Genomic DNA, 70,134 nt, shown 5'->3' on the forward strand with positions numbered 1-70,134 from the left:
GTCTACTGTAAGATGTTGGTTCTCCAGACTATACAAAATAAGACCAATAGTAAAGGGAGAAGGGTCACACTCCAGCTGGACCTACCTTGGACTGGTCATCCGCCAATAACAGGGCACATATACTGTATAGATATACAACCACAAACACTCATACATATGGACAATTTAGTCTCCTAATAACTTTTTTTTTTTTTGGGATCATAACAGGACAAAACCCAGGCACAACAAAAACATCCACAAAGAGTCTCGAACCTGAATATTGTGACTGTGAGCCAGACGTGCTAGGCATGCGTCCTCCTTCCCACCACAACATGATTCAACATGGCTCACACCACAACATGATTCAACATGGCTCAATGGTTGATGCATGTAGTCTACTATACTACGAGGTACTATTAGTAACTAACTGTAGTACCTCTACTCAAAACACTTGTATCTCAAACCAATGTCTCCCATTGAAATTAATTTAAATAAATTTAATTGGTGCTTGTATAGCCACCGGCACAATTGTAACATGTAACATGTTTTTAAAACTTACAAAAAAAACCTTAAGATAAGAAATACTGTAAAACAGTAAAACAATACAATAGAATATACTGTACTACTAACAATAGGTTTATGAAGTAATGTAATATTGTACAATATTTATATTGAAGAGTTGACTTTTACAGTATCTTTTTCCAGCTGTTTCTCTGTCACACACACAGAAACAGGGTTTTCCATATTTTTATATGGATACATGTCGGCCATTTAGATGTTATTGTGACATTATTGACTGGCGTTAGACTCATTTTGCTTCAGTATGGTGCAGATTTAACAGTGATACCCTCAAATGTCATAGCCAAGTTGGCTACACACTTCTTCAATTCAATGAAAATGATCTGTTTTTTCTTCTCAGCATCGTCCTTCCCACTCACTTAACTTTGTTTTCCAACCATGAGAAGGAGTAATGTCGATCTCTAGCTTTAAGCTAATGTTTGCGAGTAAGACCAGATGTTTTGAGCGGATCTTACAGCTTTCACTGTGACATTTGTTAGACCAACTGGCAGGATGCTTGTAACTCAAATTTTTGCTTGCAACCTAAAGCATAACAATTAGCCGAGAGACTGCTTTTATCTCAAAACTCTCTTAAATTGGGCCACTCTTAAGTTGCGGTGCCACTGTATATGGTCCACTATCACCACGGTTCCAAATGTACTAGGCGAAACCGTAAACCACTGTGGGTTGGTCATTGGTCGAGCAAATTCGTCATCACTGGATCATTGTGACTTTTGAGGATACATTAAAGACACAAACACACATGAGCTTATCCTGCTGTGCTTGTTTATTTACTACAATAGTCTCTTTTGAATACATTTTCTTCTTTCCTGCTACATGCTGAGAAGTATTCATTGTTAGTTGTTTAAGTAATTATTCTCTTTGTCTCATCTTTATTCAATGCAATGGTTTTGTGTGTTTCGGTTTAAAGCAGTAAATCATATCCAAATAAAGGTAAGCAGAGTCGATAACTGAATCGTGTGCAGATGCAGCAGTGGTCATTCTGCACAGTCCAGCCCGACACATGCTGGATCCAAAGAAGAGTCCACTAATCTACACGGATTGAGAGTTATTCAAGCAGTGCTAGCCAATGAGCCCGATATGACCCTGAATACTGTAGGACATGTGGTATAGACAATGGACAAATGAACACTTTAAAATCACAAAACAGAAATCTGATCAATGATTATTACGTATTCATATCCATATCTGTCATGTCTGTGTGATCATGTTTTGTTTTAGTCATGTTCGGTTTTGTTTTTGGACTTTTTGTGCACTTTTGTTTGTTTTGTCACCATAGCAACCATTAGTTTTCACCTGTCACGTCACGCACCTGTTTCACGTTTTGAGTCACGCACCTGTTTTTGTTAATCATGTCTGTAGTATTTAAGGTCATTGTTTTCAGTTTGTCTTCCTGGCGACATCCCGGATTCATACCCCTGTCACACTCTTACCTCTGCGCACTTCATAGTCCATGCCAAGTAAGTTTTTTTGTTTATTAATGCCACAGTTAGTGTTTTTGTTTAATAAAGTTAAAGTTAAAGTTAAAGTACCAATGATTGTCACACACACACTAGGTGTGGCGAAATTATTCTCTGCATTTAACCCATCACCCTTGATCACCCCCTGGGAGGTGAGGGGAGCAGTGGGCAGCAGCGGTGGCCGCGCCCGGGAATCATTTTTTGGTGATTGTTCACAGTTTCTGCCTATGTGCAAGTTTTGTTTTCAATAGCCTAGTTTTGTACCTCCGCCATTGTGCGCGCTTTTCGTTTGTTCCTTTTTGATATATAGTGTTAAAATAAATCATGTATTCACCTTCACGCCATGTCTGGTCCAAATCACTTGCACCTCGGGAGAACAAACCTCGCCACTGTCCCAGTCGTGACAGTATCACAAGAACAATTGCGGACCACCACCACGCTACTAATGGCCACATGAGCAGTCATGCCAGGTAATTTGCTGGTTCATGTGATACAGGGGTCATCTTTAAAATAGAAGTTTAGGATTTCAATTTCCAGTGCCAACTCTGACCTGTCAAATTATTGTTTAGATAGATAGATAGTATTTTTTTGATTCCTTCAGGAGAGTTCCCTTAGGAAAATTAAACATTTGTATTGTATTGTATTGTATTGTATATTCTGATGTTGTGTCTCTCATCACTGTATAAATGAGATGCTAACTTTCCTTCCATGGGTATGTCAACATCGTTAATCGTTTTGTGGATTGAAAGATGTGTGAAAAGCACTTTAAAAGTTGGAAGGCCCAATGTAAATAAATGCCATCTATATAGCACTAATGCCTTCAAGGTTCCCCTTCTATTAATGTGGCGCAGCTCGGCTTGACAATAGTGTGGCGGCATTAATAACTACAAGCGATCTAATTACAGATCATTGAGCTTGATACACGTTGCTGTTGGCACGCTTGTCAACTGCAGCACTTAAGGACAGCCTTCATCCTACATTAACAGGCTGTGGGCCATCGGTTGTGAAATGGTGGAGGGGGTGGTGCTGAAAGGACAGCTCCTTTGCTGCCTGCTGGCCTTGCACAGTCAAAAAAGGCTCTGCTCTTGAAGAAGAAAAAAAATATGAGTAAGAAACTCATGCAAGACCTAAAGTAATCATGTGAATTATTTTCTCTCCTCCTCTAGCTCTCTTCTGAGTATATCTCCTTGTCATATGTTCCAAATGTAATGCAGATCATGTTCAGTTTGTAAAATCTGATAAATCCCGTTGTCTCATTGATCAGTAAACTGTAGAATGAAGCACATTGGAATTAAGGGATGAATAAGAAGTTGTATTATATTTACATGTTAGTGAATGGCAAGATGGCAATTATGGTACCGCTGTAATAGCTGCTGGTTGCAGGAGCTCTGTGCTCTTGTGTGTCCTCGTTTGTGTTCTTGATCTCTCTCGTTTTCATGTGTTGTTTTGCGTCTTTGTTCGGGGCCCTTTTGGGACCATGCAACAAGGGGTGGCAGTTTTGTGACTTCTGCGCTGCTTTTTGGTGCTTTTTTGGGAACTTTTGGATACACCTCGGGGGAGCCTTTTGGCCATGTTTGCACTATAGACTGCTGGCTCTTTGCCACACCAGAGTCCGCATGGATAGATCGGGGGAGATGTGGAGGAGGAGACGGAGCTGCCGAGCTACAGTAGCTATGAGTGTCGTGATTGCCGAGCATCACGGAGCCCTGGCTGAATGAGTATGTATCGGACACTTAGGGCTCCCTGAACTGATTCTCTCTCATCCGCGTTAACTGGACATTGGCTCTCGGCCAATGTCCAGTTAGAGGACGGAGTCAGCTCACTTGGTTGCTTTGTTGGGTCTGTTCCTGGAAAGGCCACAGTTGTGTATTTGGGTGTTGAAATTATGTTTTTGTTTTGTTGTTAAGTCTATAGGTGCAATCATATGTGCGCAATATGTATTATCCATTGTTATTTTTCTTGTGTGTGTTTTACTTTTGTAGCTGTATGTAGAAATTGTTCCACTGAAGTGACATCTGGTTGCATCAGCTGTTTGGTCTTTTAATGTATTTTAGTCCTTTTTGTTTTTTGATGTTTCCAATTGTTTTCATGTGTGTTTTTACCTTATTTTGAGGACATTTTGTAGCTGCATTACAACCACATAATTTCCCCAGTGTGGGATGAATATCCTATCCAATCCTATCCTATGCTATCCTATCCTAACCTATCCTATTCTATCCGCTGGGCTGTGCTGCCATTATCAACATTATGCACTGAAGAATTGCCAAATACTTTGACTATGCGGACATTGTTTATTTTAATACCTATGATATACACCTTAAACCTCTTAATGTTTTGTTTAACACCCTGGGTAGATTTATTTTAAGTTGTCCATACAGAACTCATTACTGTCATTTATACACCCAACTCAACTGGCTCCATCCTGACAAGCGACGGCTGTATCGCTGGTTTCTATTTATTTTCAAGTGTATTTATTTTAATCTACCAGCATATTTGAAATGTTTTCTTGTGCCCTTTACATCATCCTACTCTCTAAGACACTTTCAATATCCTACATTTACTGTCCCTACTGTGCGTAAAGAGCTGGCCCGGAGGTCCTTTTCTTTTAGAGCCCCCTTTGACTGGAATCATCTGCCTGCCTCTCTGAGGTCTTTATCAACCATTGGTCCCTTCAAAATGTCTCTTTTTGTTTATCTTAAAACTGAACGCCACTGTATGTAGTATGTCCTTGGTTGGAATTTAATTTAATAATATTATATTTATTTTACTGCATTATATGTTATTCTATTGTAAATATTGTACATTCTGAGAGAGTTGTGTGGGCTGAGAGGTATCTGAGCAAAATTAATGATCAATCAACCAATCAATCAAAGTTTATTCATCCATCCATCCATCTATTTTCTACCGCTTGTCCCTTTCGGACTCTTGGGGGGTTCTGGAGCATATCTCAGCTGCATTCGGGCGGAAGGCGGTGTACACCCTGGACAACTCACCACCTCATCACAGGGCCAACACAGATAGACAGACAACATTCACACTCTCATTCACACACTAGGGCCACTTTTCGTGTCGCCAATCAATCTTTGGAGGTGGGAGGAAGTCGGAGTACCCGGAGGGAACCCACGCAGTCATATAGCCCTAAATCACAAGTGTCTCAAAGGGCTGCACAAGCCACAATGACATCCTCGGCTCAGATCCCACATCAGGGCAAGAAAAAACTAAACCCAATGGGATTACAATGAGAAACCTTGGAGGGGACCCCCGGGCGACCAGTGCAATGGATGTCGAGTGGATCTAGTTCATAGTGTGAGAGTCCAGTGCATAGCGGGGCCAGCCGAAGATCATCTTGGGTGGAGACAAGTCAGCAGCCCAGAGACGTCCTCAACTGATGCACAGATGAGTGGTCCATCCCGGGTCCCGACTTTGAACAGTTGTGGTCACCTAATCTGTGCCCCCCCTCTCCACGAATGATTGTCTGTAATTGTTTGTTGTGTAACTTGTCCTGTGTTGTACTGTATTGTGTTAATTTTAGATGCCCCTTGAAAACGAGATAGATAGATGGATAGATGGATGGATGGATGGATGGATGGATGGATGGATGGATGATAGATAGATAGATAGATAGAGAGATAGATAGATAGATAGATAGATAGTACTTTAATGATTCCTTCTGGAGAGTTCCCTCAGAAAAATTAAAATTCCAGCAGCAGTGTACAGAATTGAGATCTAATTTAAAAAGTAAAAAGTAAATAATGGGGGTATAAATGGAAACAAAGTAGAAACATATTACAATAAGAATAAAAATAAAAAGCAACAATGAGAATAAAAATATAACAGTAAAATAAGAATATAACAAGAGAAACTAGGCAGTAGTGACCATGTTATGAAAAAGTATTGCACTGTTATTGTTTTGCATCCCATGTCATCCTAGTACTTCCCCTGCCCCACAGAGAGGAGTTGTACAGTCTAATGGCGTGTGGGACAGAGGAGTTTTTGAGTCTATTAGTCCTGCACTTGGGATGAAGCAGTCTAGCACTGAACAGGCTCCTCTGGCTACTGATGACGGTATGCAGAGGGTGACTGGCATCATCCAGGATGCTCACTAGTTTTTCCACAGTCCTTTTCTCTGCCACCGTCACCAGTGAGTCCAGTTTTATTCCGATCGTAGAACCGGCCCGCCTGATCAGTTTCTCCAGTCTGGAGCTGTCCTTCTTAGATGTACAGATGCTGCATCTCAATGGGTTTTCCATTAATACATTCAAATACATAATGCAAAATAACCATAATAATAAACATCGTATCCAAAGTTAAAAAATAAAGGTTTGAATTTTATTAAAAGCACAAGCTGAAGCCAAAGAGTAAAAATAGAGTACACGCATATGAATGATGCTGCAATGCTAAACCCTCAAATCTAAACTCCAAACATCCCAGAACAAGCTAGTCAGATTACTTCTAGACCTCCACCCCAGATCCCACCTCACTCCTACCCACTTCTCCAAAGTGGGCTGGCTCAGGGTGGAGGACAGAGTAAAACAACTTGCACTGAGCCTAGTCTATAAAATCCGCTACACCTCCCTGATACCGAAGTACATGTCAAACTACTTCCTTAACGTAAATGACCGCCATAACCACACCAGGGGGAGCTCCACTAACCACGTTAAACCCAGATTCCGAACTAACAAAGGTCTTAACTCATTCTCTTTCTATGCCACATCAATGTGGAATGCCCTCCCAACAGGTATAAAAGAAAGTGCATCTCTATCCTCCTTCAAAACCGCAATAAAAGTTCACCTCCAGGCAGCTACAACCCTAAACTAACACCCTCCCCGGATTGTTAATAATCAAATGTAAACAATCAAATGCAGATACTTTTTCTTATGCCTTCTGATATCTCTCTCTCTCTCTCTCTCTCTCTCTCTCTCTCTCTCTCTCTCTCTCTCTCTCTCTCTCTCTCTCTCTCTCTCTCTCTCTCTCTCTCTCTGTGCCCACTACTTGCTGTCCATATCCTACCAAGTCAGACCTACACTGTTCCAATATCCATTTCTCTGTTCTCAATAGGGGCGGCGTGGCGAAGTTGGTAGAGTGGCTGTGCCAGCAATTGGAGGGTTGCTGGTTACTGGGGTTCAATCCCCACCTTCTACCATCCAAGTCAAGTCCGTTGTGTCCTTGGGCAAGACACTTCACCTTTGCTCCTGATGGGTGCTGGTTAGTGCCTTGCATGGCAGCTCCCGCCATCAGTGTGTGAATGTGGAAATAATGTCAAAGCACTTTGAGTACCTTGAAGGTAGAAAAGCGCTATACAAGTATAACCCATTTATCATTTAATTGTTGGTGACTGATGATAACAACCAAACCTAACCCCCCTCCACACCCCGGATTGTAAATAATGTAAATAATTAAATGTGATGATCTTGTGTGATGACTGTATTATGATGATAGTATATATCTGATAGTATATATCTGTATCATGAATCAATTTAAGTGGACCCAGACTTAAACACGTTGAAAAACTTATTCGGGTGTTACCATTTAGTGGCTAATTGTACGGAATATGTACTTCACTGTGCAACCTACTAATAAAAGTCTCAATCAATCAATCTGCAGTTACACTTCCAAAGCACAGGGAGGCGATAGAGTCTTTTGGAACATCGTTGAGTAATTCTATGGATGAGTCGAAGAAGAAATGACCGGGTGTAAACATGGCGTCTGCCTTGGACGATGATGAGATATCAAGTGATGATTACTATTCTCTTCTAAATGTCCGGCGAGAGGTACATTATACATGTGTCTTGTGTGGTGCTAGAGTGTGCAAGCATGTCCAAGCTATTCTGTCCGCTGCCACCAAATATTAGTAGTCCATGCTTACACGTGCAATGTAGTTGAACGTTAGCTCGACGGCTAGCTTGTGACCCTCGACATTGATGTCTAGGGTCCATAAACATAAGTTTATGGGGGATCATTTTACTCAGAGGAATAAATCGATCAACAACCCCAGGTAAAACAGTATTCGCTACACTGGTTTAGTGGGTGTCACAAGTCTCAAATTGTAGTTTAAGAGTTGTTTCGTGAAGTGTGCACATGGCTAATGCTACCATGATTGATTACACCTGGATTTACTGCTTAGATTAGACTTTTCATGTCGGGATCGAGTTCCTTACATTTGTCTTCCTTTCACTGTTTTATTAACACGAGTATACCGTGGATTTGATGCTGTCATTAAACATTAGTAAAAGTAATAATTGCATCAGGTAAAGTCATTGTGAACTGTTACCATGAATTGATTAACGTGGACCCCGACAAGTTGAAAAACTTATTCGGGTGTTACCATTTAGTGGTCAATTGTACGGAATATGTACTGCACTGTGCAATCTACTAATGAAAGTTTCAATCAATCAATCAATCTGTTTAGGCAGGTCCTATTTGGGGGAAAAAATAATTGTTGGGATTTTTGATTCCTTTATTTGAAACAATTGTGAATGTGAGTGTGAATGTTGTCTGTCTATCTGTGTTGGCCCTGTGATGAAGTGGCGACTTGTCCAGGGTGTACACAGCCTTCTGCCCGAATGCAGCTGAGATAGGCTCCAGCACCCCCCGCCACCCCAAAAGGGACAAGCGGTAGAAAATAAATGGATGGATGGATTTCTGAATAATTTTCATAATATGTCATTTTAAATTCGCTAATTACTCATTATCTTAAATGTTGCGCTTCAGGCAACGCAGGATGAACTGAAAGCTGCGTACAGGCGTCTGTGTATGCTCTATCACCCAGACAAACATCGGGATCCAGAACTAAAGCGACAAGCAGAGCAGCTCTTTAATCTTGTACATGAAGCTTATGAAGGTAAGTCTTTTCAGTACCTTAATGTGAGTCCATCAACTGACATGTTGAGGGATGGGTACATACCTCAAGCAACACCAACGTTAATGCATAATTGACCTTCTTGACTTTACTGTTGTATGTTTTCCTAGTGCTCAGTGAGCCACAGGCACGAGCAATCTATGACGTGTATGGCAAGCGTGGATTGGATGTGGAAGGATGGGAGGTAAATCTATTTATTCATCAAAAAAACCTGCACAGTGGTTAGAGTGTCTGCCCTGAGTTCAGTAGATCATGAGTTCAAACCCTGGCCGAGTCATACCAAAGACTATAAGAATGGGACCCATTACCTCCCTGCTTGGCACTCAGCATCAAGGGTTGTAATTGGGGGTTAAATCACCAAAATGATTCCCGTGGCCTGCTCCCCTCACCTCCCAGGGGGTGAACAAGCGGACGGGTCAAATGCAGAGGTTAATTTCACCACACCAAGTGTGTGTGTGACAATCATTGGTACTTTAACTTTTTAAACTTTTAAATTTAGGGCTGGGCGGTATACTGGTATCACAGTTATTACCAGTATATTTTCGAAAGACACATATATTTGAGACCATACCGGTATATTTTGATGTGTCTTTGTTACGGGTGTTGGTGGATGCACAGCAGGCACCGTAGCTCGGGCGACTGGCGGATGCAGGCAGTGGCTCCTCTTTATTGACCGTAGGTAACACAAGCCGGTGAAAAGATTCAACAGAACAGCTGTCAGAGTTGACAGACACTGCCTTTTAAAGAGACACACACGTACGCACACTTTATTAATCTTAAACTTCTCTCAACTGCATAGGACATATATTTAAAGTTGTTTTTTTCAAGTAACATATTAATTACTTTCCCTACTACTTAATTACATTTATTAAACAGTAATTTTATTAGAATTAAATTACTTTTTTCTTTAAGTAAGGAGTAACTATAATAATTACTTTTTAAAGTAATTTTCAGAACATTGGCAGTAACAGTAATGTGGTGTTGAGCTTAAACTAAACACTTTGCACATTTTGTTTAAAATACTGTTATGTATCGTATACCGGAATACAACCTAAAAATACCGGGATATCAGTTGTGGTTCATGTCGCCCTGCCCTGATCAAATCTTTAATTTTCAAGCGTGCCACGTAATTTGTGTACGGTAATACATTTCTTAATTTGACAATTCACACTAAATACCCTTAACCCCGGATTTCCACTGAATGCGTAACGGTTACTGAACGGCACCACCACGTAACGTGTCCGCCATCAGGCAATCCCCTTTGCATTATTGTTGCGGCTTCTCTGTGCAGCGATGTAACTCAGACTTCTCCAAGATTTTGTGAATTTGGGGAGTTGTAGTAAAACAAATTACAAACAGTTTTTTCTGTCCTTCCAGAGGAGCACAATCAAATAAACTCTGTCCTGTCATTCAAGATACATAACGGCTGCTGAATGGCAACACCGCGGAATGTCTCAAGCTTTGCTGTCCAATAATACCCACAAGCACTGACTTGACTTGACACGTGGAAAAGACGACAGTTTTGTCTTGCAAAACGGGAACTTTTTTTGTTTTTAGACTACAGTTTTTAGAATCTATTTGTTTTTAACAGTCTTCTTTCAAAACACTGCACTTTGTTTTCAATGTAAGTTGGATTTATTATTCCACCCTTGTCAAAGGGGAATTTCTTTCTCTGTTGGAACAGATAACATGTTATCTATCTTTATCTACATCCATCCATCTATCCATTCATCCATCGCGAGCGCTGTACACACTCACACTCCCCGTATCAGCTGGTATTTGACAGAGGCCCCGAAATAGCTGTCAAGGATATGCCTGTAATATGATTATTTGATTTTGGACCTCCAGAATCAGCATATCCTCATCCATTTGTGTCTACAAGTTGAAATTGTGTCTGAAAACCTTTGACAAGTTGACTTCATGTCCGTCCTCGCCCATTAGGACTTTTCAAAGTGTAAAATACATTCTGACTTGAACACAGTATTTACTTGTGGAAGTAATTTGGATGACTTATTTTGTGTTAGTGCATGACTTTCTGTGCCACACAAGCAGATTTAAGCTACATTGATCTGCCGTGTTGTGCCGTTTGGCAAATATGGAATCTTTGCGGATATTTAGCACAGGGATGCGGTACGGCATTGGCATGGCGCCACCGTCCGTGCACAAGGGTATTGGCGGCGGTGGAAATCAACACATTAACCTAAATGGAAACTGAAAAAGTCAGTCACTGTGGCGGCAACGTTCCACAGCCGTTAGGCATCCAGTGGAAATCCCGGGTAATAAAGGGTTGGCTTTTATGGAAAACCTCAGAGTAAAATACTTATTTAAATTTTGTATTGCTGAGCCAACTCAAACTATTAAATCACTGCATTATCTGTATAGTAACAATAACAAATACATTATGTATTTGGGAATAAAAAGGCACATGCTGTTCTACCAGGTGGTGGAGAGGAAAAGAACTCCCGCAGAGATCAGAGAGGAGTATGAGCGGCTTCAAGTAGAGCGAGAGGAACGAAGACTGCAGCAAAGGACCAACCCAAAGGTATATAGCCAACGGTTGCCAACTCACCTTATCTTGACCCTTTTATAGAGCTTTCTTGTGCATATTGTAGTGATGGGTAAATGAGGCCTCAGTGAGTGTACTGCACACTCACTACCTATATTGACACTGCACTGATATCGAGTTTGTGTTTCATAATGGTCGTCCGCCATAAGATTGATTTAAAAAATAATTCGATTTCACCTGGAAATAAAATTAATATTTAGCAAATATAATTTATTTTATTTTATTTTTTGACAAATAGCTGCTATAAAGAAATTAAATCAAACGTGCATTTCTAGTCAATGAGCCAAATAGTAAATTAAAGAGATTAATATTTACTTTATTTGGCGCTCTTAGATCAAAAATGACAGCACACATCAGAATTTTTCTTAGTTCCCTTTAGATCAATGATGGAGATGAAAACCTGTGTCTTCTTTTAGCACCAGCTGTCACTTGTGAGCTAAAATAAGCGCTTCTTGATAAACACAGTAGGGCACTTCGGTCAAAAGACAAAGCAGCTTAATTGGTCACATGCTTTTTTTTACTTCAAGTAACACATCGAGGGACACCGTATCTCTTCCTGTGTTTCATAAGGTATTGATGCTTCTGTAACATTTGACCCGTCACTAACATGTTGTACTCTATATCTACCTAAGAGCTTTTGTTGATTGTGATTGACATTTGACCCTAGATTGCTAGTATTGAATGTATCCTTTTCAAAACGCTTCTTTTTTACAGTCCACACTCCACCAGTATCAACTTTAATACTTTCTCTCACCCATGTATTTATTCAAAGGGAATTATTAGTGTGGGCATTGATGCCACAAACCTCTTTGATCGTTATGAAGAGGACTATGGTGAAATGGATGAAGGAGGCATCCCACATGTGGAAATCAACAAGATGCACATATCACAATCCATAGAGGTGAAATTTGGTGCCAGATTGCACTCTTGAGATCTGTGTACTTGTCTTTACAATATTACTTCTGCCACAGAAGTACATGTGACAGCTTAAGCAGGTTTAGCTGTCCTATGTATTCTTCTGCAGGCCCCTCTTACCACAAATGACACAGCCATCTTATCCGGTTCCTTGTCCACACACAATGGAAACGGAGGCGGGACTATTAACCTGGCCCTGAGGAAAGTCACCTCAGCTCAGGGTTGGGGGGAGGTACGGTGCTCTTTATTAAGTATAAAGGCAATTTTACACATTCCTTGACTGACTGTCTGATGACAGCCATGGCAAAGTGATTATATATTTCCTGTGTATATAGATAGAGCTTGGTGCCGGGGACACACATGGACCTCTGTTTGGAATGAAGGTGTTCCGCAATTTGACACCTCGGTGGTATGTCCGAATTGTTAGAAAAATATCTGCACTGAAAACTCAAAAAATGGACAACTTTGTAAGTTGTCTTGTTTTGCTCCACCTCAGCTTTGTGACAGGGCAATGCGGGCTCCAGTTTTCATCCCGAGGTGTGCGTCCTGGCATCACCACAGTGCTGGCTCGTCACCTCGACAAGAACACAATGGGCTACCTACAATGGCGTTGGGGGATCCAGTCGTCCATGAACACCAGCGTAGTCAGAGACACCAAGAGCAGCCATTTTACATTCGCAGTGCAGGTTCGGTGTGTGTGTGTGTGTGTGTTCGCGTGTACGCATGTAAGTGCGTGCGCGTGTGTGCGTGCGCATTTCATCTACAGTTGCCTGCCCACAATGAGCCACAATGTTCTCCTACACTATGCAGCTTGGCATTCAAAACACTTTCATGATGATGAGCTACCAGTATAAGTTCCAGGATGAAGACCAGACGAAAATTAAGGGCTCAATAAAGTATGTGAAGTGCTCGAAGTATCGTTTTCAGATTTTTGAGAGTGTAATAAAGAACAATGTCAGTGGTTATTCTGATTCTGAGTTGTATCTGTGTTGCAGGTCTGGTTTCTTTGGAACCGTGGTAGAATATGGTGCTGAGAGGAAAATCAGTCGACATAGCGTTTTGGGGGCCACCGTCAGTGTAGGGGTGCCCCAAGGTGTATCGCTTAAGGTCAAGTAAGTGCTGCTTTTATTCATTTAAAGCTGGGCCGTATAGGAAAGTTTGTCACTTTTTGTAGGTCACAGTATTTCAACCAATATTTAGTTTAGTAGTTTTAAGAGTTATTGTTAAAAGGTAACTGCATTTTTTAAGGGTAATTTTTCCTATCATTCACAATCCCAATGTGAGACAAGAACACGCTTTAAATTTTTTTTGTAATATATGACGCGTTCTAGACTGTTAACATTGAAGCTAATGGCAGTCATCTATTACATCCATAAAGCCCTCAAAAACATCCCAAAATTGCCAACAATACTCCATTTACATGTCTGCACATTAACCAAGTATTAGCGACATTGTTATTTGTAAGAGCTAACACAGATGAACTACTTCTAGCAGCTCCTTGATCACAGAAAGGTAACTAGCTACTACAGTATTGACTTACTGAGCCGGTGATTTGCTGCATCGCTGTGAGGTTTGTAAAAGTTAATTCTAGATTATAAATCATGCCTCTCACCTGTACAGTAGAGGGTTGTGGCCATAAACTGAAAAGTTGGTCAACTATGAAATTCAGTTCAGAGCAGAAGACATCATTGTCATGATGGGGCGGAAAACGAGAAATAAAACCATGAAATAAATGATAATATTTGTCCAATAAACTGTTATCAATGTGTGTTTTCTGTATGATTAAAATCCCTTATTCATTCGATCATTTGCTTGAGTAAAAATCACTAAATTGGAACACAAACTGATTATGAGGCTTCTGCATGTAGTGTCACTTCACCTCCTTATGTGTGTGGAAAAGGAAGAGCGTGTGGTTACTGCTGTTCTGCTCGCGCAGTGTTGCTAAAGTAATGTTTGCATATACAATTTTTTTCACCATAAATTTGTAGTTTGTATGCTCTAGAATCTACAGTCTGTTTATTGTATTAATTTAAGTGTGGCGTCATTAATCTTGATAATCAAATTCTAAAATGGAGAAAAGAGAAGCTGGAGGCTTAGGTTCTGCAGTCCCAAAGCAGTACTCTGACTCACCTGACTGGAAGTAGGGGCGATTGAAATAGCAGACGCATGTCCCTATAATGTTTAACCAGCGGAAGCCAATGTTTTTTTCCAAACAACTTAATAACCAACATCCATCCATTTTCTACCGCTTGTCCCTCTCGAGCTTGCGGGGGATGTTGGAGCCTATCCCAGCTGCAGTCGGGCGGAAGGCGGCGTACACCTCATCGACATTTGTAATACAGTGTATGTGTCTTTTTGTCAGATATAAAAAAATGTTTACTGTTTGGAATACAATTAGAATAAATTAATTAATGTGTCTTCCAATATAGATGATTATATATCCAAGATAAAATATCTGTGCTGAAAGATATAAACATCCCATCAGTCAGCATCCCAGTGAGAGCAGACATTGTACAGTCAGTGATTGTTTTATTTTCTGTGTAGTTTTTATTACTTACTCAGCACTTAGCAATACTGTTACATGATGCTTAGCGTTTCATTAGAGCTGGATCTGCGTATCACTCAGCTTCTAAAACTTGTAGCTCAGCCCCTCTATATTTGGGCTCAAAAATATAATGTTCTGGATCATAATGTGTCCCAAAGTAGTCGTTGTTGGCTTTCATAAAGTCTATCATGATTAGTAATTGTTGTTCTAAGGAAATAGTGAATGTTGTGATGCGTTCTGTGAAATCAATGCGCCTTTGTAATGCTTAAAATGACCAAAATACATAAATATTACATGTTATAATGAACGTGCCTGTTATCACATTGCATATTCTGTTTTCTTGCAGCATTTTTATAAAAGGTTGATGGAGGTTTTTTAGAGCGCTTTATAGGCAAAATAGATCAAATCCCCATTACTTGCATTGTTAGCCACCTATTGCTAGCTTTTGTTTACAAGTTAGAATGCATGAAAAAAGAAAGACGTGTTCTTCTCTCACATGGGGAATATAAATGATGCAAAATTCCAAAAAAGTGCAGTTCCCCCTAACTAAACTGTATAAAATGATTGGTTTAATACAATATATTACCTAACTTCATTGTCAATAATCAGTTGATACCAGAGGTGGGTAGAGTAGCCAGAAATTGTACTCAAGTAAGAGTACTGTTACTTTAGAGATTTATTACTCAAGTAAAAGTAAGGAGTAGTCACCCAAATATTTACTTGAGTAAAAGTAAAAAGTATGTTGTGAAAAAACTACTCAAGTACTGAGTAACTGATGAGTAACATACACACTCATATCATATATATATATATATATATATATATATATATATATATATACACACATATATATATATATACATACATACATACATACATATACATTGATATATACAGTATATAATTTATAAGTATTTATTTTGCTGTTTTTGTTTACATGTTAAAGGTGTTTTAATGAATATACATGCATGTTTAACATATAGATTCCTTTCTTTAATGAAGACTAGAATATAAGTTGGTGTATTACCTGATTCTGATGACTTGCATTGATTGTAATCAGACAGTCGTGATGATAACGTCCACGTTTTCAAATGGAGGAGAAGAAAAGTTCCTCCTTTCTGTCTAATACCACATGAAAGTGGTGGGTTTTTGGCATCCTATTTGTCCAGTTTCCATATTCGTTTTTATGCACTTTACAAGAAATATATTGGCGTCAAACTCCGTAGCTTGCTAGCTTGTTTACGCTGGCTTTCGGAGACTCTTGTTTTGAAAGCGCAGGTGCGATGGCGCGGCACTTTTATTGTGAAGACAGGAACGTCCTCATGTGCGGTCAGTCTTGAGGCTTTTGACGGTACGGTTGAAATAAAACAAGTATCTTTTTTCCCTCACACTTTTGATTGATTGATTGGAACTTTTATGAGTAGATTGCACAGTACAGTACACATTCCGTACAATTGACCACTAAATGGTAACACCCCAATAAGTTTTTCAACTTGTTTAAGTCAGGTCATGTGACCACCTGGCTCTGTTTGATTGGTCCAACGTCACCAGTGACTGCATCTGATTGGTGGAACAAAGTGAAACGTCACCAGTAAGGCAGGCACTTTGAAGGTCTGTCTGACAGACCAAAACAAACAAAGCGTGCATAACAGATCGATAAAAATTAGTAGCGAGTAGCGAGCTGAATGTAGATAAAAGTAGCGGAGTAAAAGTAGCGTTCCTTCTCTATAAATATACTTAAGTAAAAGTAAAAGTATGTTGCATTAAAACTACTCTTAGAAGTACAATTTATCCCAAAAGTTACTCAAGTAGATGTAACGGAGTAAATGTAGCGCGTTACTACCCACCTCTGGTTGATACATGTTTAACACATACACTCTGGGTTTCCCCGGGAAATGCAAATATTTTGCCCTTATTTCGAGAAGTAGTGATTTGTGCAATCTTATTGTTTCTTTAAATATGAACCTGGTCTATTTGGAAAATCTAAACACTAACAATCAATCACCCGCTTTCCAGCACGTATTGACACAAATATGCAGATGGCAACACAAGGTGTATTTTCATGACAATAACCTTGGTTGTACACCCACATTTGGCAGCCAATATTCTACGGTGTGTTCCCACACAACTGAATGTCACACAGTAAAGCAGCTAGGCAAAAGTTGCTTGGTAATAAATAATACAACTGACCGCCTCTCTGCAGACTAAACCGAGCGAGCCAGACTTATTTCTTTCCCATTCACCTGACCGACCAACTTCTGCCAAGTGCTGTATTTTACGCCACAGTTGGACCGCTGATTGTCTACCTCGCCATGCAGCAACTCGTTATTCGGCCGTATGTGCGAGCTCAGAAAGAACAGTAAGAAATCCCCACTTGGAATTATTTTATGGAAGAGAAGTTGTTAAAGGAAGCCATGCGTGTATTATTACAGCTGTTTCTTTTCCTTTAATTCCTCCTATCTATCTTTTAACAGAGACTTGGAGAAGCAGCGTGAGAGCTCAGCCTCTAACATAGCCAAAAAGAAACAGGAGGCAGAGGCTGCGGTGAGTACTTCATGGCTTCATTAGAGATGTGTTCGACAGAGAGCAAATGTCGGAAGTCTTACAACAGTCAGAAAGTGATGTCATTGATACAAATATGTAATGAGATTAAAAGTTTTAGTGGCTTCATGATGCATATGATGAAATGATTTAATCTCACATTTTGGTTCTCTCGCTTTTCTTTTTTTCATCTCTCAAGGTCTTGCTCATGCAGGAGTCTGTGCGAAGGATTATTGAAGCTGAGGAATCTCGAATGGGTACGATTAGTGATGTTTAAAAGATCAGCTAATTCACAGTGTCAGGTTGTTGTTGTTTTCAAAAGGTTTTAAAACACTTGACTATCAAAAATACAAACATTCAAAGTTAAATATGTTGATGGCCTGTTCAAGGTTTGGTCCCTCTTTTTAACTTGTGACATTTAATATTATTTAATTTTAAATTGAATGTGTTAAATTATTTGACAAAGCAGTTTTTCATGCAGTTTTAGAAGTTTTTGTGGCAATATGGACGGCATCGGAAACAAGGTGGACATTTTTAAGCGGAATAATTGTTCCTTTTAAACAGCATCAGGCCTCTTTTTCGACTGGCAATAACTACCACTTTTATGCCAGGCTTTGATAAGCACACTTGTAAAATACTTTAAGCACACTAGTTAATTCCCCCAAGTAGAAGTCTGACAATTTGATTTTCAGCAAATGTAAAATTTAGATTTTACAGTCAAGAGTAGCCCAGCAGACTTTGCACTTTTTAAGATGTTTCATTTTACCAATGATCTTATGTTACAGATTGATATACTTGTGTTTTGTTAGGCACTTTTGGAATTAAAAAACAATTTACTGCACCGTAGAACGGAAATGTTGTTGGAAAGCTTTTTGATTCTAGGAATTGAGTTCCATGCTGTCTGCAGCTCTTTCTAAAATAAAAGGAATGCATTTATTTCACACTGTTTACTCCTGCCTTCTAAACCAGGTCTCATCATCCTCAATGCCTGGTATGGAAAATTTGTGACTGACAACAGCCAAAAGCATGAGAGGGCAAAGGTCATCGATGTGACTGTGCCGCTGCAGTGTCTTGTTAAAGACTCCAAACTAATCCTGACTGAGGCCACAAAGGTATAAGACGACATTATCCAAAAATTGACATAATTGGGTATCTAAAATCTGTATATTGTTACTGTGTTTTTAGTTTTCTTTTTTTTTTTGTGTGTGTTTCTACATTTTAGTCAGGACTCCCGGGCTTCTACGACCCCTGCGTGGGAGAGGAGAAAAGTCTAAAGGTGCTGTATCAGTTCCGCGGCGTCATGCATCAAGTCCTATCAGGAGATGCAGAACCACTCAGGATACCAAAGCAATGTAAGTTCCTCCAACAAGTTTAAACTGCTTTAGTTTACCTTGACAGAGATTGGAACAGTAAACCTTGTAACTAGAGCACACATGAAGACAATGTCTTACAAGATTGTTCCTATGGTCTGAGCTGTGTGAAAAGTGAATTTGTCCCAATAATTTGTTTCAAAAGAGATCACGGCAGACAATCATAAGTATTGACCTTGTTCAATATCTACAACCAAAACTCTTAATGTCTGTGGGGAAAGCCTAAGCCTCCCAAGTGTTTGCATCGTGCCAAATTTGTTTTGATAGTTTGATGTTTAGTTAAACGTTAACAGTACTAGGCCACTAGATTTTGAAAATCTTTGCGTGTACCCAGCTTAAGTAGTGTGACATCATACCAGTGTGATTATAGTGTAATCAGCCAATTCATTAATCAAAGAAAAATGTTACACAATAAGCAAAAAGCAACACTAGACTGCATGTGAGTGTTGCAAAAAGCAGATAAGATTTGTTTTAGAAGTTGTGCCAAAAGGCGGTAGTATACTTATTTTGGTATCCCAGTCAACATTGGGACAATCAAAATGCAAACAAATATGCACTGTACCAAATGCACCAATCTCTACTGCACAGGTGAAAACAAACACTTTCCTACTCCCTATAACAAACATATCCCATGTTACACATGAGCAGGTGACTGACAACTTTGTTTGATGCAATGAATTATTGAACATTCTATGCAAATCTACATAGCCCCCAGGTTTAACCTGTCTGTCCTCTGTCCTTTTTGCAGCTCACAGGATTGACACTGACACATAGAGGTTCCTCTACTGACCAAAAAGATACATCTCTCAGCTGTTAGAAGAATGGAGTAACCTTTGTTTTAGACAAAACAGGGATAAAAGTGTTTGTCACTCAAAAGAATTGCATTTATCTTTGGACGTTACATTATTCAGTCAAATATGCAGAGTCGAAGAAAGTATGAAAGGACAGTATCCACTGACAGGGTTGGGGCCTCATTGAAATGAAATGTGACACCAAAATCAATGACGACCATATTTTTGTTAAGCCTCTGGGGGGTACCTTTATTTTTGCTCAGGCTTGTCTTTTATGATACAGTTGCGTCTACCAAATTGTACGCAAATTGCAGTGCCTATGTGATTCAAATCATGAATGCACCTGTTTGCCATTAAATAAAAATCTGTCTCCCTCATTTTAAGTGTATTTTTCTTGTCTGATATTTGTTTTTAGAGTGTGCATGATGATGTGACTACTGTAAACCTGTGGTCAGTACTTTAAATGTTGACTGAGTACAATAACAGTTCCTCTGTTTCCAACTTAAAAACTAAATTCATATTTGAGTTTTGCCAATACTTCCGCCCCCGAAACAAAAATGCTGCTAAAGCAGCTTATTTCAATACTGTATTTTTGACTCATTTGTATGTCCCTCTAATCTGTTAAAGGTTTTTGAGCTACTGTATAAACAGAAAGCTCTCTAAGGGAGTACTTTCCATTTACCATTATGCTTTGTTGTGTATAGTTGTGGTTAATTACGTGTTCATTGATAACAGATTGTCATTGTTACCCCATTTAGTAGTAGTCTGTGTTTTATTCACTGTTTATGTGCTGTTATAAATTGAGTTTAGTTGGTGGTCTAGCAGTGAAGTTACCCCATACAAAACTTGTGTGAACTGTACATAAGCCTGATTATTGAATGGTAATATACACGCATTTGCCTTTATATACATTTCCTGCAGCATTTATAGTGCCTCTAATTACTTCCAACAGCCTCAACAATCCCACAATATTAATATGTTCAATTTAATAATTGTCAATCTAATTTTAACATCAAATGAACCACATATTTTGTTGACAACCTATTTTTTTTTTTTTTTTATAAACCTTTATTTATAATATGCAACATTTACGTACAATCAAGAAATAATCAAAAACAGTACAAAACAGCGCCAGGGGGTTGTAAATTCAATAAAGTAACTAAAATAGAATGCAAAATATACAAACCCCGTTTCCATATGAGTTGGGAAATTGTGTTAGATGTAAATATAAACGGAATACAATGATTTGCAAATCATTTTCAACCCATATTCAGTTGAATATGCTACAAAGACAACATATTTGATGTTCAAACTGATAAACTTTTTTTTTTGTTGCAAATAATCATTAACTTTATAATTTGATGCCAGCAACATGTGACAAAGTAGTTGGGAAAGGTGGCAATAAATACTGATAAAGTTGAGGAATGCTCATCAAACACTTATTTGGAACATCCCACAGGTGAACAGGCAAAATGGGAACAGGTGGGTGCTATGATTGGGTATAAAAGTAGATTCCATGAAATGCTCAGTCATTCACAAACAAGGATGGGGCGAGGGTCACCACTTTGTCAACAAATGCGTGAGCAAATTGTTGAACAGTTTAAGAAAAACCTTTCTCAACCAGCTATTGCAAGGAGTTTAGGGATTTCACCATCTATGGTCCGTAATATCATCAAAGGGTTCAGAGAATCTGGAGAAATCACTGCACGTAAGCAGCTAAGCCCGTGACCTTCGATCCCTCAGGCTGTACTGCATCAACAAGTGACATCAGTGTGTAAAGGATATCACCACATGAGCTCAGGAACACTTCAGAAACCCACTGTCAGTAACTACAGTTGGTCGCTACATCTGTAAGTGCAAGTTAAAACTCTCCTATGCAAGGCGAAAACCGTTTATCAACAACACCCAGAAACGCAGTCGGCTTCGCTGGGCCTGAGCTCATCTAAAATGGACTGATACAAAGTGGAAAAGTGTTCTGTGGTCTGACGAGTCCACATTTCAAATTGTTTTTGGAAACTGTGGACGTCGTGTCCTCCAAACCAAAGAGGAAAAGCACCATTCGGATTGTTATAGGCGCAAAGTTGAAAAGCCAGCATCTGTGATGGTATGGGGGTGTATTAGTGCCCAAGACAAGGGTAATTTACACATCTGTGAAGGCGCCATTAATGCTGAAAGATACATACAGGTTTTGGAGCAACATATGTTGCCATCCAAGCAACGTTACCATGGACACCCCTGCTTATTTCAGCAAGACAATGCCAATCCACGTGTTACATCAACGTGGCTTCATAGTAAAAGAGTGCGGGTACTAGACTGGACTGCCTGTAGTCCAGACCTGTCTCCCATTGAAAATGTGTGGCGCATTATGAAGCCTAAAATACCACAACGAATACCCCCGGACTGTTGAACAACTTAAGCTGTACATCAAGCAAGAATGGGAAACATTTCCACCTGATAAGCTTAAAAAATGTGTCTCCTCAGTTCCCAAACGTTTACTGAGTGTTGTTAAAAGGAAAGGCCATGTAACACAGTGGTGAACATGCCCTTTCCCAACTACTTTGGCACGTGTTGCAGCCATGAAATTCTAAGTTAATTATTATTTGTAAAAAAGAAAAAGTTTATGAGTTTCAACATCAAATATAATTGTCTTTGTAGTGCATTCAATTGAATATGGGTTGAAAATGATTTGCAAATCATTGTATTCCGTTTATATTTACATCTAACACAATTTCCCAACTCATATGGAAACGGGGTTTGTATGTTACAAAATGTTAAGCCATAGGCTCACACAAATTCATTTGATTGATTGAATTATTTATTTCAAACCTGCACAGTACAACAACACACACTTTTTTTTAAAAAACATTTTGGCAGGGACATTTATGCAAGGCTTGAAAAGGGGTTGGATGAAGCAGATGCTTATAATATCCCAACCCCTCTCACTCATTCCACATTTAACATAAACAATATAATACAAGAACAATACTATACAAACAAAAACAAGAAAAGCTCCTGTACACTAACAATACAATAGTACCACTGTTACTATAAAACAAGACGAGACGAGACAAAACACACACACACACACACACACACATACACACACACACACACACACACACACACACACACACACACACACACACACACACACACACACACACACACACAGGCCCAAACACTCTCTGACCATACACCTCTCTCCCATCGCTCTGTGCTGAGGGCATCACTCTCTTTCCTCCTCGTACTTCTTCAGTACTTCTTTTTTAAACAGTCTTTTAAATGTAATCATGTTAGAACAGGTTTTTAACTCGTCCCCTAAGTTGTTCCACAGACTGACTCCACGCACTGAAATGCACATTGATTTTAAAGTTGTTCTAAATTTAGGAAAATATAATTTGTTGTTTCCTCGTAGACTGTAACTATGGTGAGCATCTCTATCCTGGAATAGGTTTTGTATATTGGATGGTAGAGAGTTTTGGGATGCCCTAAACATAATTTGAGCAGTTTAAAAATGTATCACATCGTGCAGTTTAAGTTGCTTTAACTCCATGAATAGTGGATTTGAATGATGTAAGTAGTGAACATTGGACACAATCCTAATGGCCTTTTTCTGCAGAGTGACTAAAGGCTGTAGATGAGATTTATAACAATTTCCCCAGACTTCAACACAATAGTTTAGATATGACATAATAAATGAATGATACAATAAAAGCAGAGCATTGGTGTTCAATAAATGACATGATCTCCTCATCATTCCAACACATTTAGCAACTTTTGTCCTCAGGTAACTTATATGAGGCTTCCATGATATATTTTCATCTATTACCACTCCTAAGAATGAATTTTGTTGAACATATTCTATTAGTGTATCATCAATAACAATCCTGATGGGTATTTCACTTTTGCGATTGCTAAAGAGCATGATTTTGGTCTTCTTTAAATTCAGAGACAATTTGTTGGTATTAAACCAAGTTTTTAACTTGATCATCTCCTCAGTTACAGAGGCCAGAAGTTGCTTTACGTCGTCACCTGCACATGTAATGGTTGTGTCGTCAGCAAAGAGGATGAACTTCAGCAGTGTTGATTTGGAACAGCATCATAGTTTTCACGGCTTTTTGGTTGTTAGAGGTAGAAAGCGTTTTAAAGTAAAGTTCTAATTCTTTTTTAAAGGCACAAAAAACAGGTCGGGTATTGAGAAACTTACATTTATGAATATACAACTTAGCCAATAGTATAATGAGGTTGCAAAGGTAAAATTAATTTTCATATTTTTTTCATACCGTGTATATCGAAATAGCACATCTTTAAAACAAAGTACAAATGTGTCATGAATATTGTCCAGGATGAAGCGACAGATATTTTGTTGACAACCTTTCTGCATTATAAACACAAGGCGCGCGTGGTTTCCAATACGTATGACCGGAGGAAACGCCCACTTGATGACGTAACGGCAAAAAAAGATTACGGTTTGCAAAAAGTAATCACAGTGTGCACCGGGCGGGCGGAGTTAGCTGCACTGCAGATTAGCCCATCTCAGTTTCGCGCTGCCCGGGTACTGAAAGCCAAAGTACAATGACTGACAGCAACAAGAATGAAATGAACGTCTTCTGGGAAGAAAAATAAGTCAGTTTCCTTTTTACTACGCGACGATTATTTACCCAACGGTTTTTTTTTTTTTTAAAGTAGTTTTGGTCATTTACCGAATGTAGAACGTCATGTATTAGCATAGTGTAGCGACATTATCCACAACTCATGACTAGCGTACTTCGAGCTGAACTTCCGCATGGAGTGAGATGTAAATCTCCTGGTCGCTCTTATAGCTACTAACTAGACTTCTAGCTACTAACTAGACTTCTAGCTACTAACTAGACTTCTAGCTACTGACTAGACTTATAGCTACTAACTAGACTGGCTTTGGTTGTGAAGGCGCCACTGTAGTCTTTATTGTTTCTGCTCTATGAGGAATAAAAGGGACAGACTTAGACTTATTTTGCTTGTCAAGACGCCATTGTAGTCTTACTTGTTTTTTCTGTATAAGGAATGAAAAGGACACATGGGTGCGACTCAGAGCTCCGACATGGCCGCCTCGAAACCAAGTCTGTCTTCAGGTCCTGTCATGTCCAGCTCGCTTAAGGTAAATGTTGGGGGTTTATACATAAACGTCACACAAAAAGAACAATTCCTAATATAATTACATATTTGAGGTGAGGCAGATGCTCTGTGTTGCCATGAAACGTGATTGTTTCTTTTTCTAGATGTTGTAAGATATAGATTTGACCTGTCAAAGGCGTTTGACACGGTCAACCATACGATTTTAGCAGATAGATTGCACAGGATTGGCAAATCTGGGCATGCTGTTAACTGGATTTCCAGTTACCTTTGTGATAGAACACAATGTGTCCAGTTTGCTGGGTCTTCTTCATCTTTTCTCCCTGTGTTAAAGGGCGTACCACTAGGGATGATGTTTGATAAGAAATTATTGAGTTTGAGCCTATTATCGAATCCTCTTATCGAACCGATTCTCTATCGAGTCCAGATAGGTTGTTGTATATGGAAAAAAACACTATTTGGTTTAACAAATCACTTCACATTCTCTACTGCTCCCTACTATAGTATTGCCATATCTGAGTTATTGTGCAGAAATGTGGGGAAATAACTACAAATGTGCGCTACATTCGTTAACCGTGTTACAAAAAAGATCAATTAGACTGATACATAATGTTGGATATAGAGAACATACAAACACTTTATTTATTGAGTCAAAAATGTTAAAGTTAGATGATTTGGTAAAATTGCAAACAGCTAAAATGATGTGGAATTAAATGATGGAATGGATTAAGTAAAGAAGTTAAACATGCAGACAAATCTAAGGTGATGTTATTCTCAAATGGCAAACGGCTGCCATTGAACATCCCTAAAATATTGACTACTCATGGGGTCGAGCTCGAGTTGGTCACTACATATAAGTATTTAGGAATTATTATTGATGAGATATTGTCTTTTTAAAGCACACATAGAAAAGCTTGTCTCTAAGCTTAAAATCAAATTGGGTTTCTTTTTTAGAAATAAGTCTTGTTTTTCCCTACAAGTTAGGAAACATCAGATCTCATCCACCTTTATTCCTTTACTTGATTATAGTTAAAGTTAAAGTACCAATGATTGTCACACACCCACTAGGTGTGGTGAAATTTGTCCTTTGCATTTGACCCATCCCCTTGATCACCCCCTGGGAGGTGAGGGGAGCAGTGGGCAGCAGCGGTGCTGTGCCCGGGAATCATTTTTGGTGATTTAACCCCCAATTCCAACCCTTGAAGCTGAGTGTCAAGCAGGGCGGTAATGAGTCCCATTTTTTATAGTCTTTGGAATGACTCGGCCGGGGTTTGAACTCACAACCTACCGATCTCAGGGCGGACACTCTAACCACTAGGCCACTGAGTAAGGTAGGTATGGAGACTGGCTTTTTATGAATGCACCTGGCACTTACTTGAAAAAACGTTTTATTACTGGTTGTGGAAATCTTGTCCACCACTGCACTTTGTATGTAAAGGCAAACTGTCCATTTTAACTGCCCGAAGACTTTCTCGATGGATAGTTTTTATATATAAATGTCTTCTTGGACTTGTCCCCACCTACCTGTTTTCCTTTGTGTGTAGAGACTCCAGTCATTACAGCCTATGCTCACAGGATGTCCTCCATATGTTGATGCTTAGAGTCAACACAGAACTTGGGAAAAAAAAAGCATTGAGTTATGCTGCTCCCTGGTCATGGAATGACATCCAGAAAGATCTGAGGTTACCAGAATTGATCACTTTGGGGAAGTTTAAGTACATTTTAAAAGATCGAGAAACCAGTTCTCTTGGGAAATGTACTTGCTTTAAATTTTAATTATTACTTAATCGTTTTAAATTATTTTTGACCTGTTGTGGTATGATTGCTGTTGTTCTGTTGTATTGTCTTGTTGTAATTATCGTTGTGACTTTGTTTGTGCCGCCCTCTTTGTCAGGTCGCTCTTGAAAAAGAGATTTTAATCACAATGAGTCTTTACCTGGTTAGATAAAGGAATTGATTGATTGACTGAGATTTGATTAGTGAATGCACTACTGGGTTCTGGAAAGATATAACATTAAAAGCATCAACAGCCACAATTTTCAGTTAGTGTTATAAGTAGTGTTGTCAATTGATTAGATTTGAAAACATCTGATTAATCACACTTTTGAATTTGGATTCATGATAATCACAGGTTGTTATTTGCTTGCATGATTTAAATTATGTTGAGATCCTAGTATCTGGACACAAAGGCAATTCTATTGTCAGAATGTCATAGAGGAGCATTTTTTTGACTTTTTTTTATTGAATGCACCTAATTTATTTGCTTAAACCTTGTTTTGTCTGCAGCAGCACTTTTTACAATAAGGCCTGCCGCCTGCACACTGAAAACAATAAGGAATGGGGGCGCATTTTGATCTATTTCATTTTCAAGCCAATACACTAGATCAGTGCTTCCCAAACTTTTTTAACCAAGTACCACCTGAGTAAAAACTTGGCTCTCCAAGTACCACCACATTGACCAACATTAAAATACAGTAGCATAGTAGACCTATGTATTCATTAAAAAACAATGCAGAGGTTTTATATAACAAGTACCGTATTTTTCGGAGTATAAGTCGCACCGGCCGAAAATGCATAATAAAGAAGGAAAAAAACATATATAAGTCGCACTGGAGTATAAGTCACATTTTTTGGAGAAATGTATTTGATAAAAGCCAACACCAAGAATAGACATTTGAAAGGCAATCTAAAATAAATAAAGAATAGTGAACAACAGGCTGAATAAGTGTACGTTATATGACGCATAAATAACCAACTGAGAACGTGCCTGGTATGTTAATGTAGCATATTATGGTAAGAGTCATTCAAATAACTATAACATATAGAACATGCTATACGTTTACCAAACAATCTGTCACTCCTAATCGCTAAATCCCATGAAATCTTACACGTATGTCTAATCTCTTACGTGAATGAGCTAAATATAATTATTTGATATTTTACGGTAATGTGTTAATAATTTCACACATAAGTCGCTCCTGAGTATAAGTCGCAACCCTGGCCAAACTATGAAAGAAACTGCGACTTATAGTCCGAAAAATACATTTTATATTTTTGGCCACTGTAATATTACACACAGTTTGAATGTAGTGAAAAATAAACACTGTACTTTAAACAAGCGTTTGGCGTACTATAGAGCCTGTGTACCACAAGTGGTATGTGTACCACAGTTGGAGAATCACTGCAATATATATATATATATTTTTTAAAGAATACAAAACAGCCCCCGCATGTCAGCTTTGTGTTATTATTACGGGTGCATGATATTGGACAGGTAATAATTGTGCTGACATGAGGAATCATGACAACATACCAATAAATCCGAAAACGTAAAAAAAAGCTCCAATGAGGCGAGATGACCCGTACTGTGCTGTAGGTGAGTTAGAGGGAGCAAATCAAGCACTCCTTTTCTCGTGTTGTAAATGTCCCCTCAGATCTCTGTCATCCAATTGTGTGAAGCTTCTTCATTGTTTCAGAGGAAGACATTGTGTGGGCTATTTGCACTAAACATGCAAACATGGGGAAAAAAAACTTAAACACATCAAACCTTATCAGCCACCTGACAAGCCAACAATTGCTACAGTGTTTTAAAAGCCTACAGAGATGCAAAAATAAAGTCAGTAAAAAGAAAGGTGGGCACAAACTAGTTTTATCTACATTTATAAAGATCCATCCATTTTATACCGTGTGTCCCTTTCGGGGTTGTGGGGGGTGCTGGAGCCTATCTCAGCTGCATTCAGGCTGTAGGCGGGGTACACCCTGGACAAGTCGCCACCTCATTGCAGGGCCAACACAGATAAATAGACAACATTCACACTCATATTCACACACTAGGGCCATTTTAGTGTTGCCAACAATAAATATGAATAAGTCAACTGGTATTAGCTTGAAAACAAAACATGCATCCCTCGTTTTTAGCTTCAACATTTAAACTTTTACTGGTTACTTTACACCTATTTGCTCATTTATTAGACTTTTTATGTGTTTCTTGGTAATAGTATTTTTAATGTGTCGTAAGCCATTATAAAATTGCTGCGGCTTAGTTTGCCAGCTAGTGCACCAGCCAGTCTCCACACTCATCTTTGCAATGACCTGATCATTTATCTAATAACTACTCCTTTTAAGGTAAAGGAGCATGTGCGGTCAAACTAGATGGCGTGACTAATCTGCAGATATACATAATTAATGATGATTAAGATATATGAAAAAAAATACAAGGTTAATGTGATAATTTTTTGTGATTAATCACAATGAAATCATTATTTCGGACAGCCCTAGTTTTAAAGGAACAGAGTGAAGTTGTTGAAGGTTTTAAGATTTGTGTATGTTGATTGCATTTAGGGTTATCTTGTGACTGTTTGTGTTTTTGTCAGTTCCCTATCCCTCTAGAAGTCCTAGAGGAGATCTTCATTAATCTCCCCCCTGGCCAAGTGGTCCAAAGTTGTCGGTTAGTGTGTCGTCAATGGAAGGACATTGCTGACAGCCAGTCTCTATGGAGAGTCAGATGCAAGAGAGAAGGCCTTCACCTCCGTGACGTTTCTAAAGTACCCAAAGACTGGAGGCTATATTACTTCTTGTGCAAGAAAAGGCGAAATCTACTCAGGAACCCAAGAGCAGAAAGTAAGGGAAGAGTGTTTCTCTGCTGTGTTTGACACTTTGATCACAGTTTGAACCTCTCTCTTTTCAGATAAAATGAGTGGTTGGCAGATATTGGAGAACAGCGGCGACAGATGGAAAGTAGAGGATGTCCTTGTTCCGCATCCCAATGAAACGGTCGAGAAAAACTTTGTGACATCTTATAAGTAAGTACTTTGCACTTGTGGTTGTGAAAGTATACCCTGTGTCAATAACATGCTACTTTACAAAACATTTTGTGATTTCTTCAGCATGTGCAGGAAGTCCCAGCTGATTGATTTGGGGACGGAAGGTTATAATGCATCATTTATGGATCACTTCCAGCCAGACATCAAAATATCAGATTGGTGAGAAGGATACACATGAAAGATGCAAGCATTAACTGCTGCCGCCGCCTCAAGTATTTTTGAGTAAAAGAACAAGGATGGCTGTACTTGAGAGCTCAACATTTGCCGAAAATATCGGTTAGTGCATGTGCCTCACAATACGAAGGTCCTGAGTTCAATCCCGGTCTCAGGATCTTTCTGGTTTGCACGTTCTCTCCGTGACTGCGTGGGTTCCCTCCGGGTACTCCGGCTTCCTCCCACCTCGAAAGACATGCACCTGGAGATAGGTTGATTGGCAACACTAAATTGGCCCTAGTGTGTGAATGTTGTTTATCTGTGTTGGCCCTGCGATGAGGTGGCGACTTGTCCAGGGTGTACCCCGCCTTCCGCCCGAATGCAGCTGATAGCTCCGGAACCCCCAGCGACCCCGAACGGGACAAGCGGTAGAAAATGGATGGATGGATCGGTTTCTTTATTTAATGTCTTACAAAGACATATGTTTAATTTGAGCAGATTTTTGTGGTTGTCGAGTTTGCAGCTGTACACTCGCACAAACACGGCAGATGAGTAGAAACAGTACAAGTGTGCTCCAACATCAGCTCTCTTCAGCAGAGACCACCCCTTTAAAGTTCTTAAGCCTCAGAGAAAAAAATCCTGGTAGCCAGGGGGAACTTTTTTAAACTCTGGGATATTTTTTTTCAACCTTGATCATTTTAGTAGAAATGCAGTGGGTGCAGGGTAGATCCCAGGGTATTAAAGCTTCCTGAAAAGTTAATTTGGTGGAATAGTGGGTTACTGATTGTTCATTTCTAGTTCCTAAATTGGTAAATTTACACAATCCACATTTAATAACCTCAATATTATGGCTGTTTGGGTTTCAAATTAAAGTGCCTTTCATTTGGTACCACATAGCTTAAATAAGCATCCTACACATTCTTGTGTTGTGTTAGGTATGCGCCACGCTGGGACTGTGGCTGTGTATTCAAGATTCACGTGGAGCTACTGAATGAAAAAAAGAAGCCGATTCAGACTTTTTCCCCTGAGGAGATTTATTTTGAGCAATGGAGCGATCCTAAATGGAATCAGGTATGCGGAAAGATAGTCCCACTCAATGACAGTTTGATCATTTACAAATGATTTTATATTTTTTCCAGATAACACACGTCTTTCAAGACTATGGTCCAGGAGTCCGATACATCCGCTTTATCCATGGAGGCAAGGATACGCAGTTTTGGGCTGGCTGGTATGGAATTCGCCTTACAGACAGTTGCGTTGAGATATGCCCTGCAGTGGACACGTAGCTCAACGGGAGTCCACTATCCCCTGGTTCCTGCCTTTGCCTAATGAAGTATTGCACTATTTTCATCACAAATCAAAAAAATCTATTGTCATTGTCCTCTTGGAAGGATCTTGTTTGGAAACATTACATCCATTTGACAACAGACATTACCAGGAAATCAGCTGTTATTTTGTCTGTCATCAAGTGACACCATCAGTCATTTAAAGGGGCCATTTGGTGTTGTTTTTTTCTACATTTAAAACATTTCCTTCTGGTCTACATCACATTTAATAGTGGTTCTTTGGTCAACATTTTGCGCCACTTTGTTGGCGGTCTTTATATATATATATTTTTTTTTTTTACAGGGTGATTCAAAAAGACTTAAGAGTATTTATTTCATGCTTTACAAGTGCTCAATATGACCACCACCAGCAGCACGGACAACATCAATACGATATGAGAATTCCTCCCAAACGCGCCCCAGGATGTTGCGATCCACCGTGTTGAGTGCTGCTGTTATTCGCCATTTTGAGGGTAAATAAACACGTTGTCTTCCTACAATTGAACCGCGCCGAAAGGATTACGTGACCACAACGGTGAAATTGTAACCCATTAAAACTTGGATAACTCCTGTATCAAATGACACTTGATTCAGTCTATTACAATGATTCAGAACTGAATAAATGTATGATGATTTTGGCGTATTCTTTTTGAATCACCCTGTATGTGTATATATATCCATCCATCCATTTTCTACCGCTTATTCCCTTCGGGGTGGCGGGGGGCGCTGGAGCCTATCTCAGCTACAATCGGGCGGAAGGCGGGGTACACCCTGGACAAGTCGCCAACTCATCGCAGGGCCAACACAGATAGACAGACAACATTCACACTCACATTCACACACTAGGGCCAATTTAGTGTTGCCAATCAACTTATCCCCATATATATATACACAGGTAAAAGCCAGTAAATTAGAATATTTTGAAAAACTTGATTTATTTCAGTAATTGCATTCAAAAGGTGTAACTTGTACATTATATTTATTCATTGCACACAGACTGATGCATTCAAATGTTTATTTCATTTAATTTTGATGATTTGAAGTGGCAACAAATGAAAATCCAAAATTCTGTGTGTCACAAAATTAGAATATTACTTAAGGCTAATACAAAAAAGGGATTTTTAGAAATGTTGGCCAACTGAAAAGTATGAAAATGAAAAATATGAGCATGTACAATACTCAATACTTGGTTGGAGCTCCTTTTGCCTCAATTACTGCGTTAATGCGGCGTGGCATGGAGTCGATGAGTTTCTGGCACTGCTCAGGTGTTATGAGAGCCCAGGTTGCTCTGATAGTGGCCTTCAACTCTTCTGCGTTTTTGGGTCTGGCATTCTGCATCTTCCTTTTCACAATACCCCACAGATTTTCTATGGGGCTAAGGTCAGGGGAGTTGGCGGGCCAATTTAGAACAGAAATACTATGGTCAGTAAACCAGGCACGGGTAGATTTTGCGCTGTGTGCAGGCGCCAAGTCCTGTTGGAACTTGAAATCTCCATCTCCATAGAGCAGGTCAGCAGCAGGAAGCATGAAGTGCTCTAAAACTTGCTGGTAGACGGCTGCGTTGACCCTGGATCTCAGGAAACAGAGTGGACCGACACCAGCAGATGACATGGCACCCCAAACCATCACTGATGGTGGAAACTTTACACTAGACTTCAGGCAACGTGGATCCTGTGCCTCTCCTGTCTTCCTCCAGACTCTGGGACCTCGATTTCCAAAGGAAATGCAAAATTTGCATGGTTGGGTGATGGTTTGGGGTGCCATGTCATCTGCTGGTGTCGGTCCACTCTGTTTCCTGAGATCCAGGGTCAACGCAGCCGTCTACCAGCAAGTTTTAGAGCACTTCATGCTTCCTGCTGCTGACCTGCTCTATGGAGATGGAGATTTCAAGTTCCAACAGGACTTGGCGCCTGCACACAGCGCAAAATCTACCCGTGCCTGGTTTACGGACCATGGTATTTCTGTTCTAAATTGGCCCGCCAACTCCCCTGACTTTAGCCCCATAGAAAATCTGTGGGGTATTGTGAAAAGGAAGATGCAGAATGCCAGACCCAAAAACGCAGAAGAGTTGAAGGCCACTATCAGAGCAACATGGGCTCTCATAACACCTGAGCAGTGCCAGAAACTCATCGACTCCATGCCACGCCGCATTAACGCAGTAATTGAGGCAAAAGGAGCTCCAACCAAGTATTGAGTATTGTACATGCTCATATTTTTCATTTTCATACTTTTCAGTTGGCCAACATTTCTAAAAATCCCTTTTTTGTATTAGCCTTAAGTAATATTCTAATTTTGTGACACACGGAATTTTGGATTTTCATTTGTTGCCACTTCAAATCATCAAAATTAAATGAAATAAACATTTGAATGCATCAGTCTGTGTGCAATGAATAAATATAATGTACAAGTTACACCTTTTGAATGCAATTACTGAAATAAATCAAGTTTTTCAAAATATTCTAATTTACTGGCTTTTACCTGTATATATCTAAAAAAAAAAAAAATTTTGAGAAAATAATGTACTACATGCAATTGCATGTCTTCTATACTTTACTATTATGTGATCATGCAACACAATATTCCAAGCTTTTTTGGGGGGGTTATCAAAAATACCGGTACATATTTAAATATCTGCTTTTCACCTTGACTTGTGATTGCGAAGCAAGCAATATATAATCAAATGCATATGCAAATGTGTAATAAAGAATCAATAATTATTAGGTAATTATACATGTATGTACATATGTATTGACTGTCACAAGCAGCCCTCTTGAGGGCAGCCATAACTGTGATGTGGACGGAGTTATGGTTATGTATGTGTCTAGTAGATTTGGCATGTTACACTATAAATATCAAGGTCCTTGCATGACACACTTGCACTCAATTTTGCAACCTCCAATTGTGGTACTTTTCCCACTTTCATTGTGTCAAATTGTGTTACTACAACTAACTGCTTCAAATGTGGTGTGCTTCATTTTGCTCTCTTAGAAAGGAGATTTCAATGTGTTACAGAGCTTTAGTTTAGGCTTAGCACTATACTACAGTAATGTAATTGAAAACAATAAAACGGCATTAACTGAGTGGAACGATGCAAATACTTAACTTCAATACATTTTTAGAGACCTTTGAAGTCATTAAAGGGTATGTAATCACTCTTTTTTACATTGAGATGTTGGCTTGATTGTACTTGGCCATTGTGGCTTTAAATGAGTTCTGTGTTTACCCACTGAAGGGAAACCTATAGACTGTGCAATGGTTATTTTGCTACCAGCAATTACGTACTTTGTACGTAATTAAAAATGTTATTACGCAAAGTCATAAATTACCAACTCTCCCAAATCAATTTTTTCCAGGTTGTAAGTTTATCATTCTGCACTACTCTATACAGTATATATGTAATGAATGTATTACAGGAATGTGCTGCAGTAAACATTGAACCTTTAAGGAAGAAAACACATTGCATTTGAGGTCTATTCATAATACTGGTTTATTGTGATGTTTCATCACACGGAAAATACAGTACAGCTTGATGTCAAATTGAACAAAAAGAAATCAGAATCAATTCTTTATTTTCTCTCAGCATCATCTGAACTTTCAACTTTCTGCTTCAGAAATGCACACTTAGTCAATAAGTTATGAGTAATTTCTCACTATATTTACAGATTAATCAAGCCCACATCTAGGAATGAATATAGGAGAAGACAACACTTTCTGGCATTTAAGAAATGTTCACAGGATATGGAATCATGGAGTGTCACACTGCGTCGCTATCTGATGTAACGATGCTGTGTGGGCCAGTGAGTACTTTCATCTTAAAGTGTACACTGACCTCAGTCTGCACTAAAATACTGCACCTACAAGTGAAATATTGTCATCTGTGTTAAATAATTCAAGACAAATATACCTTTAATAAGATCTGATAACTTTGTGAGGAGTGTTCACACTACAAGTTAATATTAACTGCCAACAAGTCCGCAAGACGGCTAAGTCTGGCAAATACACTTCAGTTCACTCCTTAGGCTGATTTAAGCTGTGTGGCTTTAATGTATTATATATTAATAGATTCAGATAAATCCTCAACTCATTGTCTAACCGTTAGAATTCCATTCGATGAAGAAGCCATTCTGCAGACTAAAGGTCTTGGAGCTGAACTGTGGTATGCATCATGTAAGGCCAAATCATAAGTATGAACTCATCACAAAACAGCATCAATTGTTAAACATCTTCAAAATTCTAAATATGTATTTAGGCTAATTCAGGCAGACGGCAAATATTTCATGATATTTTGACTTGTGAGTGAAATGTGGTCGTGAAGCAAACCTTAAGAGTACTGCTAACCTAGCAAGTGGTGCTGAGAAGGCTGAGACCAAACTTAGAGCAGAACGCATTTACGCCTTTTCTTAGGTTCAGGGGGCTCCAGGGCAGCCAGTATTGCCTCATCAAACACATTCTTTAATCCTTTCTGTGGAAACAAAGCATTCACATTCAAAATAAAGCTATGACACAAAGACAATGCAACATCTGCTGGCCTTCTAACAGCAAAAAGGAAGCGGAGTGGAGAGACGACGAGGAAATCCAGATTTTCCTTTATTCAAATAACATAATACAAGACTTCCCCGATTACCGTAATCCCCCCTTATCAAGTTTGCAAAGAAAAGGCCAGGGATTGCAAAACAAATTTGACGTAGAAAAAGAACGTGTTCTCACTGTCTGATTGACAGACTGTAGGGTAAATGCTTCATAGGGCACTACTGAGATATGAACAGAAAAATATTGGTAAACAAAAACAACATCATGCCCTGTGGCAGACATGCGAGCAGGAAAGTAGAACTTAAGTTTGGCACTCTTGTAGTATCAGGCAGCCTGTGTGATCATTGTGATTAGGCCGAGTTGAAACCAAAGTGCACATGAACAGAAGTACGAAATGTCCATGAATATTTCCTTTTGTAACTTTAAGAGTACTGTAGTTAGCTTGATAACAGACATTTCTTTACAATGAGTAAGCAGCAGACAATTGAGAGGCAAAGCAAGAGTCAAGAAGACATCAGAACAGACAGCATTTTCTCTTTCTTTGAGTTTCAGGGGGCTCTAAAGCGGCTAGGATAGCCTCATCAAATACGTTCTTCAGTCCCCGCTAAAGAAAGAAGGAAAACAAGGAGGAAAGACAGGCAAACACGGTTAAATTTGAGTTATGAAGGCAGTTGTTAGAAAAAGCTTTTGCACCCTTGTTAGGAAATGGCATGCTTTGCCTAAGAGCGTTCTAAGCGTTGTTACAGCAGAAGTCTTACCTGCGTGAGGGCTGAGCACTCCACATATTTCACCGCCTTAAGGTCCCGGGCCAGCTTCTCCGCTGTCTCCGGGGTGATTGGCTTCTGTTTGTTCTTGGCTAACTTCTCCACAGTGGAGGGGTCGTCACGCAGGTCGATCTGAGTGCCTACCAAAAGGAACGGGGTCTTGGGACAGTGGTGAGTGATTTCAGGAACCCACTACAGGAGGAAAAATAGCTGTATGAACTTTCAATATAACACATACACAATTGTTTGGCAGGTGTGCAAGCCACTTACCTTTTCTTTGACATTTTCAAATGATGATGGCGAAACAACTGAGAAGCAGACTAAGAAGACATCCGTCTGTGGATAGCTTAGTGGTCGTAACCGGTCATAATCTTCCTGACCTGTGAGGAGACCAACGGTGAAGTAAAGCCATTTACATTCTAGAATGCTAGATTGAATTATGGGAGGGAAGAAAACGTACCTGCTGTATCAAATAAGCCAAGGGTGTATGGTTCTCCACCAATCATAACAGTTACTGCATAGTTGTCAAACACCTGAGAGAAAATAACGCATGACAGTGTGTTTTTCTCTTTTTACGTCATCGCACATTGAAATACTTACAGTTGGTACATATTCAGATGGGAATTTGTTGGTGGTGTATGAAATCAGTAGACATGTTTTTCCCACTGCTCCATCTCCCACCACAACACATTTGATGGTCTGCATCTTGCTTCCGTGTGATAGGGCTGGTAGCAGTGCTAAAAAATGAAAAACAGTAGATTTGTTTTACAAAATAATTATTATAACACCAACAAAAGGCTACAGCCAACATTATAAATATGTGAAATATTTCATACCATACTAGGAGCCTGTACTACAATTCAGGATTTTTTGCTTATCCATGATATGTTTTAGGATTAAGTCCAGTAGAGATGTCCGATAATGGCTTTTTTGCCGAGAAACGATATTCCGATATTGTTCCAACTCTTAATTACCGATTCCGATATCAACCGATACCGATATATACAGTCGTGGAATTAACACATTATTATGCCTAATTTTGTTGTTATGCCCCGCTGGATGCATTAAACAATGTAACAAGATTTACCAAAATAAGAGAACAACTTCAACTCAAGTTATGGAAAAGAGTCCCAACATGGCACTGCCATATTTATTATTGAAGTCACAAAGTGCATTATTTTTTTTTAACATGCCTCAAAACAGCAGCTTGGAATTTGCTCATACATTACATAGAAACTAGTACCGGTACCGTATTTTTCAGACTTTAAGTCGCAGTTTTTTTCATAGTTTGGCTGGGCTCCAGTGCGACTTATATATGTTTTTTCCCTTCTTTATTATGCATTTTCGGCAGGTGCGCCTTATACTCCGGTGCGACTTATACTCCAAAAAATACGGTAATTAATGAAAATGAGTAAAATTAACTGATAAAGGTTAGTACTATTAGTGGACCAGCACGCACAATCATGTGTGCTTATGGACTGTATCCCTTGCAGACTGTATTGATATATATTGATATATATTGTAGGAACCAGAATATTAATAACAGAAAGAAACAACCCTTTTGTGTGAATGAGGAGAGGAGGTTTTTTGGGTTGGTGCACTAATTGTAAGTGTATCTTGTGTTTTTTATGTTGATTTAATAAAAAAAATGATACCGATAATTTCCGATATTACATTTTAAAGCACTTATCGACCGATAATATCGGCAGGCTGATATTATCGGACATCTCTAAAGTCCAGACATGCGGTACTACAAAGCTGGATAACATCTGAGCGAGATTCATCGCAAAGATAACTCATGCGCCGGCTCTGACCTGATCAGGGGCAGCTTCGGCTTTGGAGAAAAATACTACAGTACTGAAATAATTAAAGGAAAGGATTTACCACAATCTGGCAAAACTTTTTGATTAGGGTTGCGTGATAGATCATTTATACAAATTATATAAATATGGCCAATGATAACGATTTTAATACTATGGTTGTATCATGATAATGAATGTTGATGACACATTCCAGTGATGTCCCGCAAATCTGACATTGCCAAACGAATGAAGGCGTCCTCTACGCAATGTAGCATTCTCGCTATCAGCTAACCTCTCCTTGCTCCACAGTGCAAACCTATTTCTATATCAGTCATTTTCTCCTCCAAGGCGGCAAATAAACTTTGTTTTTACAAGTATCATCCCTGGAGGACAAGGAAGAGCAAAACATGCTACACTACACACCGTAGGAAGAAATGCTAGAGCTCTTGAATGTAAACAAAGATGGGCGAATCGATACAAATATCGACAGTAACGATACCAAGTATAGTTCAGTGTTGCTGGGTTGCATATGACATGTCCGCTTACCTTTGTCCTGATGTATATAATGCACATGGAGGGAAAACAAGCTTGAGCATAGCGATAAATCAAGTGGCATGTTAATAAGTGAAAAGTTTGAGCTGAAAATGCTACTTTGCTTTGCCGTTCCACACATTCAAATTAAGCGATAGGAAAGAGCTTTTTTTAAGTCCCAAAAGAAGGTTCATTTTGGGAATAAAGCCAGGGAAGTTACAAAAGCGCATTGAGGGGAAAATAGTTTCAAACATGTCACTTTCATCTTGTGGAGTACAGTCGGACCATCCTAGTGTCTGCAGCAATCATTTCGTAAAAGTTTAGTTTGAACATTTGTTTTGTTTGAGAAACTTTCTGTGATGCAAGCAAGTTTATTATTTACTTATAGGTAGTGTATGAGAGCAGAACTAAACAAACTAAGGTCAAGAGATTGCATTAGTTTGTGTTCTTATAAGTTATGTTATGGTTGCTATGCCGAAATATAACTATAATGACCTCTTTTTGTGGGAATAAATTAACGTAATGTTAAGTCCTAATAAAAAATATTGAGATTGTTGATTCAAACTACCAAATTATCGTTGTCAATTTTCAATGCAGAAACTAAAAGTTTAGTTATTACGCAGGAAAGCCAAGTGCTTTATTTGACGTGAATGACCACGCTGTAGCGTCTTTTTGGTGCTATTCATTAACATCAAGAAAATATCCTTCATAATATTAATAAACTAGATTAATAAATCTCTCGTAGGCTCAACACATACTGAGTCTTGATATCTCTAAATAGCGTTGGAAACCAAACATTGTTAAATAGGAAACTCTAGCTAAACAATGAGACAGAATATGACTTTCACACTATTAAAACAACTGCGGACATGAATTTTAAATGACAGCGAAATATTTGTACCAGTAAATCAACTGCAAAAACTAAATGTATCCTTTTTCTAATTAGCATCACTATCACAGCAATACGGTCATCAACAATTGCATCATCAGAGAAATGGACATTGAAACAGTGTCGGTCTGACTTGGTAGGACATGTACAGCGAGCAGTGAACATGATGAGTTCAGAAAGCATATGAACAAGTAAATACATTTGATTATTTACAATCCGGGGAGGTGGGATGTGGAGGGGGGAGGGTGTTAGTCTTTTAGTACGGTTTTGAAGCACCGCTTCAGTGTTAGGCTAGGTTAAAGGCCTACTGAAACCCACTACTACCGACCACACAGTCTGATAGTTTATATATCAATGATGAAATCTTAACATTGCAACACATGCCAATACGGCCGGGTTAGCTTACTAAAGTGCAATTTTAAATTTTGCGCAAAATATCCTGCTGCGTGACGTCACAGATTGTAGAGGACATTTTGGGACAGCATGGTAGCCAGCTATTAAGTCGTCTGTTTTCATCGCAAAATTCCACAGTATTCTGGACATCTGTGTTGGTGAATCTTTTGCAATTTGTTCAATGAACAATGGAGACAGCAAAGAAGAAAGCTGTAGGTGGGAAGCGATGTATTGCGGCAGGTGTTGTGCCGGATAACGCACCCCCACCGTAGAATGGACCCCCTGACTGTTGTGCCGGATAACACAGCCGGTGTTTCATTGTTTACATTCCCGGAAGATGACAGTCAAGCTTTACCATTGGCCTGTGGAGAACTGGGACAACAGAGACTCTTACCAGGAGGACTTTGAGTTGGATACGCAGACGCGGTACCGTGAGTACGCATGCAGCTGCGGCTTCCAAACATTTGATCGCTTGCCCGTACGTGCGTGCCGCTATGTGCATGTCACGTACGTAACTTTGGGGACTTTGGGGAAATATATGTGCTGTATGAACTTTGGGGAGGTGAACGGTACTTTGGACTGTGGGATTGAGTGTGTTGTGCAGGTGTTTGAGTTGTATTGGCGGGTTATATGGACGGGAGGGGGAGGTGTTTTTTATGCGGGATTAATTTGTGGCATATTAAATATAAGCCTGGTTGTGTTGTGGCTAATAGAGTATATATACGTCTTGTGTTTATTTACTGTTTTAGTCGTTCCCAGCTGAATATCAGGTCCCACCCGCCTCTCACAGCATCTTCCCTATCTGAATCGCTCCCACTGCCCTCTAGTCCTTCACTCTCACTTTCCTCATCCACAAATCTTTCATCCTCGCTCAAATTAATGGGGAAATCGTCGCTTTCTCGGTCCAAATCGCTCTCGCTGCTGGTGGCCATGATTGTAAACAATGTGCAGATGTGAGGAGCTCCACAACCTGTGACGTCACGCGCATATCGTCTGCTGGTTCCGGTACAGGCAAGGCTTTTTTATCAGCGACCAAAAGTTGCGAACTTTATCGTCGATGTTCTTTACTAAATCCTTTCAGTAAAAATATGGCAATATCGCGAAATGATCAAGTATGACACATAGAATGGACCTGCTATCCCCGTTTAAATAAGAAAATCGCATTTCAGTAGGCCTTTAAGCCTGATAACTAAGAGATCTTGGAAAATGTAACATTGGTTTGTAGTCAAGGCCCCTGTTGTTTTGTTTATTATTAACCGGCTGTGTCCATCCATGGCATCCATCTTCTACCGCATGTCCCTCTCGGGGTCGCGTAGGGTGTGCTGGAGCCTATCCCAGCTGCACTCGGGCGGAAGGCGGGGTACACCCTGGACAAGTCGCCAGCTCATCGCAGGGCCAACACAGACAGACAACATTCACCCTCGGCTTTGAATCCAACTGACTTGCAGAAAGAGGCAGAGTAGAACATGCACTAGCCTTCAACAGTACGTCACATCCTTAACATCTAGAATATTGCTGATCAAAAGAAGCCACAATTACGTTAATAATGACCTAAACCACATTTGACTCCATGAAAAGTACACACATACTAAGGCAACGCTATCAAAGCTGTTTGGTTTGCTAGCTTAGCAAGACGCCGGCCACAGCAGAAAGCTAACGAGCATTGACTTGACGTTTCGGTGGCTGTGTTATGACTAATAAGAACAGAATCATTTTTCTTTTTGTTTAGTTGTAACCACAAATATAACAATGGATATATATTGTTAAAATGTTGGTATAACATACCTATGTCCCTCGGAACGTCTACTAGCTTACGCTGGCTTTGATGCAACCGGGCGTTGGCACAGTAACTTGTCCCGACTAGTACTTCCTGTTAAACTAAGAAATACAATAACCGGATATCAAGAGTAAAGTAAAAAATACATACAAAACAAAAAAGAAAAACATACTCAAACCACATAATTATGTGTTAGTAAATGTTGAATGTTTTTTGTGGTGTACTTTAACGTCGTGATTAAATGAACGAACTTGCTGTCTTTTTGCTGTTACTTACTTTGAAGAAACGGTTGATGTACTTCCTGTTATCTACGCGATTACGAAGTAGGCTCGGATGGCGGAAGTAATACGTCACCTCCTGAGGTTCAGAACCTGGCATTCTCAACTGAGTATTATGAGCCTCAAATTACAATTTAAAATGATTCATGGAATATACCCTTCAAATGATTTTTTTGAAACTTAAATTTAACATGGAGGTTGATGGCTGTTATATCTGTGGAGCTGTAAGCAGTGGTTCTCAACTGGGGGTACACATACCACTGGGGATACTTGAAGGTATGCCAAGGGGTACGTGAGATTTTTTTAAATGTCTGTCAAAAAGAACTATGAAAAGAAATGCAACAATGCAATATTCAGTGTTGACAGCTAGATTTTTTGTGGACATGTTCCATAAATATTGATGTTAAAGATTTATTTTTTGTGAAGAAATGTTTAGAATTAAGTTCATGAATTCAGATGGATCTCTATTACAATCACTTTAAGTTGATGATTACGTCTATGTGTAGAAATCTTTATTCATAATTGAATCACTTGTTTATTTTTCAACAAATTTTTAGTAGGGATGTCCGATAATGGCTTTTTGCCGATATCCGATATTCCGATATTGTCCAACTCTTTAATTACCGATACCGATATCAAACGATACCGATATCAACAGATATATGCAGTCGTGGAATTAACACATTATTATGCCTAATTTGGACAACCAGGTATGGTAAAGATAAGGTACTTTTTTAATTTTTTTTTATAAAATAAGATAAATAAATTAAAAACATTTTCTTGAATAAAAAAGAAAGTAAAACAATATAAAAACAATTACATAGAAACTAGTAATTAATGAAAATTAGTAAAATTAACTGTTAAAGGTTAGCTGAGATAAGCTCCAGCGCCCCCTGCGACCCCGAAGGGAATAAGCGGTAGAAAATGGATGGATGGATGGGTTAGTACCATTAGTGGACCAGCAGCACGCACAATCATGTGTGCTTACGGACTGTATCCCTTGCAGACTGTATTGATATATATTGATATATAATGTAGGAACCAGAATATTAATAACAGAAAGAAACAACCCTTTTGTGTGAATGAGTGTGAATGAGGGAGGGTAAATGGGGGAGGAAGGTTTTTTGGGTTGGTTCACTAATTGTAAGTGTATCTTGTGTTTTTTATGTTGATTTAATAATAAAAAAATAAAAAAAATAAAAATAAAAATACGATACCGATAATAAAAAAACCCGATACAGATCATTTCCGATATTACTTTTTAACGCATTTATCGGCCAATAATATCGGCAGGCCGATATTATCGGACATCCCTAGTTTTTAGTTATTTTTATATCTTTTTTTCCAAATAGTTCAAGTAAGACCACAACAAATGAGCAATATTTTGCACTGTTATACAATTTAATAAATCAGAAACTGATGACATAGTGCTGTATTTTACTTCTTTATCTCTTTTTTTTTCAACCAAAAATGCTTTGCTCTGATTAGGGGGTACTTGAATTAAAAAAAAATGTTCACAGGGGGTACCTCACTGAAAAAAGGTTGAGAACCACTGCTGTAGAGGATGTCAATCATCTGTTTGTGGAATGTGACAGTGTACATGTGTTTTGGGAGGAGATCAGAGACTGGCTGAGAGACAAGGGTGTGGAGATGTCCCCATCCTCTATAGCAGAGATCAAATTTGGTAACATAGAAATGTTTGTCAACATTATTATGCTCCAGACAAAAAAAATTCTACATAAATGTCGATTTATGAAAGTAAGGCCTACATTTTCTAATTGGCTTAATGGGTTACAATTATCAATCAAATCTTAGAGAATGATTAGAATAGAATAGAATGGAATAGAAAGTACTTTATTGATCCCTGGGGAAAATTCAGCACCACAGTTCGCTCACAATAGACAATATGTGTTGGCCCTGCGATGAGGTAGCGACTTGTCCAGGGTGTACCCTGCCTTCCGCCCAATTGTAGCTGAGATAGGCTCCAGCGCCCCCCGCGACCCCAAAGGGAATAAGCGGTAGAAAATGGATGGATGGATGGATAATATATATAATATATTATATATCTAATATATAAATAATATACATATATTCTACATATACTCTACATTTAAGTTCACTCAAGAAGGAACATATGCATTATACAGTCTGAAGGCTGTCGGTATGAAGGACCTCCTGTGTCGTTCCGTGTTGCATTTTGGGAGTCTGAGCCTTCCACTGAACGTGCTCATTCTCTCCTCCAGGTCCGAGTGTAGTGGGTGGGAGGTGTTGTCCATAATGGCTAGGAGCTTTGCTAGACTTCTACTCTCTGACACCACCACCAGAGAGTCTAGCTCCACTCCTACCAACTTGTCCAGCCTGTTTACCTCCCCCGCTCTCAGCCCGCTGCCCCAGCAGGCCACGGCGTACAAGAAGGCACCCACCACCACCGACTCGTAGAACATCTTCAACATCTTTGTACAGACGTTGAAGGATCCTAGCCTCGTGAGGAAGTAGAGGCGGCTCTGTCCCTTCTTGTAGAGTGCCTCAGCGTGTTTTGACCCATTCCGCTTGTTGGCGATGTGTACTCCCAGGTATTTATAATCCTTAACCATGTCCACATCGACCCCCCTGATGGAAACTGGGATCACCAAAGTACTCCTCCTCTTTCCCAGGTCCACAACCAGCTCCTTGGTCTTCATCACATTAAGCTTGAGGTGGTTCTTTCCACACCATGTGACAAAGTCCTCCCCCAGTGCCCTGTATTCCTCCTCATCACCATCTTTTATACACCCCAATATTGCAGAGTCCTCAGAAAACTTCTGAAGGTGGCACGACTCTGACTGATAGTGGAAATCGGTGGTGTAGATGGTGAAGAAGAAGGGGGAGAGGACTGTGCCCTGCGGGGCCCCGGTGTTGCTGACCAGTCTGTCAGACGCCACAGTCCTCCAGTCGCACATACTGTGGTCTGTCAGTCAGGCAATCAACAACCCAGGACACCAAGGGGGCCTCCACCTGCATCGTCTCTAACTTCACACCCAGTAGCCCAGGCCGTATGGTATTGAAAGCACTGGAGAAGTCAAAAAACATGACCCTCACACTGCTCGCAGGCTTGTCTAGGTGGCTGTGGGCTCGCATCAGCAGGTAGATGACTGCGTCCTCCACTCCCAGTTGGGGCTGTGAGTACAAAAGCCCTTAAATGTATCCATCCATCCATTTTCTACCGCTTGTCCCTTTTTTGGGGTCGCGGGGGGTGCTGGAGCCTATCTCAGCTACATTCAGGCGGAAGGCGGTGTACACCTCATCACAGGGCCAACACAGATAGACAGACAACATTCACACTCACATTCACACACTAGGGCCAATTTAGTGTTGCCAATCAACCTATCCCCAGGTGCATGTCTTTGGAGGTGGGAGGAAGCCGGAGTACCCGGAGGGAACCCACGCAGTCACAGGGAGAACATGCAAACTCCACACAGAAAGATCCCGAGCCCGGGATTGAACTCAGGACTACTCGAGTCAGGACCTTCTTATTGTGAGGCACATGCACTAACCCCTATTTCACCGTGCTGCCTCCTTATATATATATCCTTGTTAAAAACATTTAAAGTGATTTAGGTAGTAGCCCTTTTTGTCCTTTTTATTATAAATTATTTGTAATATTTTTTTGTATTATTACTCTATCTGTATTTGCTTTTGTTTTCTTTCCTTGATGTTGAAAGTGCCTTGACTTTAGTGTGAATTATAAATTTATGTTTGTTGTTCAATAAAATAAAATAAAATATGAGCATCAAATGTCCTCTCAATGAAAAATGTAAATCCATCCATCCATTTTCTACCGCTTATTCCCTTTGGGGTCATGGGGGGCGCTGGAGCCTATCTCAGCTACAATCGGGCGGAAGGCGGGGTACACCCTGGACAAGTCGCCACCTCATCGCAGAGCGAACACAGATAGACAGACAACATTCACACTCACATTCACACACTAGGGCCAATTTAGTGTTGCCAATCAACCTATCCCCTGGTGCATGTCTTTGGAGGTGGGAGGAAGCCGGAGTACCCGGAGGGAACCCACGCAGTCACGGGGAGAACATGCAAACTCCACACAGAAAGATCCCGAGCCTGGGATTGAACCCCAGACTACTCAGCACCTTTGTATTGTGAGGCAGACGCACTAACCCCTCTGCCACCGTGCTGCATATAATTTAAAAACAAATCTGCCGTTTCTTTTCCTTTCTCCTCTACCCCCCTCTCACTGTGGAGGGGGGAGTTACACAGGTCCGGTGGCCATGGATGAAGTGCTGGCTGTCCAAAGTCGGGACCTGGGGTGGACCGCTAGCCTGTGCATCGGTTGGGGACATCTCTGCGCTGCTGACCCGTCTCCGCTCGGGATGGTTTCCTGCTGGCCCCACTATGGACTGGACTCTCGCTATTATGTTGGATCCACTATGGGCTGGACTTACGCTGATATGTTGGATCCACTATGGACTGGACTTTCACAATATTATGTCAGACCTACTCGACATCCATTGCTTTCGGTCTACCCTGGGGGGGGGGGGCAAACTTTTTCTACATAGATGTCGATTTATGAAAGTAAGGCCTACATTTTCTAATTGGCTTAATGGGTTACAACTATCAATCAAATCTTGGAGAATGATTAAGAGTACAAAAGCTCTTAAATTGATATCCTTGTTAAAACATTTAAAGTCATTTAGGTAGCCCTTTTTGTCCTTTTTTTTTGTTTCATATTTTTTAGTATTATTACTCTATCTGTATTTGCTTTTGTTTTCTTTCCTTGACGTTGAAAGTGCCTTGACTTTTGTGTGAATTATTAAATGTATGTTTGTTGTTCAATAAAAAATAAAAATAAAAACAATTATGAGCATCAAATGTCCCCTCAGTGAAAAATGTAAATAGATAATATAATTTTAAAAAGTTTAGTAATAATAATCATCATCCTCATCATCATTCTAATAGTGTAATGATAATTAGTATTGTCATAACTATTATTAGTTGTGGCAGAAACAATATAGTGAACTGTTGTTAAACTGCATAAAAAGTAATGTATTTGCAGTGGAGAAAGTGGAGTTTAATGATGTCACTTTGACTGAAATAAATGAAGCAATAATGAAGTTGAGAGATAATAATGCCTGTGGTCTGGATAACATTGCAGCTGAACATATTGAACATCCATCCATGCATCCATTTTCTACCGCTTGTCCCTTTCGGGGTCGCGGGGGGATGCTGGAGCCTATCTCAGCTGCATTCGGGCGAAAGGCGGCGTACACCCTGGACAAGTCGCTACTTCATCACAGGGCCAACACAGATAGACAGACAACATTCACACTCACATTCACACACTAGGACCAATTTTAGTGAAGAAAGTGTACCCTCTGTTGGCTATGTGCTATACAGGTTTTCTCGTCCATGGAGTTTTACCCGATGCTATGCTAACTGTTGTGCTAGTACCTGTGATCAAAGATAAAGTGAGAAAGCTCAACAGCTCAGATAATTATAGGCCGGTAGCCCTGGCAAGTATCCTGTCTAAAGTATTAGAGTCAGTTCTGCTGAGTAGACTAGATAATTATATTTTTACTGGAGCTGATCTTTTGTTACAATTGATTCATTTTCTCCAGTGATTTGTTGTTATTAAATAGAGATTTTTACGGATCTGCATTTGGACTCTCACTTTTTTTGAGACCACAACAGATAGCATTTTTTTTTATCTTGATGTATTGAAAATTAACGCCAATCAGTTGACTGATGAACATTATCAAATAATTTGTTCAGAACATATAAATAACATAAAATAAAGATAGAATACCATTAACCGCAACATGTAGGTGTAAAAAAACAACAACATTATGATTTGTACAATTTCAGAATGTGCTTGTTCTATTTTTAAACAAAGAAAATAATCCGAAGTTGTCTTTATTTTTAAGTTTTTTGTTTTTTTAACAAAAAAAATGTGCATTATTAACTTTAAGTTTAAAACGGAACTAAAAAAACATATTTATTTACATATATTATTGCTGTCCAACTATTAATTAATTAGATTAATCACACTTTTGCATTTTCGATTAATCATGATTAAGCGCAGGTTATTTACTTACTTGCATAATTTAAATTACCTTAAAGAAGAGCCCAAAATGTCGACACAAATACAATGTTATTGTCAGATTGTCATACAGGAATGTATATTATTAATTTTATTTATTTATTTTTTAAATTTATTTATTTTTAAGTTAGCGTGCCGTGGTTTTAGCAGTCCGGCCCACTTGTGAGTAGATGTTTCTCCATGTGGCCCCTGATCTAAAATGAGTTCGACAACCCTGTTCTAAAGCACTCGATAGAGTTAATCATGAAAAGTTATTTTCTAAATTGTCTAAAAGTGGTGTGGCTGTGTTTTGGGTATTGGTATTCTCATCAGACAATGGGAGTAAGATGGCGGAATATGTTATCAGATTCTTTCCATGTGAGCAATGTTGTGTGCCAAGGCAGAATTTTGTCACCGTTGCTTTTTAATGTTTATATGAATGATTTGTCTCTGATGTTAAATGCACCTGGTACTGGTTGTAGGATTGGTGACTTAGTCATCAATGTAGGCAGATGATTTGGTCATTTTTAGCCCATATTGTGCTGGTCTTCAACAGCTTCTGAAAATTTGCACACAGTATGAATGGTACTGATTTTAGCATCATATACAATGCTAAAAAAGAGCAAGAACATGATAGTTAGAAGTAGAGAGTCTTTCCTGACTTTTCTCCATCTGGTTCTGCACTTAGTGTGTGCAGTGAAATGAAATACCTGGAACATATTATTACCAATGACCTGTCTGATGACAAAGATATTTACAGACAGTGACGAAAGTTATATGCTCAAGCAAAAATAATTGCTCAGTTTCTGTCAAGATCAGTTTTTAAAGCATATTGCACAGCATATACTGCCCTCCGGTTTAAACAAGCCAGTGTTAAGAAGCTCATAGGGGCTTACAATGACAGCATGAGACTGCTTCTTAGAGCTTCAAGGCGCTGCAGTGCAAAGGTAAAGTTAAAGTACCACTGATAGTCACACACACACTAGGTGTGGTGAAATTACTCTCTGCATTTGACCCATCGCCTTGTTCCACCCCCTGGGAGGTGAGGGGAGCAGTGAGCAGCAGCGATGGCTGCGCTCGGGAATAATTTTGGTGATTCAACGCCCAATTCCAACCCTTGATGGGAGGTAACGGGTCCCATTTTTATAGTCTTTGGTATGACTCGGCCGGGGTTTGAACTCACGACCTACCGATCTCAGGGCGGATGCTCTGACCACAAGGCAACTGAACAAGCCAAATGTTTGTCAGTATTGGGGTCCCCACCTGCTCAGCCACTTTTCGTAATCTCATGTACAGATTCATGTGTGGGGCAGCTGAGTCAGACAACAATGTCATTAATGGTCCGACTCACAGTTCTGTCAGATTTTCATCCAGTCTGTGAGCAAGCCTGTATGCTGGACATTAAATATTGTGGAGTGTTTATTTATTTATCTATTTATTTTTTTACAATTTGTTTTTATTTTATTTAAATTTTTTTCTGCTTGTATTTCTTTTATTTGTTTTTATTGTTGTAATATGTTTTTCTTCTGTGATATGGAACCCCCTGGGTCTGAAATAAATAACTATAATTAAAAAATATATATATTATAATCATCATTATCAATATAACAATAATACTGGGGTGTCCAAATTATTTCCACTGAGGGCGGCACACGGAAAAATTAAAGCATGTGGGGGCCATTTTGATATTTTTCATTTTCAAACTATAACAAAATATATGAATTTTTTTTTTTATGGTCCTTTATGGTCCTGGGGTCCATAAAGGGTCTAAGTCATTAAAATGTTAAAAACAAGTCAAATAATTTTTTTTTAATTTATTTGACGCTTACAGTAAATCTCTACAGTATATCAACTTCAGGTTGATATAAAGTAAAAATAATAAAAGAAAGGTTTTCTGCCTTTTCTGTCAAAGACAACTTTGTTTTTTATAATAAAACTGAAATATGCAGTATTTCCCCCACTGCCCAAAACATTCAGAGAGCAATGTTTGATGTGAAGTAATTAGAGCCTTAAAAAGATCAATAATGCAGGGCACCATTGATTTTAATTCATTTATATTTTTGAGTAATCGCAGTGAAAAGATAAAATCCCATTAAATATATTTGGGATCCAAAAGGTCCCCCACTCATAAAGTGATACATTTGTATAATATTTTTTTTACTTTCAACACTTAAGTTACGAGATCACCTTCAGGTATATCTGTCGATTTTACATATGAACTATTATTTAGTTTGTTTTATGCTCTTTTGTCAAAGAAAACAATGTTTTTGTATGGCAACCACACAATATATGCAATATTTTCCACATAAAACATTTTAAAGTAAAATATTTGAAATAATTGGAGCCTTGAATAGGTCAATAATTCATTCTAACATTTATTTTTATTTTGTTTTGAGCAATGGCAAAAAAAAGAAAAATAATGATACGCAAAATAAAAAAAAAACAGCCTTCATGGCAGCTTTGTGTCAACATTGCAACTTTTTCTAGTTAGATTTCACGTCATTCCACTTTTTTTTTATGTTTTTAAAAATTTTTGCAATAGCATTTCCAGAATGTGTAGCGGGCCGGTAAACAATTAGCTGCAAACCGCAAATGGCCGGTTTTACCGGTCCGCACATTTGACACCTCTGCAATAATAGATGCAATTTCTAATAATAATATAATTCATTTTTATACTTATTATAATAAACATGTTCTGGTTGTTGTCAGCAAGAGGTAAGCATACTGGCCTCACAGTCAGGTGATTGAGGTTTGGAATCTTTGCCCGGGCACCTGTGTGGCGTTTGCATGTTCTCCCCATGTGTGCATTGGTTTTCTCTGGGTTCCTCCCTCATCCCAAAAACATGCATGTCAGGTAAGTGGAGACGCTAAATTATTCATAGGTGTGAATATGAGTGTGAACGGTTGTTTGGGCGGATGGATGGATTATCATTATCATAAATGTATTAATGTGTTCATTTTATTGTTTGTCTCATATACACAATGCATGCTCAGCGAAAATGTATTATGTCAGTATTTCTGCGTGTCGTCCACCTTTAAGAAATAGCTTTTCAGTCAACACAGGGGCAATGTTCACTTTTACAAATAGGTGTTGACATGCATTACATTACACATACAATATTTTGCACAGGAATTAAAACCAAAGTTCAAAGTATTTTTCACAGCATGGAGGATTTAATTCCCAAATTGGTGGACTACTGAAGGATATTTGTAATGAAACATTTGTTAATAATCCACACTTGTTCTTTAATGGTCTTTCACCCATGAATACTGGAATTTTGTTGAGGAACACTGTTGTGACATATTATGTGTGCTCTCTTTATCCTCCACACAGCTATATGAGCTGATATTAAACTAAACACCATAAAAGAAAAGATGATCCATCGAAGAGGCTTCCACCACCTAGATTAGGAGTAAAACAGATAATAATTATTTTGAACTGAAGCATATGGACTCATTGTACACAACAACAGGTACACTTGCACATGGACTGGTGTATTAGATCTCCACTCAAACAGTGCAGCCATATTTTACTGTTAATTCATCTTTAAATAAAGGCATAATGTGTGAATTGAATAGCTATAAAAAATAAAATAGTTTTTGCAAAACGTCTTTGGCCCTTCAATGACCTACTTGAAATCCGATAAGGAACAAAAGCTACCTGTTGGAGAGCCCTGCTCAAATTGGAAATATTCCGAGCATATATATATATATATATATATATATATATATATATATATATATATATATATATAACTAGTAGGCCTGTGAATCTTTGGGCACCACACAATTTGATTTGATTCGATTCAGAATCGATTCTCAATTCAAAATCAATACTTTTTAAATAACACTGGTTGCCAATTCTATGATTGAGTACATTCCTCCATAAAATAGAAAAACAGCTCTGATAAATTTCTATATTACTTAAAAGAAAATGGGCTTTGCTTAGTAAAATGCTTCCCAAACATTTAATAAAAGTCTAATACACAAAAGGCAACAAGAAAAGTATCCAGATTTTTTTGTTAAAAATCTTTTTTTGTTAGTTTTTTTAACCGTTTAAGAATCGTTACAAATAAGAATCAATTTTTTTACACCCCTAATAAATAGACTGGCTTCTTGTAAATACAAGTTCCTCACCATACGTTGTTTTGCTCTGAATCATTTTTTGGCGTTGTGCTGGTTGGTGCCATCACTGTGCAGAGGGGAAAACAATATGTTGTCATATTACTACTTGAGAGAGAGTTGTTTATTCAGGACAATGCACATTGATGAACAATCTGATATACAGATTGTAAATGAGCCAGATTATAGCATATTTGCTAATTTGCATCTGTAGCCCCAACACATGGGGCGGTATAGCTCAGTTGGTAGAGTGGCTGTGCCAGCAACTTGAGGGTTCCAGGTTCGATCCCCGCTTCCGCCATCCTAGTCACTGCCGTTGTGTCCTTGGGCAAGACACTTTACCCACCTGCTCCCAGTGCCACCCACACTGGTTTGAATGTAACTTAGATATTGGGTTTCACTATGTAAAGCGCTTTGAGTCACTAGAGAAAAAGCGCTATATAAATATAATTCACTTCACTAATTCACACATAACAACAACAACACAGACGGACAATAAAACATTACAATATCCAAAACAATGATACAAACAATAAAAACAATTAAATTAGTCAAAGTGACGACATGACTGGGGATTTTGAAGACACAAATTATCTTGCATTTGCTTCATTGAATGTATCACTTGAGATAAAGGAAGTCAGTGAAAAGTGGTACGCTGCTTTTAATTTGTTCCAAAGGGCCTCCGAGTTGTACAAAAAACAAATAGAATTCATGGAAATGTCTGCTCCTCGAATTTGATAATAATCACCTCCATTAGGCTAAAATAAACTGCATTTCTTAGTGTTATATATGTATGTATATATATGTATGTATATATATATATATATATATATATATATATATATATATATATATACACACACATGATTTGTTTGAAAATACATATATACATATATATACATACATACATACATACATACATACATACATACATACATATATATATATATATTGGATTCACTCGAGGGAGTACTTGAGGGTGCTCCCCCGGGTGATTCCCTCGTTCTACTGGGGGACTTCAACGCTCATATTGGCAACGACAGTGAAACCTGGAGAGGCGTGATTGGGAAGAATGGCCGCCCGGATCTGAACCCGAGTGGTGTTTTGTTATTGGACTTTTGTGCCCGTCACGGATTGTCCATAACGAACACCATGTTCAAACATAAGAGTGTCCATATGTGCACTTGGCACCAGGACACCCTAGGCCGCAGTTCTATGATCGACTTTGTAGTTGTGTCATCGGATTTGCGGCCTCATGTTTTGGACACTCGGGTGAAGAGAGGGGCGGAGCTTTCTACCGATCACCACTTGGTGGTGAGTTGGCTGCGATGGTGGGGGAGGATGCCGGACAGACCTGGCAGGCCCAAACGCATTGTGAGGGTTTGCTGGGAACGTCTGGCAGAGTCTCCTGTCAGAGAGAGTTTCAATTCCCACCTCCGGAAGAACTTTGAACATGTCACGAGGGAGGTGCTGGACATTGAGTCCGAGTGGACCATGTTCCGCACCTCTATTGTCGAGGCGGCTGATTGGAGCTGTGGCCGCAAGGTAGTTGGTGCCTGTCGTGGCGGTAATCCTAGAACCCGTTGGTGGACACCGGCGGTGAGGGATGCCGTCAAGCTGAAGAAGGAGTCCTATCGGGTTCTTTTGGCTCATGGGACTCCTGAGGCAGCGGACAGGTACCGACAGGCCAAGTGGTGTGCGGCTTCAGCGGTCGCGGAGGCAAAAACTCGGACATGGGAGGAGTTTGGGGAAGCCATGGAAAACGACTTCCGGACGGCTTCGAAGCGATTCTGGACCACCATCCGCCGCCTCAGGAAGGGGAAGCAGTGCACTACCAACACCGTGTATGGTGCGGATGGTGTTCTGCTGACCTCGACTGCGGAAGTTGTGGATCGGTGGAGGGAATACTTCGAAGACCTCCTCAATCCCACCAACACGTCTTCCTATGAGGAAGCAGTGCCTGGGGAATCTGTGGTGGGCTCTCCTATTTCTGGGGCTGAGGTTGCTGAGGTAGTTAAAAAGCTCCTCGGTGGCAAGGCCCCGGGGGTAGATGAGATCCGCCCGGAGTTCCTTAAGGCTCTGGATGCTGTGGGGCTGTCTTGGTTGACAAGACTCTGCAGCATCGCATGGACATCGGGGGCAGTACCTTTGGATTGGCAGACCGGGGTGGTGGTTCCTCTCTTTAAAAAGGGGAACCGGAGGGTGTGTTCTAACTATCGTGGGATCACACTCCTCAGCCTTCCCGGTAAGGTCTATTCAGGTGTACTGGAGAGGAGGCTACGCCGGATAGTCGAACCTCGGATTAAGGAGGAACAGTGTGGTTTTCGTCCTGGTCGTGGAACTGTGGACCAGCTCTATACTCTCGGCAGGGTCCTTGAGGGTGCATGGGAGTTTGCCCAACCAGTCTACATGTGCTTTGTGGACTTGGAGAAGGCATTCGACCGTGTCCCTCGGGAAGTCCTGTGGGGAGTGCTCAGAGAATATGGGGTTTCGGACTGTCTGATTGTGGCGGTCCGCTCCCTGTATGATCAGTGTCAGAGCTTGGTTCGCATTGCCGGCAGTAAGTCGGACACGTTTCCGGTGAGGGTTGGACTCCGCCAAGGCTGCCCTTTGTCACCAATTCTGTTCATAACTTTTATGGACAGAATTTCTAGGTGCAGTCAAGGCGTTGAGGGGATTCGGTTTGGTGGCTGCAGGATTAGGTCTCTGCTTTTTGCAGATGATGTGGTCCTGATGGCTTCATCTAGCCAGGATCTTCAGCTCTCACTGGATCGGTTCACAGCTGAGTGTGAAGCGACTGGGATGAGAATCAGCACCTCCAAGTCCGAGTCCATGGTTCTTGCCCGGAAAAGGGTGGAGTGTCATCTCCGGGCTGGGGAGGAGATCTTGCCCCAAGTGGAGGAGTTCAAGTACCTCGGAGTCTTGTTCACGAGTGAGGGAAGAGTGGATCGTGAGATCGACAGGCGGATCGGTGCGGCGTCTTCAGTAATGCGGACGCTGTATCGATCCGTTGTGGTGAAGAAGGAGCTGAGCCGGAAGGCAAAGCTCTCAATTTACCGGTCGATCTACGTTCCCATCCTCACCTATGGTCATGAGCTTTGGGTTATGACCGAAAGGACAAGATCACGGGTGCAAGCGGCCGAAATGAGTTTCCTCCGCCGGGTGGCGGGGCTCTCCCTTAGAGATAGGGTGAGAAGCTCTGTCATCCGGGGGGAGCTCAAAGTAAAGCCGCTGCTCCTCCACATGGAGAGGAGCCTGATGAGGTGGTTCGGGCATCTAGTCAGGATGCCACCCGAGCGCCTCCCTAGGGAGTTGTTTAGGGCACGTCCGACCGGTAGGAGGCCACGAGGAAGACCCAGGACACGTTGGGAAGACTATGTCTCCCGGCTGGCCTGGGAACGCCTCGGGATCCCCCGGGAGGAGCTGGACGAAGTGGCTGGGGAGAGGGAAGTCTGGGCTTCCCTGCTTAGGCTGCTGCCCCCGCGACCCGACCTCGGATAAGCGGAAGAAGATGGATGGATGGATGGATATATATATATATATAATTATAATTATACATTTATAATGATCATTCTCAAGTTTTATTATCACTGGAGGATTAGGCTAACAATGTAAACACCAACAGCAAGCCAGGAAGAAGCATGCTAATAGCTAAGCTAAACTATCTTGAAACAACACCAAGCAATGAGTGCTGAGTAAAGTGTAGCGGGAACCACGTTACATCAGAAAGCTATTTACAGGAAATCAACAAGTAGATTAATAAGAGTCTCGAGTAGGAGAAGGGTGGCTTCCCAAATGTAATACATATTCCTACTGACCTTTTAAGCTCACTAGGTGTGTCCCGATCTGTTATTGATATCACATATAAATCCAATAGCAGCATACAAAACAACTATTGTATTATATCTGCTCACATCTAAACTTTCCAATATTAGTTTTACTACAAGCAGTCCTGCAGCATGTTTGCTTGTGCACATCTGGGCAGCCAGTTAACATCTACATGTCTTACAATAAACAAACAAGGTTGGTATGTTCTTCTACTTTAGTCAAGTGATTTAGAAAAGGTAAACATGGTAGGCTATAGGCTACTAGGAGCTAGCAGAACCACAACAGCTACGCACACACTTGCACACAAGTGTTTTTAATTGAACAATATTGCTGTCCTAAACAGCACATTTATCAATATAAACAATTATCAAATAATTATGGTCGCATACATGCACGTACAAAGTCCACAAGGCAGAAGCGTATTAAAAAGTATCCAGTAACAAACGTGTTTGCGTCATTTAATGTACTGTGTCATGATCTTAACTTAATAAATTTTTGTGATCACTAAGTGACGCCAAGAACCATTAACCGCTCCTTAAAGACAGATTAAGTCCATTCCAGACGCTTAATAAAACATTAGTGTTTTTCATACCAACCATTGTTTTCTGTTTGACTCATTTCACTTGATCAAACCTTTTCTAACATTCCACATTATAGTATAATCAAAGTACGTATAATTCCTGCTGATATCGGATCGGATTAATATCAGTATCGTATCGGAAGTGAAAGTTTTGGACCCTCTTAACGCGCACACAATCATTGATTGCATGTTCACAAGGCTAACTAGTTGGCCAACTAGTTGCCATATATCATTATTATTGGTACTAAATGTAGGATTTTGTTTTTAATGCTTAAAATCCCTGTCGTTGCCCGCGCGGCCCTGTGGCACACTTTCACTTTGACCCTTGGAGGCAAAAGGTTTGGGCACCCCTGGTCTAGAGAGAGGATAATAAAACAGCATTGTTCCAGCCAGAAGTCCATGACAAGTAAAGGTAAATTGGTTCTGTACTACAATCCTAGAATGATTAGGTCAATATTTTATTTTCTGTTTGTTTTTGTTAATATTTACAATTTCAGGGAATAATTCTGTACAAATGTTCATTGTAAACTCAGAGCTAATAATTACTTTCATAGTAACATTTACAGTTATTTTACAGTGAATTATCATTACAGCAAATTACTGCAGCTGCAGAGCTGTGGTTTTACAGTTAATTACAATAAATTTACAACTAAATGCTGTAACTTCACAATTGTACTTTTATTGTTCATTTCTCTCCCGTTCTACCACATACAAGTCATGCACATACAAGTGTGTGTATGTTACAGTAGTTTGTTGTAACATTACAGAGGACTATGATTACGGTATTCTACTGTGCAATATAAGGGTATTGTAATTTTTACAGTCATTTGTTGTAAATGTTACAAACATTTTGGATAACTACGGAGCCTCTAAAGGGACGTGGGGGAATTTATTTTTTTAGATATGTATCTTGTACGCACGAGAAACTATCTCTTGCTCACGCAAAAGTTTCTCTTGCGCACGAGATGTTTTCCCGTCAGCATAAGAAACATAAAGGGACATGAGGGAAAATATTTTTTTAGATATGTTTCTTGTGCTCACGGGAAAATATCTTGTGCGCATGAGAAACTTTTGCGTGAGCAAGAGATACATATCCATCCATTTTCTACCGCTTATTCCCTTCGGGGTCGCGGGGGCGCTGTAGCCTATCTCAGCTACAATCGGGCAGAAGGCGGGGTACACCCTGGACAAGTCGCCACCTCATCACAGGGCCAACACAGATAGACAGACAACATTCACACTCACATTCACACACTAGGGCCAATTTAGTGTTGCCAATCAACTTATCCCCAGGTGCATGTCTTTGGAGATGGGAGGAAGCCGGAGTACCCGGAGGGAACCCACGCAGTCACGGGGAGAACATGCAAACTCCACACAGAAAGATCCCGAGCCCGGGATTGAACCCCAGACTACTCAGGACCTTCGTATTGTGAGGCAGATGCACTAACCCCTCTTCCACCGTGCTGCCCAGCAAGAGATACATATCTAAAACAAAATTTTGCCCCATGTCCTTTTAGGGCAGAGGTGTCCAAACCTTTTCCACTGAGGGCCGCACACTGAAAAATCAAAGCAAGCGGGGGCCATTTTGCTATTTTTTATTATAAAAACCAAAATAAAAAAATACACATTTAGGCCTCCACTCAGGCTTGATCCCGGGGACCCCAAAGGGTTTTGGTCAAAAAAATATTAAAAATGTGTCATTATTCAGTATTATTACTTTTATTATTATTCAAGTTTTAAATCTCTAGTGTTACGTCTTGGGCGCATGGCTGCGATTGTCGCGTTCCCTCCAAGACAGAAGACAAGCAGGAGCAGCGTACAGGTAAGATTAAGTATTTTTAATAAATAAAAGGCAGGACAAAAATACAAAACTGAGGACGCGAGCAAGCGTGGAGCTAAACAAAAACCAAAATGTCACCAAGGGTGAAAAAACGGGGAATGCTGGACGGCAGAATAATGTAAAGAGCGAGGAGAAAACCAGGGGAACGTAAATGTTGCATAAAGCAAACAGTGACCCAGCACTTACTGCTGGGTGACAGGAAACTATAAAGGGGAGTGATTAGCCAAAACACCTGGTGGAAACACTAATTGCAAAACTAAGACAGGTGAGGAGAATCAGTGCCCATGGAAACCAACAATAAACAGGGAAAGAGGGTGCACCCAGGAAACCGACTAAAACCAGAAACATAACCAACATAAATCATGCCATGATCCGGGTAACGGATCATGACATCTAGATCAACATTAGGTCTATCTATTAATATAACTTTTTCAAAGATTTAACATGTATGCTCTTTTTGTCAAAGAAACCCAGTTTTTTTTATGGAAAAACACAAAATATGCAATATTTTCACCCAATAAAATTTTTATGTGGAATATTTGAGATTATATAATAATTGGAGTCTTAAAAAGGTCAATAACTCATAACACCATTGATTTTAATTCATTATTATTTTTTGAGCATTGACACTTAAAAACAAATCACACTAAAATTATTAGGGATCCAAAAGGGTCCTACTCATTAAAGTGTAAAAAAGTAAATTCTACGAAAAAAGTATTGCGAGATCTCGCAAAACATACATGTCCCTTTAGGGGCTGCGTAGATTTGAGATACAAGTGATTTGAATTAAGGGCTCTGTCACAGAACCAATTGAGCTTGTAGGTTGAGGTACTTTGAGGGGAAAAACAGATTTAAATGATTAGTATAACTATTAAATAGTCGTTTTTGCTTTTGTTTAGTTATTGTGTACTATTGACTTTGTTTGATCAAACAATTGTATGTATTAAAAAAGGAATATTAATTTGTTTAAATATTTTGTTATTGTTAAACTGCCAATAACACTCAATAGAAATACATAAAAAAAAAGTTAATTAACGTGATTGGTATCAGTATTGGTATCGGCTGATCTCACTCATGGATGATCGTTATCAGAATTGGCAGCACAACACCCTGATCGGAGCATCCCTATCCATAGTAAAAACGTGGGGGTATTTTATTCTATTGTTCTTAAAAAACGAGTGTACCTTTGTTGGAGACGACAAGCTTGACGCTAGTGAAAATGTTCCTTCCAGGCCGGGCAACAACGCACCAGTACATGTCCCCATCACTTCGTCTAATGGACGACATAGTAACAGTGAAGAATCCTGCCTCCCGGTCATCAGCGATGGAGCATCTGTCACTGTGGCGTTTCTTTGGCGTTTTAACAACAATCGTACACAGCTCATATACTGGCCCCCTGCACCAGTACTTTGTGTAGCCTCTGTACTGTGGGTCGTACTGACAGGACACAGCCACAGATCCTCCGTACTCTGCATTTATGATCCTTGGAGCTCTCAAAAGAACTGGGTCTGCTGAATGTTTTGGAAGCCAGAGGATAGCCAGTAGCAGGGCTGCAAAACACAAACAAGGAATTGGGTTAAACTGCAGTGACACAAAATACAGTAGAGGTGGATTTTAGCTCTTATTACTGACTGAAGAAGCCAAAAGTTCTCCCCGAGGTTGTCATGATTGCAGAGGAAATAACAATGTGATGTGTGTGCTGTTTGAGAAATATTTAGTGTGTTCCTCTTCCGTCTCCTCCATGGTCAAGTTGTGAAACCAGCCTCTTTCCCTTCAGTGAGAACTGTTGAATGGGAGTTTGTTTTAAGACATAACAGCAGTGAGGAATGCTGTGCATACTGGAGATGTGGTTACCGGTATTCTGCACGAGTTACAGTGACAACCGTGTTCCTCTAAGAAAGCAACTATTTATCTCCATTCATATACAGGTAAAAGCCAGTAAATTAGAATATTTTGAAAAACTTGATTTATTTCAGTAATTGCATTCAAAAGGTGTAACTTGTACATTATATTTATTCATTGCACACAGACTGATGCATTCACATGTTTATTTCATTTAATTTTGATGATTTGAAGTGGCAACAAATGAAAATCCAAAATTCCGTGTGTCACAAAATTAGAATATTGTGTAAGGGTTAAATTTTGAAGACACCTGGTGCCACAAACTAATCAGCTGATTAACTCAAAACACCTGCAAAGGGCTTTAAATGGTCTCTCAGTCCAGTTCTGAAGCCTACACAAACATGGGGAAGACTTCAGATTTGACAGCTGTCCAAAAGGCAACTATTGACACATTGCACAAGGAGGGAAAGACACAAAAGGTTATTGCTGAAGAGGCTGGCTGTTCTCAGAGCTCTGTGTCCAAACACATTAATGGAGAGGCAAAGGGAAGGAAAAACTGTGGTCAGAAAAAGTGTACAAGCGATAGGGATCACCGCGCCCTGGTCAAGATTGTGAAAAAAAACCCATTCAAAAATGTGGGGGGGATTCAGAAGGAGTGGACAGCTGCTGGAGTCAGTGCTTCAAGATCCACCACCAAGAGACGCTTGAAAGACATGGGTTTCAACTGCCGCATACGTCGTGTCAAGCCACTGTTGACCAAGAAACAGCGCGAAAAGCGTCTCACCTGGGCTAAGGAAAAAAAGAGCTGGACTGCTGCTGAGTGGTCCAAAGTCATGTTTTCTGACGAAAGCAAATTTTGCATTTCCTTTGGAAATCGAGGTCCCAGAGTCTGGAGGAAGACAGGAGAGGCACAGGATCCACGTTGCCTGAAGTCTAGTGTAAAGTTTCCACCATCAGTGATGGTTTGGGGTGCCATGTCATCTGCTGGTGTCGGTCCACTCTGTTTCCTGAGATCCAGGGTCAACGCAGCCGTCTACCAGCAAGTTTTAGAGCACTTCATGCTTCCTGCTGCTGACCTGCTCTATGGAGATGGAGATTTCAAGTTCCAACAGGACTTGGCGCCTGCACACAGCGCAAAATCTACCCGTGCCTGGTTTACGGACCATGGTATTTCTGTTCTAAATTGGCCCGCCAACTCCCCTGACCTTAGCCCCATAGAAAATCTGTGGGGTATTGTGAAAAGGAAGATGCAGAATGCCAGACCCAAAAACGCAGAAGAGTTGAAGGCCACTATCAGAGCAACCTGGGCTCTCATAACACCTGAGCAGTGCCAGAAATTCATCGACTCCATGCCGCGCCGCATTAACGCATTAATTGAGGCAAAAGGAGCTCCAACCAAGTATTGAGTATTGTACATGCTCATATTTTTCATTTTCATACTTTTCAGTTGGCCAACATTTCTAAAAATCCCTTTTTTGTATTAGCCTTAAGTAATATTCTAATTTTGTGACACACGGAATTTTGGATTTTCATTTGTTGCCACTTCAAATCATCAAAATTAAATGAAATAAACATTTGAATGCATCAGTCTGTGTGCAATGAATACATATAATGTACAAGTTACACCTTTTGAATGCAATTACTGAAATAAATCAAGTTTTTCAAAATATTCTAATTTACTGGCTTTTACCTGTATATATATACAAACCCCGTTTCCATATGAGTTGGGAAATTGTGTTAGATGTAAATATAAACGGAATACAATGATTTGCAAATCATTGTCAACCCAAATTCAGTTGAATATGCTACAAAGACAACATATTTGATGTTCAAACTGATAAACATTTTTTTTTTGGCAAATAGTCATTAACTTTAGAATTTGATGCCACCAACATGTGACAAAGAAGTTCGGAAAGGTGGCAATAAATACTGATAAAGTTGAGGAATGCTCATCAAACACTTATTTGGAACATCCCACAGGTGAACAGGCAAATTGGGAACAGGTGGGTGCCATGATTGGGTATAAAAACAGCTTCCCAAAAAATGCTCAGTCTTACACAAGAAAGGATGGGGCGAGGTACACCCCTTTGTCCACAACTGCGTGAGCAAATAGTCAAACAGTTTAAGAACAACATTTCTCAAAGTGCAATTGTAAGAAATTTAGGGATTTCAACATCTACGGTCCATAATATCATCAAAAGGTTCAGAGAATCTGGAGGAATCACTCCACGTAAGCGGCATGGCCGGAAACCAACATTGAATGACCGTGACCTTCAATCCCTCAGACGGCACTGTATCAAAAACCGACATCAATCTCTAAAGGATATCACCACATGGGCTCAGGAACACTTCAGAAAACCACTGTCACTAAATACAGTTTGTCGCTACATCTGTAAGTGCAAGTTAAAGCTCTACTATGCAAAGCGAAAGCCATTTATCAACAACATCCAGAAATGCCGCCGGCTTCTCTGGGCCTGAGATCATCTAAGATGGACTCATGCAAAGTGGAAAAGTGTTCTGTGGTCTGGCAAGTCTACATTTCAAATTGTTTTTGGAAATAGTCGACATCGTGTCATCCGGACCAAAGGGGAAGCGAACCATCCAGACTGTTATCGACGCAAAGTTCAAAAGCCAGCATCTGTGATGGTATGGGGGTGTATTAGTGCCCAAGGCATGGGTAACTTACACATCTGTGAAGGCACCATTAATGCTGAAAGGTACATACAGGTTTTGGAACAACATATGCTGCCATCTAAGCGCCGTCTTTTTCATGGACGCCTCTGCTTATTTCAGCAAGACAATGCCAAACTACATTCAGCACGTGTTACAACAGTGTGGCTTCGTAAAAAAAGAGTGCAAGTACTTTCCTGGCCCACCTACAGTCCAGACCTGTCTCCCATCGAAAATGTGTGGCGCATTATGAAGCGTAAAATACGACAGCAGAGACCCCGGACTGTTGAACGACTGAAGCTCTACATAAAACAAGAATGGGAAAGAATTCCACTTTCAAAGCTTCAACAATTAGTTTCCTCAGTTCACAATCGTTTATTGAGTGTTGTTAAAAGAAAAGGTGATGTAACACAGTGGTGAACATGCCCTTTCCCAACTACTTTGGCACGTGTTGCAGCCATGAAATTCTAAGTTGATTATTATTTAAAAAAAAAAAAAAAAGTTTATGAGTTTAAACATCAATAATCTTGTCTTTGTAGTGCATTCAATTGAATATGGGTTGAAAAGGACTTGCAAATCATTGTATTCCGTTTATATTTACATCTAACACAATTTCCCAACTCATATGGAAACGGGATATGTATATATGTATATATATATATATATATATATACACACACACACAATTTGTTTGTAGAAATAAATAAAAAGAAAACAATACCTTGTAATAATCATCAATCAATGTTTATTTATATAGCCCTAAATCACAAGTGTCTCAAAGGGCTGCACAAGCCACAACGACATCTGCAGTACAGAGCCCACATAAGGGCAAGGAAAAACTCACAACCCCAACGGAACGTCAATGTGAATGACTATGAGAAACCTTGGAGAGGACCGCATATGTGGGTACCCCCCCCCCCCCCCCCCCCCCCCCCCCCCAGGGGAGACCGGATGCAATGGACGTCGAGTGGGTCTGACATAATATTGTGAAAATCCAGTCCATAGTGGATCTAACATAATAGTGAGAGTCCAGTCCATAGTGGGGCCAGCAGGAGACCATCTCGAGCGGAGACGGATCAGCAGCGCAGAGATGTCCCCAACCGATACACAGGCGAGTGGTCCACCCCGGCTCCCGACTCTGGACAGCCAGTACTTCATCCATGGCCACCGGACCTGTGTCCCCCCCCTCCACAAGGGAGAGGGGGTCAGAAGAGAAAAGAAAAGAAACGGCAGATCAACTGGTCTAAAAGGGGGGTCTATTTAAAGGCTAGAGTATACAAATGAGTTTTAAGATGGGACTTAGAGATGCTACCTCAGTAGAAGCTTTTAACTGTTACCGGGAGGGCATTCCATAGTACTGGAGCCCGAATAGAAAAGGCTCTATAGCCCGCAGACTTTTTTGGGCTCTGGGAATCACTAATAAGTCGGAGTTCTTTGAACGCAGATTTAATAATAATATAATAATAATAATACAAAAAAATACAGTTTATTTCTATGTTCCTTTTTATCAGTAGATCTCATTCCCCATACTAAAGTGTTATTGAAAAATATTTTGAAAAATGGATAAAAACAAGAAGTTTTATGGCAAAGAAAAAGAAAAAACGTATACAGTCATTCCTGGTTTATTGCTGTTAATTAGTTATGACCAAATATAAAAATAAAATATTTTCATTGATAGAGCATAAAAAACTTTGACCTTCTAAATGTATTTTAGAGCCCTGTAGACATGAAAAAAAAAGAAAAAAAGACTACACTCTTTTAATCCTATGTAGTTGTGACAGTACTATGGAGAAGAAGACGGCACAGAAACAGGGGCGTCGATAGTTTGAGACGTGTTTAATAAACACAAGGAAGTGGAGTGTGTAATTAATCCAAATAAGTATGGTGTGACTATGTGTTGTGTTTAACTGAGTGTTACCAGTAGTCATTGAAGGTGCGTGTTGAGCGCGAGGCGGAAGTCCAGGGAAGGTCCGTGGGCAAGCGAGAGGTCAAAGGCAGGAGCGAGGCGTCAAGGTCCTTGTCCAGGCGTGAGGTGGAGATCCAGGAAGGCAACAGGGAGTCTAGAGGTTATCCAGGGAGACGAGACAACTCGAAACCAGGAAATGGGGAAACGCTGCGAGATGACAACACAGGACACAAGACGATGAGCACAGAGGAGGGGAAACACAGAGAGAGCGAATGCACATAGAGAGAGCTAGAGACGTGTAGGCTTACAGTACTGAGACGGGTAGCTACGTTCTGGCCCAGAAACGCAGGTTGCTCTGACTTAAGAAGCGTAGAGCCTCATCAGCATAGCCGTGACAATATTAATACTGCCTGAGACTGAGCCAATAAGTGGCCACGATACTCATTAGCATAATCTGACTGGTTTGGTCTCCTCCAGTGACCAGTACCACTGTAGTATTGATATTTTTAGTTAATTTTGCCATTTTTGTGTTTTAAAATCTGGCGAGGGACAACTGTAAAATGAATGTCTAAAAGGCGAAACCAAAAGATTTGTTAAAAAAAGAAAAGTCTTACCTCTGTGTGTTCCCACATCTGGAAATGTAAAATTCTCTTTGAAGACGAATAAAACAACTTTGTTCTTTGAGCATTTTCACAAGTACAATTCAACTCAACTCCAGTAATAAAACATCAATAGGAGAGGATGCAAAACAGATTACTAGCGGACCTACACTTCAGTGTTAACGATATGAATAGTACTACGCTCTAGAATGTAGCCACTGGTGTATCTGCAGAGAAAGAGCTGCAAAGTCCTACACCCCGGGGAAAAACGTGATGAAAACTTGTACAACATGCATGATACATAATGTTCTAATTCTGTCTCTCCCCTTGAGGGTATTTTGCCTATTTCTTAAAATTTTGCACAAAAATAAAATCTGGGATGAAGATTCTATCAAAACACAAACTATGCATAATGAAATTGCCTCCAGTTTTCTTTAGGTGGCATCAGCAAGCTCATGCAGAACCACCTACGTTTTAGATCTAAAAGGGGGGCGTTCCAAAATGTGCTGAATCTTGTCAGAACAAAAGCCTCGAACCACTACAGTGTCTATTTAGGGGGATTTTACCTATAAAAACCATTTTTAGGTCCATAACTGTGAAATAAGAGCCAATGTTAGCTTCAGAGGGGCCCTTTAAGTGTTGGGAAGTTCTTAGAGGTATGGAGCATGTCCATTAATCCATTAGTGAGTGAAGAAGGAAAGCCTGTACTCAAACCTGGTTGAAACGGGAAGCCAATGGAGTGAGTGAGGGATGGAAGTAATGCGCTCATATTTGTGCACTCATTAGGATCTTTGCTGCAGAGTATGTGATGGAGCCTCTGTAGACTTTTTCAAGGGAATCCTGATGAGAGAGGCTTTACAATAGTCCAACAGTGGGAATGAAAGGAAGAGACTAGTAATAAGGCTTGATCCGACAGCGACGACACCGGCATGTTATGACTAGTGAATATTAGGGCTGTGAATCTTAGGGTGTCCCACGATTTGATTCAATATCGCTTCTTGGGGTCACGATTCGATTCAAAATCGATTTTTTTTCAATTCAACACGATTCTCGATTCAAAAACGATTTTTTTCCCGATTCAAAACGATTCTCTATTCATTCAATGCATAGGATTTCAGCAAGATCTACCCCAGTCTGCTGACATGCAAGCAGAGTAGTAGATTTTTGTAAAAAGCTTTTATAATTGTAAAGGACAATGTTTTATCAACGGATTGCAATAATGTAAATTTGTTTTAACTATTAAATTAACCAAAAATGTGACTTATTTTATCTTTGTGAAAATATTGGACACAGTGTGTTGTCAAGCTAATGAGATGCGATGCAAGTGTAAGCCACTGTGACACTATTGTTAATTTTTTTTATAAATGTCTAATGATAATGTCAATGAGGGAGTTTTAATCACTGCTATGTTGAAATTGTAACTAATATTGATACTGTTGATAATATTAATTTTTGTTTCACTACTTTTGGTTTGTTCTGTGTCGTGTTTGTGTCTCCTCTCAATTGCTCTGTTTATTGCAGTGTTGCTGGGTCGGGTTTGGTTTTGGAATTTGATTGCATTGTTATGGTATTGCTGTGTATTGTTTTGTTGGATTGATTAATTACAAATAAATAAATAAATAAATCTTAAAAAAAAAATAAAAAAAATAGATTTTTTAAAAATGAGAATCGATTCTGAGTCGCACAACGTGAGAATTGCGATTCGAATTCGAATCAATTTTTTCCCCACACCCCTAGTGAATATACAATAATTGTTAAGTTCCACTCTTCTACTCCAAAAAGGACCCACAGACAACTCACGATTTCCAATTGATCAACTTTTTATTTTCCAACTTGAAGCATTGTTGGTTTAATTTCAGTTGGTCTTCAAAATCATCAGCAGGTTGTAAACCTTTACACCACAAACATAGATGTTAATCTAATTACACAGGTATTTTCAAACAATGTTTTACAAATGCTTTGAATAATGTTTTAGACTTCTTATACAATGTTTTAACTTTTAGCAAGAGTTAAACATTAATTTATACTTTAACTTTGCATTAATCTGTTGTACTTCTAACTTTAAACATTAAACCATAATCTTTGACTTTAAACCTTTTAACTTTAACCATTTGCTATTTTAACTTAAGCTTAAACCATTTAACATTTTAACTTAAGCTTTAAACTTTTACGTGTGCTTTAAACTGGTCAAACACAGTATGCAATCAGTGCTCAAAGTATAATGCAGTACTTCAACTTGAAGCCAGCAGTTTAAACAAAAAAATTAAGATAGTTCAGTAAGCAAATCAACAAGCTTGCAGGGACAAGTTAAGCATATCAAACAAAGCATTTCAATCGTCATTAAATGAAGCATATTCACCGACCATTGGTGTGTTTGGAGAAACTTGTTGAGTGGATCTTGCGGTTGTGGCTGCTTGCTGTTCTTCCTTCCATGTAGATTGTTTGGTGAATGAGTCTGACTGAACATCCTTCCTTTTCAGGTGCCTTCAATCAGTAATTTTGGCGGCCTGAAATCAGTGCACCTGGATCTAATGAGGCTCGACAGCATAAAGACCAACGCAGCCGACGATCCAGTGCCGGAACGTAGTTCTCTGTCTGGCAGTAAGCTTCGCGTCTCTGGCTCCTCTCCTGTGTTTGCTCTCCGTATTCCTCTGCTCCTTGTGCTCACTTGTTCCTGTTGTTTCCCTGTTCCGGCAGTTTCCTCCGTCGCCTTGGAAGTGAGCTGTGCACCTCACTTCCCTGGATCCCCCTCTGGACTCTGACTGCCTCCCTCGATCTTCGACCCCCTTCGCTTTGGACACAGACTTCAGGACGCCTCTCTCCACCCTCACAAACCTCCAGTTTGGATCACGGACCTTCTTCTGCCCAGCCCCTTTGGACTTGTTTGCCTTTCCAACCAACACACACTTACAACAACCTCCTGGTAATATTACCTTGTTAATTCCTGCACATAGTCTTGCATGCACACACATAGTAGCATACACACTCCAATCACTCATCAAGCTCAATAAAACCCTGTTGAGCGATACTTCCTGTATCGTGCTGTCTCCTTCCCCCGTCGTACATAACACTACTACCATTAAACAGACGGTTTACGGAGGGATAAAGGCTCCTTATAAGTGAAAGTGTAATTTACTTCTATGCCACTGTAGAGCACATTCAATTTGTTTTCTATAATTTCATAATTGCATTACAGTAATTAAATGCAACAATGGCCATAACCCAATAACGTAATGACCAATTTGCATTGATACTAGTCTTAACCTGATAGTGTTGTGGTTCATCTGGTACAGTGGCCCCAACTTAAGTTTTTTTTAAAATAAGAGCTGTCCCCCAGATTATTGTTATGCTTTAAGTTTCAAGCAAAACTTTGAGTCACAAGCATCAATGCCATTAGTTGGTGTACCAAATGTCACAGCGAACCTCGTAAGATCCGCCCAAAACATCAGATTTTTTTTGCCAGCATTAGCTTGTAGCTAAAGATCAACATAACTATGTTGTCCAACATGGGGAGGCAGAATGTGAGTGTGAAGGACAGTACTGAGAAGAAGTGGATGGTATTTATTAAAGAAAGAAATCGTTTAAAAACATGTAGCAAACTTGGCGAAGCAATTCGAGCGTATCGCTGCTCGTCTGCACCATATTGAAGCAGAATGAGTCTAGCGCCAGCCAAGAATGTTAAAATAATATCTAAATGACGAACATTTAGCTGCTGATGGTGTATTTGACGGAGAAGCATCTGGAAGGTGATACCGTAGAAGTCCACACTTACAGGTACATTTTCTATTACACTATTTCAAAAAATTACTGCACAGCAGGGAAGGGTATCAAAGTATTATTGTAGCAAAATTATTATTATTATTATTATTATTTATATTATATTTTTATTATTTCTTTGTTCACTGTTATGTTACAGACAACAAAGAAATATAATAAAATGTCTACGGTATGAAAAGGGGTAGGATTAAATAAGCTCAGCTTCTTCCTATTCCTTTTCGGACGTGCTGTAATGAAACAACTGGAAATATGTGATGAGTACATTGTATTGTATGCATGTTCGAAATAAACTGAAACTGAACTGAACTAAACTGAACTGAATATAACATGTTAAAATTGTGTTGTTTTGGGGGTGTCAAGCACCAATTAAATAGATTTCAATTAACTTCAAAGGGAGATGTTGATTTGTACGGAGCCCCTAAAGCAGTGGTTCTTAACATTGTTGGAGGTACCGAACCTCACCAGTTTTTTTTTTTCAAATTCAAGACAAAGTTATATGTTTTTGGTAACACTTTAGTATGGGGAACATATTCTAAGTAACAGAGACTTAATTCAGAGTTTTTTGGACACTAGGGAACATATTCTAAGTAACAAAGACTTAATTTAGAGTTATTTGGTTAGGGTTAGGGTTAGAGGGTTAGGGTTATAATAAGGCCATGTTGAATAAAGCATTAATAAGTACTTAATAATGACTAGTTAAGAGCCAATATGTTACTAATTTGCATGTTAATAAGCAACTAATTAATGGTGAATATGTTCCCCATATTAAAGTGTTACCATGTTTTATTACTGGTGCACAAAATTAACCATGCATGAACATCACCTTGTTCAAACAACAAAACCAACACAGTGCATAAACTCACAACAAATTACACACCTGCAAATCAGTGTGACTTCTGCTGATGCCATATC

The 70,134-nt window shown here is 39.7% G+C and overlaps 4 protein-coding genes across 6 annotated transcripts; 2 read left to right on the forward strand and 2 right to left on the reverse strand.

The window, feature by feature from the left end:
• The first annotated feature begins 7,642 nt into the window (after positions 1-7,642).
• Positions 7,643-19,982, forward strand: dnajc11a (DnaJ (Hsp40) homolog, subfamily C, member 11a). Its single transcript, XM_061984688.1, has 16 exons — positions 7,643-7,789; positions 8,730-8,859; positions 8,988-9,061; positions 11,318-11,419; positions 12,216-12,344; positions 12,468-12,590; positions 12,694-12,767; positions 12,855-13,044; positions 13,169-13,254; positions 13,354-13,470; positions 17,107-17,262; positions 17,378-17,447; positions 17,644-17,701; positions 18,414-18,556; positions 18,667-18,796; positions 19,563-19,982. Exons 1-16 carry the CDS (start codon positions 7,718-7,720, stop codon positions 19,586-19,588), a joined length of 1,680 nt encoding a protein of 559 aa, XP_061840672.1. The 5' UTR covers positions 7,643-7,717; the 3' UTR covers positions 19,589-19,982.
• A 4,105-nt stretch (positions 19,983-24,087) lies between these two features.
• LOC133613818 (F-box only protein 6-like) lies at positions 24,088-31,241 on the forward strand. 2 transcript variants are annotated; one of them, XM_061971637.1, is made up of 7 exons: positions 24,088-24,231; positions 24,647-24,742; positions 29,091-29,337; positions 29,405-29,519; positions 29,604-29,699; positions 30,629-30,764; positions 30,833-31,241. In XM_061971637.1, exons 2-7 carry the CDS (start codon positions 24,662-24,664, stop codon positions 30,977-30,979), a joined length of 822 nt encoding a protein of 273 aa, XP_061827621.1. In that variant the 5' UTR covers positions 24,088-24,231; positions 24,647-24,661; the 3' UTR covers positions 30,980-31,241. The 2 variants fall into 2 exon arrangements, with proteins under 2 accessions (XP_061827621.1, XP_061827630.1); XM_061971646.1 differs by lacking the exon at positions 24,088-24,231 and adding an exon at positions 24,260-24,403.
• Positions 31,242-34,487: 3,246 nt separating this feature from the next.
• LOC133622202 (cell division control protein 42 homolog) lies at positions 34,488-41,913 on the reverse strand. 2 transcript variants are annotated; one of them, XM_061984689.2, is made up of 6 exons: positions 41,713-41,902; positions 36,913-37,049; positions 36,773-36,845; positions 36,583-36,692; positions 36,307-36,504; positions 34,488-35,480 (listed from the first exon to the last, which is right to left on the reverse strand). In XM_061984689.2, the coding sequence occupies exons 2-6, from the start codon at positions 37,015-37,017 to the stop codon at positions 35,391-35,393; spliced, it is 576 nt and encodes a 191-aa protein (XP_061840673.1). In that variant the 5' UTR covers positions 37,018-37,049; positions 41,713-41,902; the 3' UTR covers positions 34,488-35,390. The 2 variants fall into 2 exon arrangements, with proteins under 2 accessions (XP_061840673.1, XP_061840678.1); XM_061984694.1 differs by lacking the exon at positions 34,488-35,480 and adding an exon at positions 35,589-36,152 and having other exon boundaries at positions 41,713-41,913.
• Positions 41,914-51,210: 9,297 nt separating this feature from the next.
• LOC133613828 (CMRF35-like molecule 7) lies at positions 51,211-60,096 on the reverse strand. Its single transcript, XM_061971659.1, has 4 exons — positions 60,061-60,096; positions 59,613-59,978; positions 52,196-52,250; positions 51,211-51,460 (listed from the first exon to the last, which is right to left on the reverse strand). The coding sequence occupies exons 1-4, from the start codon at positions 60,092-60,094 to the stop codon at positions 51,316-51,318; spliced, it is 600 nt and encodes a 199-aa protein (XP_061827643.1). The 5' UTR covers positions 60,095-60,096; the 3' UTR covers positions 51,211-51,315.
• Between the last annotated feature and the right edge of the window lie 10,038 nt (positions 60,097-70,134).

This window comes from Nerophis lumbriciformis, linkage group LG01 (assembly GCF_033978685.3).
Source record: "Nerophis lumbriciformis linkage group LG01, RoL_Nlum_v2.1, whole genome shotgun sequence".
Lineage (NCBI taxonomy): Eukaryota > Metazoa > Chordata > Actinopteri > Syngnathiformes > Syngnathidae > Nerophis > Nerophis lumbriciformis.

Bases quoted from the DNA above. Each gene is read 5' to 3' on its own strand.
- dnajc11a (XM_061984688.1), top strand. From the start codon at position 7,718: ATGGCGTCTGCCTTGGACGATGATGAGATATCAAGTGATGATTACTAT. The intron at 8,860-8,987 runs GTAAGTCTTTTC...ATGTTTTCCTAG, and splicing joins TGTACATGAAGCTTATGAAG to TGCTCAGTGAGCCACAGGCA. The intron at 11,420-12,215 runs GTATATAGCCAA...ATTTATTCAAAG, and splicing joins AGCAAAGGACCAACCCAAAG to GGAATTATTAGTGTGGGCAT.
- LOC133613818 (XM_061971637.1), top strand. From the start codon at position 24,662: ATGGGTGCGACTCAGAGCTCCGACATGGCCGCCTCGAAACCAAGTCTG. The intron at 29,700-30,628 runs GTGAGAAGGATA...GTGTTGTGTTAG, and splicing joins GACATCAAAATATCAGATTG to GTATGCGCCACGCTGGGACT. The intron at 30,765-30,832 runs GTATGCGGAAAG...TATTTTTTCCAG, and splicing joins GCGATCCTAAATGGAATCAG to ATAACACACGTCTTTCAAGA.
- LOC133622202 (XM_061984689.2), bottom strand. From the start codon at position 37,017: ATGCAGACCATCAAATGTGTTGTGGTGGGAGATGGAGCAGTGGGAAAA. The intron at 36,846-36,912 runs GTAAGTATTTCA...ATTTTCTCTCAG, and splicing joins CATCTGAATATGTACCAACT to GTGTTTGACAACTATGCAGT. The intron at 36,693-36,772 runs GTACGTTTTCTT...GTCTCCTCACAG, and splicing joins TGGCTTATTTGATACAGCAG to GTCAGGAAGATTATGACCGG.
- LOC133613828 (XM_061971659.1), bottom strand. From the start codon at position 60,094: ATGACAACCTCGGGGAGAACTTTTGGCTTCTTCA. The intron at 59,979-60,060 runs GTCAGTAATAAG...TGTGTTTTGCAG, and splicing joins GAGAACTTTTGGCTTCTTCA to CCCTGCTACTGGCTATCCTC. The intron at 51,461-52,195 runs GTGAGGAACTTG...CTCCTAATCTAG, and splicing joins TCAGAGCAAAACAACGTATG to GTGGTGGAAGCCTCTTCGAT.